The sequence below is a fragment of the Neofelis nebulosa genome, chromosome 2 (assembly GCF_028018385.1).
Source record: "Neofelis nebulosa isolate mNeoNeb1 chromosome 2, mNeoNeb1.pri, whole genome shotgun sequence".
Classification (NCBI taxonomy): Eukaryota; Metazoa; Chordata; class Mammalia; order Carnivora; family Felidae; genus Neofelis; species Neofelis nebulosa.
Genome location: NC_080783.1, coordinates 176,714,590 through 176,786,678, shown reverse-complemented (window position 1 = coordinate 176,786,678; position 72,089 = coordinate 176,714,590). Strand labels below are relative to the sequence as shown.

Genomic DNA, 72,089 nt, shown 5'->3' with positions numbered 1-72,089 from the left:
GCAAAGTCTGAGGCACATTGTGCTCATGCAAACCTTACCTGGATATGAGCTGGGGTACAGGGAGGAGGGGAAAGTAGGGAGTGAGATCCCTCATCTCTCACTCGTCCCCACCCCGTCATTACCTATATCCCAGTCGCACAGAGAAATTACACTTGTTCCCCAAACAAGTCGCCCTCTCTCGCCTCCAAGCCTCAGCACATATTATATCCTCCTCCTGGATTGCTCTTTATCTCCCTTCTGCAACGAATTAATTTACACTCATCCCTTAGATCCTGGCTGCATGATAAGTCCCGCTGGCAAGGTTTCCCTGACACCTGTCACCCCCTTCCCCACCGCCTCTACCAAGCCTGGATCGAGGGCCTTTTCCGCACCTTCCCTCAGCACAGCAATGGTCACTGTACATGTCTATCTTCCCAGCTAGGCTGCAGGGACCACATCTATCAGTTCAAAGCTTAATAACTCCTGGTTGAATAAACACTACTATGAATTCCATCTAAAGGGTTAGGGGAAATACCTAACATAAGCCCCCCAAAATCACAGGTGCACAACTCTCCTCTGACATGTGAAGCCCCAAGGATGGCACACCTAACCTGGGCCTTGTTTTGCCTGGCCCCATGGGTGGACATGTGCTTCACTTTGGCCTTGGTGCCTGCAACGTATGATTCATGCCGAAAGCACATCTGAAACTCTCATCTTTATAGCTCTTTTCTGAGAAAATTACCCAATCTGGCAGTCCTTCTGGCCCCACTCGACAGATCACAATAAGCCAGGCCAGATGGGAGGGGGGAATGAACTCCACCATCAAATTGTCCAACGCCTGAAAAATGTTGGCTTTGGAATGATGCAGGCCCTCTCTTGTGCGCTGACTAGAAACGGAGAAGGTGTGCCCTGCCAGGCCAAGGCAGTGAGGTCTCTGTGTTCCTGGCTGAGGCCCCCAAGCCAGCTCTGTCTCCACAGCAGAGCTCCCTGCCAGGTGGGGCGTCACAGCTGCAGAATCAGAGAAGTTGTGCAAGAGAGAAAGAAGTTTCCAACTCAGCGAAAGGACTCTTGGAGAGCAAGCTTGGGGGAGAGCGGGAGTCCCGAGCGAGGCCAAGAATCATGAAATAAAGTCCACGTGGCAAGAGCTAAGGATCTTAGCCGCAGCAAGATCTAGAGGGAAGCGAACGAGCAAAAGTCGGCGGGGGGAGAATGAGCGTGGTCAGAACACACAAGGAATTCCAGTGTTTCCTTACAGCCTGCTGTTTGTTGCAGAACTTTCTATGGAGTCAGGTTGTGTATTAATTTATTCACCAGGCATTTATGGGGGCCTTTGTACTTAGCTCACTTGATGTGCACAACTACCCTTGCTTCTATTATTATGGCCATTTTAGAAATGAGGAAATTAAATTTCAGTGAGGCTCACAAGTGATCAAAGTGGGCTTTATGCCCAGGGCTTGTCTGATCCAAAGCCCCTGTTCTGGCTTGGAGCCCATCCCGAACCCCCTCATGGGCTGAACGACCCTGAGCAAAGGCATTCTCTCTTACCTCATCTATAAAATGAGGGTGCTGTAACCACCGACACCGTCTGTATAAAAAAATTTGGTCAACCAGCAGGCATCATGCAAATCTGAGTTGCATGTATTTGTTTATTTGCCTGCTTGTTTCTTTATATATTTTTTTTCATTCTGCAACAAAGCCTACATAAGACCACACACAGTAAAATAACACCGTCCAGTAACCTGAATACCAGTGCAGATGTACAAAAGAGATTAGTTTCTCCGCCTGATAAATCTTCATGGAGAAAGACTTCGCAGGCACAAATAAAACCCAAGGAATCCAATCTCACATTCATAAAATCATTCATTCAACAAACCCTTCCTAAGCCGCCGCATTGGGCCAAACCCGAGTGCAGCATATAAATCATGAATAAAACACAGTCCCTGCCCTCAAGGATCTCAGAGCCTAGAAGAGAAAACAGAGTAATAAACAAGCCACTTTACAAGAGTGCCCAGCACTACAGGAAAGAAAAACACAGCAAACTGCAAGTTTGGGGAGTGACGGAAGGGCACCTAACCCAAGAAAGCACTCCTGGAGGCAGGAACTTATGATTTTCCGCCCCCCCCCCCTCCCCGAACGAACTGGATTCTGGGGGTGAAAGAAGAGTGGGGAGGAGTGGGTGTGTGAGTTGGCAGGTCTCTGGAACTGCAAATAATTGGCCTGGCTGAGGCTTAGAGGTGTAGGGGAGAGTGGGCTATGTATGATGAAGTTCCCCAAGCTACGAGAACTCCCCTCACTGTGCTCACGAGTGTCCCCATATCCAGAGCCCAGTGAGACATCAGAGAGTCTTCCAGAGCCTCCGAGGGCCCTGTGCCTCACTCAGATCCATCAGCTTCTCTAGCTGCTCCTACAGGTAGGCCTTAACGACCTCGTAGCTAAGCCACATCTCACTTCCCCTACAAGCAAAGACAGGCAGCCCAAAGCTGCCTAGATTATGCCCATTCCCCTTAGCTACATGCTTCAAGCCCTAAGTTAGACCGGCCCACCTTCAAAGCCTGGCATAGCCACTTAGCTGTACGAACCGGGCAAGTAATTAATCTTCTTGTGCCTGTTTCCTCATCTGTAAGGAGGGGTGACAGCATCTACCGCCTGAGGTTTGTGTGAAAATTAAATGAGATAATACAGGGGCGCCTGGGGGGCTCAGTCGGTTAAGCGTCCGACTTCGGCTCAGGGCAGGATCTCACGGTCCGTGAGTTCAAGCCCCGTGTCGGGCTCTGACAGCTGGGAGCCCGGAGCCTGCTTCGGATCCTGTGTCTCCCTCTTTCTCTGCCCCTGCCCCACTCGCTCACGTGCTCTCGCTCTCTCTCTCTCTCTCTCTCAAAAAATAAACATTAAAAATTAAAAAAATAATAATAAATGAGATAATACAAAGAACAGAGAGCAGCGCCTCACACACAGCAATGACGCAACGTTAACTATCATTATGATAATGACCCAAGACATCAACATCATCTACAATTCCAGCCACTTTATTTTTAACTTCAATTATTTCCAGGGACGGGGGGAGATATGGATGAAGAGTGAGAGTGAGAAGAAAACACAAGAATCACTGATTAACATAGGGAAAAAACACAAAAACCCACACCATAAAGTCGCACACGGCCGCTATGGTTGAGTTTCAAGTTTGACGTCCAGTTTCCTGGCAGCCAAAGCAAAAAGGAGAACCAATTCATAATTACTTTCCCAGAACAGAACTTCTGAAAGAATTCCTCCCTCTGGCTTCACACAGGAGGCGCTAAGTGCACAATATTCACAGGGGTGTGTGGACCAGTCTGCTCGGGCCGCCATCACAAAGCACCAGAGACCGGGGGGCTTCAACGACGGACACGTACTCTCTCACAGAATATTCTCGTCACGGCCTTATTCTGGAGGCTGGAAGTCAGAGATTAAGGTGTCGGCAGGATTGTTTTTTCTGAGCCCTCTCTCCTGGGCTTCTGTAGACAGCCTCCTGGCCACGACTTCACACGGTCCTCCCTCTGTGTGTATCTGGGTCCTAATCTCTTCTTATCAGGACAGCAGTCATAATGGATTATAGCCTACCTGTAGGACCTCATTTCACCTGAATTATCTCCTTCAAGGCCCTATCTCCAAAGACAGCTACGTTCTGAAGTTCTGGAGGTTAGGACTTCGACACAGGAACTGAAAGGGGACACAGTTCATCCCATAACAGTGTCTCTGCCTCAAAGGCAATGAAGACATAACCCCGTGTGATTTTGCACAAGATACCCTGAGGATGCTTCCACTGCACTCCTGATGGCTCAGCTTGATTCCAGAAGAGAACCCAGAGCATCCAGGGAGGTGAAAAAGTCATTTACATTCCAAAGATCTTTTGGGAAGATCACATCCCTCAGGCAGTGCTGGGAGGTGAAGGTGGGGCAAGAGAAGCCCCTGCTTCTCGTGGTGAGCCTGGAGTGCATTCAGTCTTAGGTATTGGCAGAGGCTCTCAAAGGTAGTGTTATTCTGAGGCAGGTTGCTCTAACAGTAATGTACGGCTAAGACAAAACAGGGAAAGCAGTTAAGAAAGGGCTGTAACTACCCAGGTCAAAGACACAGATCTAAAACTGGCTTCACAGAGGCCACGGTTAAGAACAATGTGTCTGCAGCCCAACTGTGGCAATTCAAAGTCCCGCTCTACCATTTACTGTTTGTGGGATCTTGAGCAAGTTATCAAGCTCCTTTGTTCCTTGGTGTTTCCCCCTTTGTAACATGGGAATCAAAATAGTACCTAATCCCACAGAGTCGGCATATGGATCGAATGAGAGTAGTGTGATCAACCCTACATGATATACATGTGGGGTGGGCCGGTGGGGATTCAGGAAGGCTTTCCAGTAAAGGTTACCTCTGAGCCACCTCAAATAAAGGAGGAGTTGGTCAAATGTATCTGAAAAGAGAGGAACTTCCCGCCTTAGGGAACAGCCTTACAAAGGCACCTGCATCCTGTTCAGAAACCCAGGCCATCACTATGGATGGCCACAAGTATGCCCTCCTCCTCTCCTTTCAAGCACAGGTTAGGACAGCATTGCCCCGCCTTTACCCTGAAGGAAAGTCAATGGATCTCATGACACGGTTCAGATTTAACAAGCCATCCCGGAGGCAGGGATAGCAAATGGGGGGCTGGTGCAACACGCAGGCAACGAGGCCTGGTACAGGGACCGAGGAAAGCTCAACTAGAAATTCTAGGCAGCCGTGCTGGTCTCCATTGACCTGCATACAGAGCAATTTGTCTGACTCCATGTAGAAGGGGAGTTTGTGGTCCAGCCAGTGAGGGAACCATCAGCCTGGCCTCGTGTGATCTGCCGTGGCTTTAGTTTCATCTTGTAGCTATTGGCTGTGAGGAATTATTCCACAGATCCATCATGGTAGAAGGCTTTGCCCCAGTGAAGTATTTTGGATCCATTTCAAGGTCATTTTCACATTTCAAGGAAATTTTCCTCTTGTTTTTCTTCCAGCCCAGGCCAGACTTCAAAACCTCCAGCTTTTCAAAGCACTCCAGCTGGGGTGGGGATTTTTCCCTCCTGTATTTTTTTCCTCCACAAATGATAGGCCATAAAAGAAGAGACAAAGGGATAATTCTGCACCATCCACACAGACGAGATCTGGGGCTGGGGTGGATAGGGAAAGCCACGCAAAATAGATGGGTGATGATGTGAAGTCACCACATCAAAATTCGTTCCACGGATCTGAGCTATCGTATTTTGAGAATTCCAGTGTTCATCTTCTTAAGCGTAGGAGGAGAAGATCCCATTTGAGCCTGCACCACCATAAAAGAGCTCCGTAGGAAACGTGTTGGCAAAATGACAGTAATAGCCATGAGAGAGGTTTGTTCAAAACCTACTCGGAAGATTAAGAGGTACAAACTTCCAGTTACATTGTAATAACATCCAGTCATATTACTTCCAGTAATGTTGCAATAACTTTGTACAGAGACAGACAGTAAGTAAACGCTCACTTACCATGGTGAGCGTTTTACAACACATATAATTGTGGAATCACTATGTTGCACACCTGAAATTAATATGCTCTTGTATGCCAACTACACTTCAACTAAAATAGAAAGAGTACAAGTTAAAAAAAAAATTACTTCGAGGCTTTTCTTTAAGATGTTTGTACACAATAATTTCTTTCACAGTGATTTTCATATTATTTAATCAGCTTTGGCCGAGAGCAAGTCACAGTGATATGGAGGCAGAGCTCGTACACAGGTGCAATGACATCAGGAATTATTTAAAAAAAAAAAAAAAATTTTTTTAACGTTTACTTATTTTTGAGACAGAGAGAGACAGAGCATGAACGGGGGAGGGTCAGAAAGAGGGAGACACAGAATCTGAAACAGACTCCAGGCTCTGAGCTGTCAGCACAGAGCCCGACGCGGGGCTCGAACTCACGGACCGCGAGATCATGACCTGAGCCGAAGTCGGCCGCTTAACCGACTGAACCACCCAGGCGCCCCAGGAATTATTTAATTTCTATGTAATGAAGCAGAACTCAGACCAAGTTGAAGTTCTACCACTTGCTATGTGATCTCGGGCAAATCCGACAACTTTCTGAGCCTTGGTTTCCTCCTCTGTACATTGAGGACAATGATCCCTACCACCCAGGATGGTTGTGACGATTCAGTGGGAAAACTGGCATGTTAACCGATGTTCCATAAATCTCGGTTATTTCCCTGAATAAAGAAATACATGGATTTGGAGCCAACGAACATAGGATAAAGATCCAGTTCTGGCATCTCCCAATCACGTGGTGTTGGACACATGTCATTTGTCTATATTCCATGGAATAGGGGGACAGTACTTTCCCAAATTAAACAGCATGACGTACTTGACATTCAACATAGTGTTTATCCTCTAGAAAGCAGCCTGAAGTGTTGCCTTGCATTGGAGTTGTAACCTAAGTGAGACCAAGGTGAAGAATCCAACACCGAAGTGAGCAGAAAAAACACACAGGGGTGTCTGGGTGGTTCAGTTGGTAAAGCGTCCAACTTCAGCTCAGGTCATGATCGCACAGTTTGTGAGTTCAAGCACCGCGTCGGGCTCTGTGCTGACAGCTCAGAGCCTGGGGCCTGCTTCAGATACTGCGTCTCCCTCTCTCTGTGTTCCTCTCCTGCTTGCATCTCTCTCTCTCTCTCTCTCTCTCTCTCTGTGTGTCTCAAAAATAAACATTAAAAACTTTTTAATTAAAAAAAAAGAAATACGGAAACTAATGTAATGTGTAGACTCCTCACTCTTTGTGAGGAGTGGCAAAGAGATGTTCATCCTGCAAAGGCATGTTCATTCCTTCAGTAGATAGGACTTTCCAGAAGGTTTTCAAGCAGACACTGCCACTCGGCACTCCTCAGAAGGAGGAGAAGACATAAAGTGTCTGCCTTGTTCCTCCTGGTCTCCCCGCCCCATTGATCAAGGTTGACCCCATGGGGAGCCAGTTTCCCACACCTGAGTGGTATCCCTTGGCCCCTGAAGAGCTGATCAGGAAGCCTATCAACTATCTCAGTGGAAAGGTGGCTCCGTGTGGTCCAAGCAAGCCCAGGCCCTGTGAGCCCAGACAGCTCACAGAGCTCGGTCACCACAGTGGCCTCAGAACACCCCATGCAGTGCTCCACCCTTGTGCAGGGGGGGAAGTGGCATCCATAGCACAGACCACGAGCAAGATTCCAATTTTTTAAAAGATGCTTTAAAAACTTCAATGTGACCTGTCCATTTTAGAAACCAGCAATTGGAGACCCAGCAAAGGAAACGGACTTCCCCAAGTCACACAGCTGCCATTGGCCAAGTCCCTTAGACCTGTGCTCCTCAGATTCTAATACGTTGGTCAATCTACTTGCCAGTCTGGTTACGAAGGAGATTCTGATCCAGGATGTCTGAGCCGAGATGAGGGTTTGTGGACCACTTTTTGAATAGCAAGGCTTTCAACCTCCACGGTCCCCTTGGAAATCCGGACTAAGCACCATATAAAATGAGCCTTGGCATACTTCCTTCTTTCATCTACCACCTCAATTCAGATTGGTCCTCCTTAACCATCACTTGCACCTGATTCTATCCTGCTTCTGAACTTCTGCTGAACTTTACCTCTTATTTTCTCAGTGCTGTCCTTGCTGCCTTGGCCTCGCAAGATGACTTTAATACTTCTCTCTTCTTTCTTGGCTAAGATTTTGGCTACCCCAGACAGGCCCACTTAAGCATATCACTATGCTGCCTCAAGTTGCTTTGAGTAAATGCTCTCCCTCTATAACTTGGATCCTCCAGCCCCAGTGCACTCCTCTGGGCCAACGCCTCCAACAGGCTCCACCAGCTTCTGTTGTGTGAAAACCACACTGCAGAGATCCCAAATCCTTCATGCAGTTTCTGCTATACCATCCAGCCTTAACTGAAGGGGATTGGTAGGGCATGAAAATATTTTTGTGCTGGAACGCGTGCTTGTTTCCAAAAAAACAAAGCTTATGGCCAAACAGGAATGCTCTGGTTTCCTAAAAATCACAACCAAAATAGACTTACTTTCCTGTTTACCCTACGTATGAATCAGATTATGCTCCAGAGTGACTGATTTGCTGAATGAGTAACCATAAGCAGATCCAAAATATTTATTAGAGCCTACAATCTTCAACAGCATAGCATAGAGAACAAAATGGCCTAGAGTTAGTCAGCAAAAGAGAAACTGAGTCCTCATAGGGTTGGCCTAAGGGTTAAATTTTCCCACCACATAAGTACCAGCAAATGTTAGCCAGCATTGTATCAGCTGAAACTCTACCCCTTTTACTCACACCCAACAAAGTATATTGGAATGCAAGTAAATGAGAGCGAAAAGAGAAAATAAGTCTTAATAAACTTAAGAAGAATAAAGTCATAAGAAGCATGGTTTCCTACCACAACAGAATATGTTATAGATATAGCAGGTAAACATTTGGGCTAATTTTATCAGGAACCGAGAATTTGAGTATGTGAGAAAAAAGATACGAGTATCAATCCAATAAGGTTAAACTCTAAAACAGTACATTTGGATTGGAAATGATTAGCTTAATCCTGTGATTTTTCTCAAGGTAAATATTGTCCAGTTATGTCCACTAAAAGGGGCTAGAAGCAAACACAACCTCACAGCAGTGAGCATCCTGGCACCCAAATTGTGGCTTATAAACAGCAGTCCCCTCCGAAACAAACAGGGATTCCTCCAAGAAATGGATGATGTTTAAGACCCGGAGCAAAAAATTTCCAGGGGCTTCTTGTACCAGAAGGTACGAAAGCTATCAAGGACCACTGATGGTTTGATAAAAGGACTGGTGGCCAAAAAAAGTTGGCTGCAATGTACTGAAACACACTGCATTTAAAAACCCACGTGTTCGGGGCCCCTGGGTGGCTCAGTCGGTTAAACGTCTGACTTCGGCTCGGGTCACGATCTCATGGTCCATGAGTTCAAGCCCCGCGTCGGGCTCTGTGCTGACAGCTCAGAGCCTGGAGCCTGCTTCGGATTCTGTGTCTCCCTCTCTCTCTCTGCTCCTCCCCCGTTCATGCTCTGTCTCTCTCTGTCTCAAAAATAAATAAACATTTTTTAAAAACCCACATGTTCATTATGATATCAACAGGAAAATGAATAAGTACTTCAACATCCTCCATGTTCACCCTTAGCAGTCACCAGCTTGTAACTGAAATCCAGCAATTAAAAAAAAAAAAAGAAAGAAAGAAGAAGCTGTAGGCACCAGCTTGTAACTGAAATCCAGCAATTAAAAAAAAAAAAAAAAAGAAAGAAAGAAAGAAGAAGAAACATTTATCCTACCTTTCTTCAAAGAAAAATGGTTCAGGATAATCAGATATTCACAATTTGTGAGCATAATGGGTCCTTACAGAGTAATTCCAGCCCATAAATGTGAAAGGATGATGGAATTTTAAGAATTGCCACTTTTCAACTCCTAATGAGATAATTCATTCAAGCAAAGATTATCTATAGATGAAACCATTAGACGAAAGGTCAAAGGGACATTTTAGAATGGAGGTAGCAGGGTATCACCATCTGAAACCCTAGACCAAATTAGCATCATTAACAGTGTTCAGACTTCACTCGACTTCTTATGTGAAGCACGAAGCAGGTGGCACCAACCGTGAAATACTCTTGCAAGAAAACTTGGGCTTGAATTCCATCAAGGCGTTAGAACTAACTTCTAGTTTTACTGTAAACAGAAGGAGAAATCAACGAAATGACACCATGATGAAGCAAATACAGACACATTCAGAATGTGGGACTTTCTGTAAGACCTGGTTCTTCAATAAGAAAATGGTATAAAAAGGGAGGGGTCAGAGAAACGGGGAGTGGAGAGGCTGTTCTAGATTGAGGACAAGAGGTCCAAGAAACACAACCAACGGCAACAGGTGTCGATCTTATTTTGATCCTGATTTAAACAAAAATAGTAACATCCCATTCTTGAGATAATTGGAGAAATTGGAGTATGACACCAAGGCATCAGAGTGAATTCTTTTAGGTACGATGATAACCTTATGGTTAGCTGAGAAAATGTCCATATTCCTAAAAGATGTATCCTCAACTATTCATAAATGAAATGACATATGAGATCTGGGATTCAAAGAAACAGCACTTGAGTAGGGTTTGGGTGGGAGGAGATGGTGAAGCAAGACAGGCAAAATCCTGAGATATAGATGTATCTAGATAGACAGATAGATAAGATATTAGAGTTTATCAAACTATGTTACGTTAGAGTAGTAGTAGGTAGCATAACCTCACCATGTTGGTGTTATGTTTGAAAGCTTTTGTAATAAAAGTACTTTCAAATAACATAGGAAAATCTTAAATCAGACTTAATACACATGTTGTTAAAAATCATTTACAAACTTTGATTTTTTTTTTTTTTTATGAACAGCAAAAACTACCCCGTTGTACCACCCACCACCACGCCAAGCAAGGCATCAACGCTTGTTAACCACTAATGTGCGTGCTCCCTCCCTGCACAACCTGGTTTGAATCAAACGGGTGTACTCATTTGTCACCCGCCAGACTGTGGCTTGGGAGCAAGAGCTGTGTCTTACTGAAGTATGAACCCCAGCACTGGCATATACACAGTGCTCAGAGTAGATGCGCTTAATATGTGAATATTCAGAAGAATCAACCAGAGACTGTTTAAAATGCTGACACCTGGGCATTAACCCACAACTTCTGATGCAGAGAGTCTGTGTGGGTTCTGGGGAATCTTCATTTTTACGAAATTTTCCAGTGATTCTTATGCACATTATTCAAGCCCACACCTTGAGAGACATTCACTTGTCTGGACCTTATTAATAAGCAGCCATGGAGGACTCAGGGGAGCTGAGGAATAAGTAAAGCCAATAAACAAATGGATGGCAGACAGCTATACTCCTCAGTTTCAGAGGCTCTGATTTCTGAGGTTTAAATAATGAGAAGGACTGATTACTAAACTCAAAGGAATACAGGGCAGCTTCCAATGCGGCATTTGATTTCAATTCTATTTTTACTTAAATGGAAACTTCTGCAGGAGTCGAAAGCAAAGCTTCTTGATTGCAGACAGCGCAGCCATGGATAAATGTAAATCCTAGCTTTCTAGACAGCTTTGTGAGAGGGATAAGGAGCACACGGCACTAACTGGCGTGATTGTACAAGGCATGTGCTTATAATAAGACTTAAACGAACACGGGCTTCCTCTGAGTCCAATTATAAAATTTCTCATTTTCTCCCACCAGCCCCACAAGAGTCTGCTTGAATCAGCCAGCTCACTGGCTAGAGCAATATTGTTTCCATACAAGTCCTTATCCCATGCTGCCATACTGTTTCCATACAATTCCTTATCCCATGCCGCCATACTGTTTCCATACAATTCTTTATCCCATGCCGCCATACTGTTTCCATACAATTCTTTATCCCATGCCACCATACTGTCAGTGGTGGGTAGTTCATTGCCTCATGAACCTAGAATTGCCCACCACTAGAGTTCAAGTAGAGAACAGACAAATGGTCACTGAATGATCCTTCTGCCAAAGAGATCCCACTCAGGGCCTTCAGGAGAAAGGCCCAAGATTCCTGGGAACTCTGTTTCTCAGTTGCCCCCTTGTTCCTCCCTGTGTCCATGATTGGCAAATGTTCTGCTTCTGCATTTTGGCTCTTCTCCCACGTCTCTGCCTGACCAGGTCCCGCTCATCTACTGAGCCACAGCCCAAGGATCAGCTGTGTGGGGAAGGTTCCTCTGACTCCAGGGTGATATGGAAAGTCCCTCCTCTGTTCTCTTATAAGCAGCCTGACCTTACCTCCATCCTAATATAATCAACCATTACATTTTGTTTTCTCTGCCTCATCTGTGTGAACTGTATCTCACTCTGTTGTATTCCAGGTATCTTGCACAAACCTGACACATTACAGATACTCAAACACACTCAATACAACTAACTGAATGAATTAATGAATAAGCTCTTTACCCACAGGTCTGAGTTACTCCACTAGCCTATTCAAGTGAAGTATGTCCTCAAGTTGAAATACTAGAAACATTTTCAGGAATTTTTAAAATATCAGAGAATTAGAGAAAAGCCATAAGACATGAAATGGATAGAAGTGTTAGTTTCTCAAAAAGCAATTGAAGGTGAATTTAAAAAACCAGGGACAGGCTGATGTGCAACTGATCACCACCAAATTTAGGAGCATTTGAAAAATGAAGAAGTGATCACTGGGATATAAATAGCGTTTCAAATCATAAATCCTGACAAATTCTCTGCCATTCGAGCATTTGGCAAACCTTATATAATGTCCATGTGAAAAGAGAAAAACATTAGCTGGAAGATAATGCCATTTAGACAGATTTACACCTGATCAAATTCATGTATTAATGAAAGTTTCAAGATTTGTCCGGAGGGAGAGTGCTGTCCTCATTTCTTTGCCTTTCCTGTTTGACAAGTGTAGAAATTACTTGATAAAGATTCATAAGATAAGCTTATTAAATACATTCATCCATTCAATGGAAAATCGTTGAGCACTTACTTTGTTCTTTCCCTTGAGAAGGTCACTGCACAGTAAATAGCTCATTATACTATATAATGTGATAGATGCTATCGCAGATTCTGAAGCAGAAGGTCAAGGGGCTGACCTAGAAATCACTACTGTTAAGAAGAGCTCCAGATAATCTTTGTTGTCACCAGACGAGATCTGGGAAACCACGGCAGACAACACAATCAAGTTTAAAATATCTCTATCCAAAAATGAATGCAGGTAATTAAGGTAAAAAAAAAAAAAATAACAGCAACACTTTAGAATACCTCCACTGGCAGAAACAATGGATTGAAAACTAGGAGACATGTAATGATTAGTGATATTAAAATATGCAAAACTTGGGCCTAACCAATTAAACAACAATAATGTACGTGATCTGGTGTGACAGGTCTGTTAAAAGGCAGGCATATCCCCACACTCTGTAACTTACTATCTTTACTACAGTAGGAGATAAAAATAGAGTATGACCACGGCAATACAATTTCTTTTTTGAGGTGCAGTGTCCTCATCCATGCAGTGGACATAATAATAGAACCCGCCACAAAGAGCTGTGTAGGATCTCCGGGGATGGAGATCCTACATTTATCAGATATATGAGTGACTGCCATATTCTCGTGATAGGCTCTGGATAGGCGTGGTTAAGCACTTTGCACCATGCTTAGCACGTAGTAGATGTACCCGAAACCTGGCAGTTACTCTTATCGTTACAAGCCCAGTTATGCTGATCCTGGTTATCCAACCTGCATCTAGAAAGAGAATGGCACCTGCTTTTTAAGGCTCACCGATGGGAGGGTCTGTGCTGGATTACTGTAGTTAGCACATTGTAAATCTCTGCAGAGCTCTTCCCTTATCGAGTGTCATTGAGAGTTCCCGCCTCTCAGGATGATGTCCCTGCTCAACTCCTTAGGGGAATCAAGTGTTTCAAAATCAAGTCACGATTAGTGCCTGCCTAGCTAGACCAGCTTTCATTGAAATGCCTCACGTCTGAACTTCTAAGCATTGTTAGCCCGTAACACAAATCTTGCACTGAATTTCATCCTCTTGGAGTAGAAAGAATGATCAAGATTATTTTAAAAGGCATGAGTTAAGAGCCTGGGCTTTTTGGAGTCAGTCCTGTACTCAAACTCTTACCTGTCTGACCTTGGGAAAGTTATTTTGATGCCTAAGTTCAATGCAGCTGTGAAGACTTAATGCAATTATGTACCCAGCAGGAACTCATGAGCTGGTTGTTAGAAAGTCCTCCAGGTACGGAGCCAAAATTCTCCTTCCTCTCACTTTGTTCTTCCCAGTGTTCTAAAATCTGCCCTCTGAAGGTACGTAAAATCAGTTTACCTCCTATCTTTCCCTGGAAAAGCTCCTTAGTTAGTTGAAGAAAGCAATGATGTCTCCCCAGGGTGACCGACTACCCTGGTTTGTCCAGGACTCAAGGGTTCCCTAGGATATAGGACTTTTAGTGCTAACATTGGTAAAGTTCCCGGCAAACCAAGATGATGGGTCCCCCTCCCCTCCTCCCTGTTCTTCCCCAGCCGGAATATCCCCAAGGTCTTCAACCATTGCTTTTGTGACACATGTGTGTTCCCCGAATCATCCTATTATCCCTCCCCATAGGCATTCATTTTTTTTTTTTTTTTTGTAATATCCCTCCCTAGAATTTGCCACAAACCAAGAGTGGGACTCATGAGTCATGGTCACATATGAATTTAATGTGCCCAAGTAGTGCCAAATTATCTCCAGAAGGACTACACAAATCTATGCCCCCACCAGCAGTGCATAAGGGTTTCTGATAACACTTGATATTACATAGCTAAAATAATTTTGCCAACCTAGTTATGATTCCAAAGTAAAAAGCACATTTTTTAGTGTCCCACTACCCTGTAGGAGCTGATTGAACTTGATTTCCTACAATTTTTTCTGGTGTTTCTGACATGGGCTGCTGCCAAACTAATTCTCCTCAAACCAGTATTTCTATGTTATATATAAACTTAAGTTCTGGACTTGACATTTATCACTGTAAAATTTTACTTGAATAGTATTAGCCCAGTGCTCTGGTCTATGAAGATTACTCTAAAATCTTTATTCTGTTGTCTATTTTTTAATCACCCCTTTTAACTTTGGGAGAATAAAAGGAAAGGAAAAGAATGTTAATTCTCTGAGATGCCTGGGTGGCTCAGTTTGTTAAGTGCCTGACTCCTGATTTCGGCTCAGGTCATGATCTCACGGATCGCGAGTACGAGCCCTGCATCAGGCTCCAAGCTGACAGTGCAAAGCCTGCTTAGGATTCTTTCTCTTTCTCTTTCTCTCTCTCTCTCTCTCTCTCTCTCAATCTCTCTCTCTCTGCCCCTCCCCCACTTGCATACATACTCTCTTTTTCTCTCTCAAAATAAATAAAACTTTAAAAAACAGTGTTGATTTTTTGTTTTACACACAGGAAACTGAAGCTCAAAGAAGCTAAGTTAACTTGCTCAAAGCCTTCCAGGGATAAGTGGGAGAGGCATGCTTTGAACCACGTATGTCTGAAGCCAAAGCTTTTCACACACAGGATTATATCATGCTTTGCAAAATCACACACAGGCGATATCTGCGGACTAATCCAGATTCCTTACAGTTAAACAATTTAAAACACTATTTTTGGAGCACCTGTGGGGCTCAGTCGGTTAAGCATCTGACTTTGGCTCAGGTCATGATCTCATGGTTCATGAGTTCAAGCCCCACATCAGGCTCTGTGCTGTCTGTGCTTCAGCACAGAGCCTGCTTCGGATCCTCTGTCCCCGTCTCTCTCTGTCCGTCCCCCACTCGTGCTCTCAGTCTCTCAAAATAAATAAATAAACTTTTTTAAAAACTAAAAATAAACCTAGGCACTGTGGTTCCAGAACCCACTCTCTTGGCCCTTATACACACTAACTGGCAGAAGAAACAGGAAAGCAAACATACAATACGGTGTGATTTACCTTAGTTTAGACATTTGACAAAGGCACGAAAGGAACATGGAGGAAGAAGTAGCTGATTCGGCTGGGAGAGTCACAGAAGGTTTTCAGGGGGCACGATTGGCCGAACTGAATCTTGAAGAAGGAGCAGAGTTTTCCAGGTGTAAGAAGTGAGGAGAGAATTTCAAGCAGAGAGGAAAGTGACAGCTAAAGCAGGGGAGGAAGGAAACGGCATCTTTCTCCTGAAAACATGATGATACCCTCTTCCCCCAAATATCAATGGAAGGATGCCTTCTGTAAAAATAAGTCTGGATCTTAGACATCATCTTTGCAGTAAATTTTTATTTTACTCTTAAAGAGAAAAAAAAAATCAGCTGGCTATCACCAATCAATCCGTGTTACAGCTAGGATTAATGGTGTTTCCCAAAATTCTCTGATAAGAATTGTCTGGGGCTCATATTAAAAACACAGCTTCCCGGGCCTCCTGGAAGTTCTTATTCGATGGGTCTGAGATGAAGCCAGGAACTAGCAATAGTTAAGAAGTACCCCCACGAGATTCTCATTATCAGAGACGCCTGACAAACACTGGGCGAGCCTGGGTGCTGAAGTTCAGGGCCCCTCCCACCAATCTGCAGAGGAGGCTGACTCCCGCATAGAGATCAGCCTTCTGGTCAGTTAACAATTAAATCATATGAACCACTGCCCTGGATAACTCCAAGATAGAGTCCCTTAAAACATGTGACTTGTGGGGTCGGCAACCTTGTAGCACATTTCTCTTTATGGACCCAGTAACTGACACTTTTCGTACACTCTCCCATCCAATCCCCTCCACCTTCCTGCAAGATAGATACATTTCTACCTTGTACAGATTTGGAAACCAAAACTCAAGTCTGGAAACATGAAAAAGGTCGTGCAGTGTATAGTGAGTAGCCAACTTGCAATCTGAAACCAAATGCATTCTGAGTCCATGCTCTTCCCAGTCTCCTGGCTTCTGGAAGGGTCTATGGTAGAGCCTGTCCTCAGAGAGAGTCAGTCCATACAAATGGGTAGCCATAGTTGAAATCAAGCCTGACTCAGGATCTTGCCATCTTAGGTTGACCCTCCACTGACCTCTACTTCCCCACCCCACCTGCTTCATATCAAAAAAGCTACCCTGTTTTCTCCTCGCCACTCTGCTGCAATTTTCCACCCCTGAATTATTTGTGGCTATAACAAGCAAGGCCACGCCACGCCTGGCATTTAAAAAAAAAAAAAAAAAAAAAAAGCATGAGCCTTCATTCCTGAGGTAATGAGACCTTTTTTTCCGAGTTCCTTCCTCCAAAGTTCATGAACTTAATAAAAAATAAAATAATACTGGCTCTATTACAGCCCAGACCTCTGCTGCAGGAAGCCAGGGCTGATTGGGTAAAGGCAGTGCCCGAATAAAAAAGAAAACGTATTCACAGATCAGCTCCATCTTTACTGACCAAATCCACAGAAAACCACAGTGAGAGGCACCAGAGCCCACATCTGAGCTTCCTGATACACTGCAGGTAATACCCAGGGCTCAAGGGCAAAGTGGATCTGGGTACAGAGATGTTTACAGCATTTTCTTCCCCTTGGATGTAGCACTTTGGAGAAAGCAGACACCCAACCCTTCAAAGTGATCGGAGACTTGCATCTGTCCAATCCCTACGTGTCACAACCACCCAGAATAGTGTGAAATACCCAGGAAATGAGCAGGAATTGGCCCACACTCTGACCTCATTGGCCTCTTATTCCTCAATGCCAGTGGCCATTGACACATGCTTGTGGAGATACCCAGTCGTGGCCCACAGTGGCCCTGTCATCATTCCAATGGCTCCCCCTCTGAGACTTTTTAAGTTTATTTATTTTTTAGAGAGACAGAGACCGCCCAAGCAGGGGAGGGGCAGAGAGAGAGCAAGAGAGAGAATCCCAAGCAGGCTCTGCACCTGCAGTGTAGAGCCAGACACAGGGCTCGAACTCAGGAACCTCAAGATCATGAATGAACTGAGCGAAACCAAGAGTCAGACGCTTAATGGACTGGGCGCCCCAGGTACTGCAGCCCTCTGAGACTCTTAAAGGCCACTACCCTTCCGGCAGCTTCTCAGCTCTGGCAGCTCGCTCACACAACCACTGCCCTATGGCCCCACTGGACCCTCCGGGAATTTGACGTGACTGTCCATCGGTCACCTGCTAGCATTCACACACCTATTCAACAGACACCTTCTGAGTGCCAGTCATGACCCTGGTATGAGAGCTTCACCATGAATAAGACCCATCCCTGCTTTCACAGACCACCCTCAGCCCCTTCCCGGCCAGCCTAGATCGTCCTCTCACCAGCCTAGAGACCCTTCATCTGCCCCACCCAGTGGCTCACCCTCGCGATTCTGACTGCCAAACTGCTGAGAAGTTTGCCTTACGACTGGAAAAGAATTAGCACGCTCTGTCTTCACTGCACTTTCCGCCAGGCTGCAAGGAGGCAAGTGGAAGAAACAGAATGCAGAAGCCCTAATATGCTGTGTAACACCACTAGGTGTTCGACAGATGCGACCACCCCCCACCCAGCCTTTTGAAGTCTGACAGGCCTCTTAATTGAACTTGAATTCCAGCAGTGCATTTAACCACTGTGTGCTCTGAGCCACAGCCCCCTCATCGGTAAGCGGCAGGCAGTAACATAACAAACTCGGAAGGTTATAGAGGGGATTTAGAAACAAATATGTCAACAGCCCGTTGGTTCCACTTGGCCTTCCCTAAATGAAAGTGGTCTGTTTGGGCTTAGATCCTGTCCTATTGCCTAAGTTCTTAGGAGGTTTTCTGGTCAGCAGCTTCACCCTGTTGGACCCGAGGAGCTCAGCTGATGACAGGTTTAAGACCTGCAAGGCAGCTAGGACCCGTGTCCCCGCCTCCTCATTGCCAGCTAAGACCATTGAGAAGATTGTGGAGAGATGTGGAAAACTATCAGGAGCCCCTGATGCCCGGGGTGGGGAAGGGGGAGCAGGGCTGTGCCAGGGAAATGTAACATTTCGGTGCCTGGAGCTCCACGCTCCCAGGCACCCGGGACCCCCATCCCAGATGTGGTGGGCAGTGAGGAGGAGGAGTGTGTTGCATTTCCTATGAATTAAGCCATCAGGCCCACAGAACAATGTCGTCATTGATGGGGAAAGGTCGCTGCAATTCCAAGGACACTTCAGGCCTTTCACTGGGCTGAGACAGAGATGCTTAATATTAATCCTACGTAATATGAGTCTCTGAAAACCCACTTTCTAAGGGGCCTACTGGCAGCTTCAATTGAGCATTCATTGTGATTCAGTGCATCCTCAAGGAAGTGGTGTGGAAGGGGGAGACTCATTTTTTTTTAATCTATGATCCAAAGCTCCCCCCAAAATCTATTAGCACAGGCCATTCTGATTCTTGGGGGAGAAATGCTCTGCTCTCATGAAGACTTACTTAATCCGGGGTGGGAGGGACCACCTCCGAGCACAGTGAAATCAATGTTCTTTCATTTGTTAAACATACTATCGACGGGGTGCCGAACGTTTAACACCCAGACTGCTTCTGCTGCCCTCCTGATGGTGACTTTGGATCCGGGGCCATCTCTTCACGCTCCCACTTTACACGGGTGCTTTAGGGGTCATTCATGTATGTGACAAACACTTAATGAGCACATCCCCTAACCCAGGCACTGTGGTGAGGGCTAAAATAGCAAATAAAACAGCGCCATTCTCTCCCTGTACGCAGTTTATCGACTGACTAGAAAGTCAGACCGTGACTTTTATTACAATGGAGCGGGATGAGTGAGGATTGTGCGAGGGGACCTTCAGGACCCTGTGAGGATACCACAGGCAGTCCAACCTATAAGAGATATTTGAAGAGGGTCTTTGGAGAAACTGCCTTTTCAGCCGGGACTGAGCAGAAGGCTGAGTTAACCTAAGGAGGTGGCAGCAGGAAACAAGGGACCCACAAGGAGAGGACTATAACTAGGCTGCGGGGAATGAGGCGTGAAAGAGGTAAGCCCGGGCTGATGCACAGCCAGCTGATGGAGGGGAAGGCTGCCCTCATCCCTCCCTTCCAGCTGGCTAGGGTGCACACAATTTCCAGACGTTCTTTGGCTCCATGCTTGGAAACCAACAGTCCTCGGTGAGACCCCAGTTCCAACCCAGCTTTCAGAGTCCCAGGGGAGCCAACACCTTCCAGGGTCCCACTTGTCAGGGAGGGGAACTGAGGCCACACCCACTTGTGTCTCCAGGGTCTGAATCCTGGGAACAAAGAATCATTGTGAATTAGGGAGATGAAGGTGGTCTCCTGAGCGACGCTGGTGACATAGTGTTTCAGAAATGGCAAGGGACAGCCACATTCCTCTACTCTTCTTCTGTATCTTTTCTGGCAAGAGAAGTGACCTTCAGGAGAGTGAGGCGCACCATAAGTGACCTCTGTTTGCCCCTAATTGAGTCCTCGTCTTCTGCTTTGGATTAAACTCTGTCCCAGTACTGAGAATTTCTGCAGATGAAGTTTTGAGGAAACATAAAGAGCAAGAGAAGAGTTGAGGGATAGGAGTTTGACCAACATTATGTTTATTTTCAACAAGAGTAGACACAGGAAACTTCACTGATGACCTCGACACTGACACCAAGCCATGATGGAGATGAGGTGATCAAGAGGGAAACCTCAGGACATCTGAGAGGGAAGAGGTGGTGACCAGGAGAACAAGGTCACTCACCTGGCTGCCTTTTTGTGGACAGTTTAGTGAAAGTCCACAGTTTCTCTGAGATTTGACCAAACCCAGGCCAAACCCTTCTTTGGCAATTACTTAATACACATTCAACAAACAGAGTCAAGGCCAGAGTGTAATGAGGGCACAGGAGAGAGTCACCTACCCCAGCCTGTGGCAAGTCTGGAAGGCTTCCTGGAGGAGGGATACCTGAGCAGATACCTGAGGACACCTGAGACAGAAGCATGTAGTACAGCATGGTCTGAACTCTGGAACCAGACTGGCTGGGGTCAAAGTAAGCCCTGCCAATTACTAGCTACGTGACCCAGCGCAAGTTCCCCTAACCTTACTGTGCCTCAGTTTCCTCACCCACAAAAGAAGAATAATAGTACTTAGTTCACAAGCTTGATGTGAGAATTTTCATAAAGAAAAAATCACATATGCAAAGTGCCCAGAACAGCACCTAGTATGTACTAAGTGTTGCATAAATGTTAGCTATGATTAAGGAGATGCATGGTTAATTTTTTTTAATTAACAGACTTTCTAAGCAGTTTTAGGTTTAAAGAAAAACTGAGCAGGAAGTACAGAGAGTTCCCACACTCCCCTCCCCTCCACACACAATTTTCCCTATGATTAGCATCTTGCACTAGGGTGACACATTTCGTACATATCGGCATATTGTTAACTGAGGTCCACAATTTACACGAACGCACCGTGTTGTACATTCTACACGTTTTGACAAATGCATAATGTCATGTACCAGCCATTACTACATCATACAGAATAGTCCCACTGCCCTAAAAATCCTCTGTGCTTTGCCTAGTGGTTCCTCCCCCGATTTCCTACCCTCTGGCAACCACTGATCTTTCTACCACCTCTGTAATCGTACCTTTTCCAGAATGTCATACAGTTGTCAAACTGCACATAGACTTTCCAGACTGGCTTCTCTCACTTAGCAGCAGGCATTTGAGTTTCCCCCATGTCTTTTCCTTGGCCGTGTCTCAATCAAGGGTCGGTATGTTCACACCGAGTTGAGTGATGATAGTCAAAGGAAGCTGAATAAAGGCTCTTTACCTGGTCACTCCGTAGAAAATTCTGCAAATCTTTGCCTTCGGACCTCTGCTATTTCATCCTCCAGTGAAGTCCCACCACGACTCTAGTCAAGTGACCCATTTAAAACACAAATGTTCCGGGACGCCTGGGTGGCTCAGTCGGTTAGGCGGCTGACTTCGGCTCAGGTCGTGATCTCGCGGTCTGTGAGTTGGAGTCCCGCGTCGGGCTCTGTGCTGACGGCTCAGAGCCTGGAGCCTGTTTCGGATTCTGTGTCTCCCTCTCTCTGACCCTCCCCCGTTCATGCTCTGTCTCTCTCTGTCTCAAAAATAAATAAACGTTAAAAAAAAAAATTAAAAAAAAATAAAAATGTTCCTATGAGATCACATTTTAGATACAACCTAGACCCATAGCATTTTTTTCAGCTGGAAGAAGCCTCAGCATCAGCTGTTACCAAACGCTCATTGTAGGGAGGAAATCAGAAAGGGAGAAGGCTTGCCGAGGAGTACACAGTCATAGCCAAGGGACACATCACTCATGCCATGTTACTTGTCACCCGAATGCAGGTGTGGATAGGTGCCGTAACCGCACACCCCGACCAAAACACTAAAACTCCAAGTTCAAAAAAAGATCTTTTGAATTTCATCCATGAACATATACATCATTTAATGATTTCATGTATAAAAACCCTTATCACTAATAAGAACATTAAAGTAAATCAGGACTATTCCTTTACTAATCTATGCAAAACAATTTGTCAGAGGTGCAGATATGCAGGTGAAAATAATGCAAGCTTGCAGAAAGTCGGCATAAGCCCCTGAGGCAATCAAGGAAGACTTCCCAAAAGAAGTGACAGATCATCAGGCCCCGAAGGATAAGCAGATAGAGGTGAGAAAGAACGGACAATCAAGTGAACCTGGGATGAGGAAAGGGTATGATGTTTATCTAGAAGAGTGGGCAGTTCCACCTGGCTAAGAAGAGGGCATCCTGGGGTGTGGCAGACATGAGGCTGGACGCTCCTGGGTACAGTGTCAGGGTGGCCCCAGGCTACAACAGCCTGGGCTGGGAAGTGTCATCTCATCTTGAAACTGACTCCCCATTTCACCACTGTTCCCAGGGCCCCGGCTGCTCCTCTAGGTTAAGTGTTGAGCACCACTCCCTGAACACTTGCTAAAAGGCAATCTCCAGCAGAATCTGGAGAACTCAAGGACTCCCTGCTTCCTCCCTGTGGCCTTGGCTGCTGGGTGTCCTCATTGTGCCCCCAAGGAACAAGTTTCCTTGTTCCTGAAGGGCAGACAATAGAATTCTTCCCAGGGAGACTTCTCAGGAATGAGACATCCAGGGCAGCCTTAATTCAGCCTTGGGGCGGAGGATGGGCTTTCCTTCCAGGAAATCTAGTTTGCTGACAACTTGCCTCCCCCCCCCCCCCCCCCCCGCTCCTACCCCCACCTGCCCTACACTTACAGCTGCGGCTTTCTCTGCAGTGCAGCACCCTCCCAGGCAGCCTTCACAACACGGATGGGCCTGAAGAGACTTTGCATGTTCAAGTCCAGACTCCAGGGAATCGGGGCCCTTGTTGAACCAGCCTCCCCAAGCCTGTTGCCAGGAGGAAGGCTCTGGGTCTGCAGAACCCTGTGCAAATAAACACGGGGTCAGCATGCAAATGTCTTGTCAAAGGGGAGTCAGGAGTGTGGTTGACCTCGTGGGGCTCCTGGGAAAGGGAGGGCTGTTTAGGGCTGATTTCCCACCAGTCCTTTCAGTAACTATCTCCCTCCTGACCGACTGCCTCCCCATCTCTGTGGATGAGCAAGCACTCAGGAACACACACACCACACACACACACACACAACCACACACACAACACACACAACATGCATCACACATACAGCCACACACAACATACACACAACACACAACATACACACAACATACAACACGCACGACACACAACACACAACATATGACACACAACATACATGCATGGCACACAACACACAACATATGACATACGCACAACACACACATGACACAACCACACACACAACACACAACATGCATCACACATACACACAGCCACACACAACATACACACAACACAACATACACACAACACGCATGACACACAACACACAACATATGACATACACACAACACACACATGACACACAACCACACACACAACACACACAACATGCGTCACACATATGCCACACATACAGCTGCACACAGCATACACACAACACACACGACACACAACACACACACAACATGCACATGATACACAACCACATGCACAACACACACGACACACACATGACACATGCCACACAACACACACACACAACACATATACACTATACACAATGCACAACACACATATATCACAACGTACACCATCCACACACCGCACAAACACACATACAACACACAGTATACACAACACACAACGCACACCATACACATATCACACACACGACACACACATGACACATGCCACACAACACACACACACAACACATATACACTATACACAATGCACAACACACATATATCACAACGTACACCATCCACACACCGCACAAACACACATACAACACACAGTATACACAACACACAACGCACACCATACACATATCACACACACACACACACACAGACGCACACACACACCACAGGTGGCCTTCTTGTTCCCTGCTCTCACACCCTATGCCGCTCCCCACTGCCAATCGTCCCTGGTCCCCCGCTGCCCCGTTAATTCTTACACCATCACACACCTCAACACCATGGTGCCACAGCGGGCACGGAGTGCAGAGGACAAGGGCTCTCAAACCAGAAGGACCCGGGTCGTATGGCAGCCACATGACTTATCTATGTACCAGCCCCCCTTCCTCACCTGCAACCTGGACAGAAAGAAAAAGAAAGGATTAAAGGATCGAAGATACATAAAGGACAGAGAAGAGTAGCTGGCACACAGTATAATCTCACGTTATTTCCCTCCCGCTGCCTCCCTTAACCTGACGGATACTCCTAATACCTAGTCTCTCAGTCACAGAGCTCCCAGTCTCCAAGTGACAGACACACAGCCTATGCTCCTCTCTTCCACGCACATTCCAGAGACTACACTTCCCAGCCTGCCTTGCATCCGCACATGATCCTGCAGCAAACCGTAAGTGACGGAGAGGAGTACAATTCTCGGGTCACTTCCTTAAAAGAGAAACTAAATTGCTCTCCATAACTTCTTTTGCTCTTCCCCAGAAAGGGAAGCCACCTGCTGCGAACAGCAGAACTAGTCTGGCGGCCCAGGACCTCTTATCTCCGCATTGTGATAGGAGACAGAAACAAGCTCCTATCTTATCTAAGTCCTCTTGCTGGAGAGTCTTTGTTGTAGCAACACACATACCCTTTCACCTGCTAACACAATTCACTTCAGGTGTGGCTTGATCCAGCAGTTTCCAACCGTGTCACCACGGATCTGGTAGTTCCTTTCGTTGTCTCTGATCTGCTTCCAATGGTGTCTTATTCTCAGACTCTACATGCCCCCTCCCATAACTGGTCCCTACGCCCCCACCCCACCCTAACCCCAGCCCTAAAATAGCTTCAGGAGCTCCCCCGAGCCTAACAAAAATTGCTTCAACAAATACACATTTCAAATTCTCACACAACACAGTCTAGAGAAAAGAGATGTTTTCTTCTGTCAGCATTGAAAAGGGCAAGAGGGACACCACATGAAGACAGAAAGATAAGCTAGCAAACTTACGTGACCTACCTGAGGTTATTCATTTTCTTCTTTGAACACCTTGCTTAATGTTTACCTAGAGCCATTACATGTGGATTCACACCCAGCACAACGGACGCTAATGGTCACAGGCTGTGCTTCCAGTCCTCTTAGGTTTCTATTGTGGGAGGCAAGCACCTACTTCCCACAATGTCCAGTCAAGACACACACACAATGGAGGACACAAATTCCCCAAAATGAAATTAAGTACTGTTAGGAAGTAGAAATCAATACTGGGAAGCTAAACAATAGTAAATGTCCACTCCATCACCTGTATGCTGAAATTATCCAAACTGCTAACTCCAGCAGGAACCCTCTCCTGTGGCTCAGACAGGGCCAGCACCGGGGAGAGGCAGGCAAGGAACCTAGGGTGCACAGTTTAAGGACACACTCACTCTCAAGTGCTGACCCTGTCTCTGCAGGGCACTGAGAGTGAGTGCCTCCTGAAATTTTGCTCTGTATGGGCCACCTGTGCCTTCCTTTACGTCTTGACTCTTGACCCTCGGGCCTGTGGACTTGTCATCAATTCCCCAAAATATTCCACGGGCTTCTCAAGTTCAGCATGATTAAGATAGATCCCATCCCCTTCCATCACCTAACCTTGTCCCCGCCGTGCTCCCAATCTCAGGGAATATAATACTACCGCCTGCCACTGTCTGGCTGTTCAATCCAGAATCCTGAAACTCATCTTTGATGTTACCCTCTCTTCACGTCCCTCCAGTCTATCAATAAGCCCTAACCACTCAACCTCAGACATATCTCCAGAATCCATCTACTTCTCAACCCCACCACCGTACGGACCCTAGCTATGCTACCATTATGTTTCCACCAGACATTACCCAACAGCCCCCTACCCAGGCTTCCCATTTCCCAGCCTGCTTTGCCCTGATCCTTTTTTTTTCCTTTTTTTTTTTTTCTTTTTCTTTTTTTTTTTTTGCCATAATCAGAACGGTCTTTCCTAGGGGCATCTGGGTGGCTCCGTCGGTTAAGCATCCAACTCTTGACTTCCACTCAGGTCATGATCTCAAGGTTCATGGATCCGAGCTCCACGTGGGGCTCCAAGCTGACAATGCAAGGCCTGCTTGGGATTCTCTGTCTCCCTCTCTCTCTGCCCCTCCCCTGCTCACGCTCTGTATCTCTGCCTCTCTCAAAATAAATAAAGAATGAAAAAAACATTTAAAAAAAAAGTCATAAGGCTCAATCTTAAAAAAAAAAAAGGAATCGTCTTTCCTAACTTGGCTTACAATGTAGTCCTCCATAATCTGGTCCCATCAACTTCTCCAGCCTTAGTTATTATAACCAGTCATCTCTTGCACTCCCACCACCCAACAGCTATACTGTCTGCCCTTAGTTCCTCAACCTCTCCATGCTTCCAGCCCTTCTTAACATGCTCTTCTCCACTCACCCACCTCCCCCACAACTTACTTATTCTTTGAGTACGAGGATAAATCTCATTTTCCCTAAAAGGCCTTTCTGACCATTAAACTAGATGAGCCTCCTTCTCTGTTCCCATAACACACAGTTCTACTTTTGAAACACTCATCAGATCTTTTTTTTTTTTTTTTTTAATACTTGTTTACTGTCTGCCTTCCTTTCGTGGCTATAAGCTCCTTGAGTTGCTTATCGTAAATTGGATGAATGTTTGAAGAAAGAATCAACCCTGCAAATCCCCAAATTACCACTCTGCCAATGCCTTTGCTTACTCAGCTCTCACCTTCTAAGTTCCCATAAGGTGCTGAGCCTTTGGTAGGTCTTAAAGCTGCAGCGACTAAGGAAGCATGATCCATGCCTTTAGGACGCTCAGACTCTAGTTATGCTAGTGAAGAGCCCAAGCTTTAAAGGCAGAAGCCTTGGTTCCCTCACCTGCAAAATGGGGCTATCTGCTAAAGCAGATGTCTCTGGTGGATAAATGTTGCAGCTGCCCACTTTTCTAGGAGACAGAACTGAACCCCCATTGCCTACTGCAGAGACCTCAAAAACACAAACTTATTTTGCTTCTTCCTCCTTCCCTGTCTCCCTCTCTCTGTTCCCTCACTCATTCTTCTTGGGATCCCCTGTACTGGTACCCAAGTCTCATACCAGGCTTGGCTTTGCAAGAAACCCAAATTAGGGCACCAGACTCACAAGGTTATTCCAAAGATTAACCACAGCAACATGAGTGAAATTCTAAACACATTTCCTAGCACACTGTCTGTGCTTATTAAATTGTAGGTATTACATAAAAGGCAACTGGCAAAATGGGAGAAGATATTTGCAAATGGTGTATCAGATAAAGGGTTACTTTCCAATATATCTATAAAGAAATAATCAAACTCAACACCTGAAAAACAAATAATCCAGTGAAGAAATGGGAAAAAGACGTGAACACTTTCCAGAGATGACATCCAGATGACTAATAGACAAATGAAAAGATGCCCAATATCACTCATCATCAGGGAAATACAAATCAAAACCACAATGAGACACCACCACATACCTGTCAGAATGACTAAAATTAACAACTCAGGCAACAACAGATGTTGACGAGGATGCAGAGAAACAGCAACACTTATGCACTGTTGATGGGAATGCAAACTGGTGCAGCCACTCTGGAGAACAGCGTGGAGGTTCCTCAAAAAATTAAAAATAGAGTTACCCTATGACCCAGCAATTGCACTACTAGATATTTATCCAAAGGATACAAAAATGCTGCTTTGAAGGGGCACATGCACCCCAATGTTTATAGCAGTGCTATCAACAATAGCCAAAGCATAGGAAGAGCCCAAATGTGCATCAACAGGTGAATGGATAAGGAAGATGGGGTCGGGCTAAATATGTGATGGGTATTAAGGAGGCCACTTGTTGGGATAAGCACTGGGTGTCCTACGTAAGTGATGAATCACTGAATTCTACTCCTGAAATCATTGCTGTACTGCATGTTAATTAATTTGGATTTAAATAAAACGAAAACAAAAATTTAATACATTGTAGGTATCAATATTATATTCTTGGTGGGGGAGATGGACAAGCGTAATCCAGCAAGATAAATGCTACAATGAAAGTATAAAGTGGTTGAACGTGCAGAATGAGAACAGGTGAAGCAGCTCTTAAGTTTGGAGGAATCAAGGACACTTCACCAAAGTTCCTCTTCAACTGAGCTTTCTTAAAGGCCCACAAATCAGGAGAGAGAACGCCCAACAAAGGACAAAGCAAGAATGAAAAAGCGGCACATGAAAGAACATGGCATGTTGTGGGGCGTATATGCAGTTCCGTATCACGGGAGAGTTAAGAGAGGGTTTTGAGGGGTAGAAATGGAGGGCACAGAGAGTGGCCGGGGCTCAGGGAGCCCCCACCGAGGGGAGAGGTGAAGCCTGAGGCATCCCCAGAGATGGGCTGCCAGGACTCTCCTGCAGATAGCCTGCACAGAAAGGGATACATAACGCTGGCTATCCATCTACACACATGCTCTCCACGCTTCTGTTTATTTACACTCTGCTTAGCTGGATGGAATCAAGGCATAATTCACGACCCACCCCTTCAGCACCCTGCAGAGAGGGGGAAGCAGGGAACATCCCTGTCAAGTGCCAGATGTTTGGCAGGGGCCCGAGGGCTGCTGATGGCTTTGGAGGTAAAACAGGAAACTCTTCTGGGGCAGGAAGCCTGGAAGTGCAGAAGTTTGCTGAATGAAAGACAAGTGGCTTCAGAAAAGCAGGGGATGACGAGATGGAGTGGAGTCGCATACATCTGGGCTCCAGGCCCAGCTTTGCTCCTGCCTGGCTGTGTGGTCCCCGGCAAGTCACTTCCTCAACCTGAGCCTCAATTTCTCCAACTGATGTCCCTTCCAGTCCAGAGGTTCCAGGATTCTGCGAGGCAGTACATCGAACTTGACTTGGGAGCCTGAGAAGGATTGTGTTATCCCAAAGTTCCTCTTCACTCTGAATGAGTAGACAGAATGAGAGGTCTTTGAACCAAGAGGAGTTTTTTACTTTATTTACTTATTGTTTTTAATGTGTATTTTATTTTTGAGAGAAAAAGAGTGCAAGCGGGGGGTAGGGGGGCAGACAGAGAAGGGGGACACTGACAGCACAGAGCCTGACGCGGGGCTCAAACTCACGAACCGCGAGATCATGACCTGAGCCGAGGCTGGACATTCAACTGACTGAGCCATCCAGGCACCCCCAAAAGAATTTTTGAAAAAAAGCTCTGAGGCCCGACTACCTGGCTTTGGAGTAAACAATGACTTTTAATCATGGGACATTGGTGCGGGGAGGGGTGGGTGGGAAGAGTCAAACTGGCTATTTAGGAATGCTGGTTGGCTAACTCACTTTCATCTGGTTACTTTAGTTCGAAATTGGTAGCTACAAGCGAACGCATTTTGGCTCAAGGTTTTTCCAGTCTCTGGTTCCTCTCTGCATCCTACTCTAGCCGTGCTGAATGAACTACTGTGCATTCCCCTAAAATGCCCTTACCTCCTGCTTCTTTTCTTTGTCCATGTTGGTCTGGGTTCCAAGTAGTGAGAAAAAAGAAGGACATGATCCCTGCTCTCAGAGGCCTATAATCTAACATTAACCAGATTAACTAGACAAACGGGAACCAAAAAATGGTACAAAAAACCAGAAACATCGGAGGTTGTACATGCGACACAGGATCAGAATACTGTTTATGAGAGTAATCGTGGAAGAAATTGATTTGGTTATGGACGTCAGGAAGGCTTCTCGGAGTAGCATTGCCTCTATGTCCTTCCTCTCAGAGACAAAATCCTATTCGGCTACATGAAGCAGTTCAAATACCACGTCTGTGAAGCTGCCTAAGTCTCCATAAGCAAGACCATTATTCTTCCCTTTGAGATCTGTAGGGTTTTTGTTGTGGACACAAGTGTCGCTTCGGGGGCACTGTGTTATCATATTCAGCTGTGTCGTAGTCTGTCTCCCCACAAACTGTGAGCTACTTGATAGCACAATGCCTACTGTAGTCATTTCTGCAGCTCCAACGATACGAAATGGTGGTGAATTGAAATGTTGATCTGCTGCAAATTCGAGACTTTTTTTTTTTAAGTGAGTAACTTAATTCACAATTAGAATCCAAATAATGTTCTGGTTCATGCTGTTTTTGCTCTTAATAAAACAAACACTTTTCTAACAAGTGTGCATAGATGTTTTATACAATTAGTAAAAATAAGCCATGTATGAAAATTCTAGACCTGCCATTCAAGGAACGGGCCATAAAAGTCCTTCACTGGATTTTGAAGACATTCATCTGTAATTTCTCCATAAACCCAAAGTCTGGCTGTCAAAATGAGGGAAGTAGTGAGGTTTCTTATTTCAAACATGAATTTTTATGATGTGGTCTACCTATGTGGGCAGGAACACTTAGGAAAAGGCAGGTGGGTTTCTCAACATTAAAACAAATGAAAAGAATGTGAAGGTCTATCTCTCAGAAGTAAATACGCCAGTTGCCTTTTCTACTCACAGGGTAGAGTTGTTACAAAACAGGGGAAGAATTATTTGGTTTCCTATCACTCTGGGTAGGAAAGTGCCTTGTACTTTGCCCATTCAGTTGTCTCCACCTGGACCATCTCTGCTCCTCATATCAAAATATCATGCATCCTTTAACCCCCACCTCAAACATATCCTTGTTTATTTTACCAACGATTGGATGGCTGGAGTTGGCCCAAGGTCATAACGCACATCAGAGGCAAACTAAGAGAAAGAGAGGCCTCTAGCTACCCTGTCCCATATTCTTCCCTTCACACCAGGGTTGCCCAAAGGACACAGGCTCCTGAGTGCTCAGTAAATGTTATCTGTCTTCCTCTCCCTTTTTCTAGAGAAGCCTTAATTCCTGTTAACCCCAAAGCCTATAGAAAATCCTGTCGTTCAGCTGCAATTTAGAAACCATTATTTTTTAAATTTAATACAGCATTCTCCAAGTCATTTGAGCCTTTCTCCTCCCCACAACATCCATTAACATCTCATAGGATTATTTTTCCAGAAAACACAATTTGGGAAACACTGTTCTCTATTGTAAGTGCTCCCATGCACTTCCTCCTCACTTTTTAGATGGAGAGCCAAGAAAGACAGTTGTTACAGAAGTGAGATGCTAAGATAGTCGGATAATCACCTCCTTTTGAGGCTATGACACAACTCTATTATACATTTAAGTAAGAATCAAATCCAAAGAAAGTGTATAAAGGAACAAAAAGGCAATTTAGGAGAGCAGAAAGAAATTTTCAGTTAACACATGTTCTACAATAAACATGTATTTGTCTTTAGTTTTAAAAATACTATAAAATGATGAGAATTCTGTTATGAGGCTGAGCAGATCTTAATAAAAATTTGCATGCATAAAACTAGGAAAAAGTGACTTTTACATTTTTAAGACTGGGAAACTATTACTACTCCCATTCAGGTCGATTCCCATCACTACTTTAAATTAGTCGTTGGCTCACCCCCACAGGGGTGGTCTAGATTCCCTTGCCCTACTGAGAACCACATGCAGAAGTCCACCCTGGTTGCTGAATTGGGTCTAAGCCCTGGAGATTCAGAATCCCCACCACTGAAGTTATGAGGCTCTCCCACAGAGGATCAACACAGAAGAAAAACACCAAGACAGGTGAGACCGTGAGAAGTCCTGGGAAGTTCACGGGACTTGAAATCAACCTGGCTTTGAATCCTGGGTTTCTCTTATTGTCATAGACCCAAAAGTTCCATACTCTCTCTGAACTCTGTTTCTTTCTTTCGGAAAGAAAATGGCCAGAGTAAGAAATGATAGGATTGTTAGGAGGTTTAAACCTGCTGAAGTAGGTAACTCAGGTGTCCCCTGGTGCTTCTGTTCCTGGAGAGATCGTGAAAGGAATGGCTAGAGTCCCCTGTGAATGTCTGAAGCCCTCCTCCAGGGTCTGCAATTCCAGGGGCAACCCTTGCTCATACGTATAGGATTCTAGGCTATTTTAAATCTGCTGATTCCATTTCACACAGCATTGAGCCCAATGTGAGATTCGGGCCCTTCCTCGATTTCTGCCGATAATAATAATGACCATCATCACAATAAAATCATTCAGAGTTTGTGAACATAGTACTACTTATGGGCATCGTGGAGGGAGAGATTTACATCTAAAACATTAAGAACTTCGACATTAAGGTATATAGCCTGTTCTTAAACATTCCTTGGCCTCCCTGCACAACACCAGGTGCCATTCCATGCCCCACCCCAGCCGATTCTTCTCTCCTACGGCACTCTGCTCCTCCCCTCCCTTCTCTTTCTCTGGAGCAAAAATTAAATTCCTCTCACATTCTCAGGCAGAGGGGTTTGACTATTCTTGTGTTGCGGAAACTCCTGATAACGCCTTGCTTCCCAAATAGTGTATCAAGGTATTTTCATAAGAAAGACTGTTATCTCCCTGAGAGGAATTCTAGCCACTAAGGGCAGAAATAAATAAATCACTTCATTAGACGCATACACAGAACCAGTAATGGTAAGGAACACAGTGGACTGTATGTCTCGTCTTTGTTGCTCAGTATCTTGCCTAGCGGTGAGAACATAGGCAAGTTCCATAAAGTCCGCGTCCTCACGTGTAAAATGAAGATCAGAGCCTCCCTAAACTCATATGGTGTTTGAAATAATTAAATTAGTACATGTAAAAGACTTAAAACATTTTTGGGCACAGGGTAAGGTCTCAATAAAGAGGAGTTATTTACATTTATTTATGTATGTATGAATGTATGTATTTATTTATTTATAGTTCTTTGCTTTTATTAAATAAGTGTCATAGGACTTTCTCTCACTGACATCATCTACTTTAAAGGCAGCCAATATCTCTCGGGGCCCTTGGGTGGCTTAGTTGGTTAAGCGTCCAATTTCGGATCAGGTCATGATCTCACAGTTTGTGAGTTTGAGCCCCACATGGGGCTCTGTGCTGATGGCATGGGGCATGCTTGGGATGATCTCACCCCTCTATACGCCTCCCCCACTTGTGCACACTCTCTCTCTCAAAACAAATACATAAACATAAATAAATGGAGCCAACACCAAGAAGATGTGCCATTTTCAGCACTGAAGTTCATTATTGCAAAAAACGTCTACTCAATGATACGTGACTGGAGACAGCGATACGACTACACAGAAGTGATGCACTAGCAGGATGGCACAACAGTTTGGAGTCCGATAACCCGGGTTCAAATTTCAATTTGGAAGTGTGCTTGCCGTGTGATCGTGGATAAGCTGGTTGATTTCTCTGAGCAGTTCCCTCGTTTGATAAATGTGAGTAAAAATAAAACCTGCCTTACAGAGGTGAGAGGATTAAGAGATAAAATATGCAGAGAAATGTGTGGTATACGCTTGGTATATACATGCACATGATCAATGAATTAGATGGTGGAGGTGGTGGAGGTGGTGGAGGTGGAGGAGGTGGAGGTGATGGAGGTGGTGGTGGAGGTGATGGAGGTGGTGGTGGAGGAGGTGGAGGAGGTGGAGGTGATGGAGGTGGTGGTGGAGGAGGTGGAGGAGGTGGAGGTGATGGAGGTGGTGGTGGAGGAGGTGGAGGAGGTGGAGGTGATGGAGGTGGTGGTGGAGGAGGTGGAGGAGGTGGAGGTGATGGAGGTGGTGGTGGAGGTGGAGGAGGTGGAGGTGATGGAGGTGGTGGTGGAGGAGGTGGAGGAGGTGGAGGTGATGGAGGTGGTGGTGGAGGAGGTGGAGGAGGTGGAGGTGATGGAGGTGGTGGTGGAAGAGGTGGAGGAGGTGGAGGTGATGGAGGTGGTGGTGGAGGTGGAGGAGGTGGAGGTGATGGAGGTGGTGGTGGAGGAGGTGGAGGAGGTGGAGGTGATGGAGGTGGTGGTGGAGGAGGTGGAGGAGGTGGAGGTGATGGAGGTGGTGGTGGAGGAGGTGGAGGAGGTGGAGGTGATGGAGGTGGTGGTGGAGGTGGTGGAGGTGGAGGAGGTGGCAGAGGTGGAGGAGGTGGAGAAGGTAAACAAACAGCACAACCTGTATCTTGAAATGGGGCGGGCTCCTTCACTGTTTTTCACTTGAGAGGCTGTGTACTCATCTCCACAATATACCACCTCCCAACTCCTATTTACAAATGATCTTTGAAACATCCTGAGAATGTCCCTCCCCCACAAACTCATCAACAGCAATAACTATGAATAAGAGTTTCACAACTTTATTTTGTCCGTATATTTTTACGTCCCTGACATCATTCTGTACAGACATTCTGTATCCTACTCTTTACTTAACATGATATTAAAAGTATATTCCCATGCCTTTAAATTTTGTATACACTTTATTTTAACAACCACATGATATTGTAAAGATCTGCCATAATTTATTTAACAACTCTCTTTTTACCAGGCATTTAGGTTGTTTCCAATTCTTGACTATTACAAATAATGTAGCAGTGAACGTTTCTGTCTGCATTTTGGATTACTTCCTTCGGCTAAATTCCTAGACACAGAATGACTGGGCCAAAAAATATGAACTCACAATACATATTGCCATATTGTTATCCAGATCCTTCACATATCTGAAGACAATGATCATGCTGCCTTTTCTATAAGCTAAACACTCCCAGACCCTTCCACCTTCCTCATATAATTCAATTCCCAGTGCTGCCACCACTCTTGCCCCTTTTCTGGGGACAACTCTTAAGCTGGCATTCCAGATTCTTCCCCTCTGACCTACTTTATCTCTGCCCCTCGTCTACCGCATCTCACCTCACTTTCCAGGCACCCTCCCCTCCAGTCAACCGCAGCACCCTGCATAGGCCCAGTTCCTGCATTCTGCTATTCATCTGTGGATTCTACTCCTTCAGTCCAGAATGCCTTTCACACTTTTGATGCCTGGGACACTCAATCTCATTGGTCAAGACAGGGCTCAAATGCCGCCCCTGCCCTGAAGGCTCTTGACTCTTTCTCCCTGCCCCAGGCAGAAACAAAGTGCTCTGCCCACTCCACCCCTGTGCCACCTGGAATAGTAGAGAGCCCCAGCACGAAACAGACGGCCTGCTCATATCTTCATGACTCAGAAGTATCGAATAAAGGGATTCTTTGGGAATCCGTGGGCAGGATGTAAGGAAACTCTAAGAAATAGCCAGTGTCCATGGGTCAGCAAGGCTTTTGACACCCCTATGTGTGAGAGAGTGAGGACAGGGCGAGGTTACTGGAACTCAGCAGGAAAGGGTCGTGTGGAGAGGAGCTGTGACTTCTCTCAAGGTCAAGGTAACCCCTGAAGAATACCTTGACTTTATTCGTCTTTGTCTTTTCCATCTCCTACCCAGGCTTCCATTAGCAGAACTCAGCTAAATCCAGGGACTAGGAAACCCACGGCCTCGGTTCATACAGATCGGCATCCTATGGTGCAGGGTGTGGTAGAGAAGGGTGGAGAGCAGACCTGAAAGGGCAAAGAGAGAGCCCCATCTCACCCTATTAAAGCTCATTACCCTTTATTATGGTTAATTATCAGCAGGTTATGTTTCACCTTCTAGACTAAATATGTATTGTCTCACTCACTTCCAAACCATCTTTTGCACTATGACATGGCCACTTTGCTTTCAATCAACATTCTTCATGGCCCCAGTGTGTCCCCCCCTCGTTGCCTACAGATAAATATAAATGTATTGGCATGAATAATGCCCCTGTGACTGGGCTCTTGCCTGCCTCACTTCCTTAGGGCCACCTCTCCCTTTCCTCCTACTTCACAATCCAGCCACATGAACACATGTCACTTCAGGAATACAGCATTGTCCATAAAGGGTCTATTCTTTTGTCCTGAGAACACTTCCCCCATTGGAAACCTCCTACTCATTCTCTAAGGCTCCGCTCAAGAGTAACTTCCACTGTGAAACTCCCTGATCCCTCCCCCCAGAGAGACTCTGGGCCACCTTCTCCTAAGTTCCTTTTATAGCTCATGTTTTACAGTACTTTACATTATAGATTTTTAACTCTGTGTCCCCACATAAATTGCAAGCTCCTTTAAGGCAGAGACTACATCTTACTTCATCTATTTCCCTAGTACCTAAAGCCTCTGGCACATTGTAAACACTCAACATTAGATTAGTGAATGAAACATTGAATTGAATAAAGACATTTGCAATTAATGTAGATTTTTCATTTGGTGCGTGGGTTTGTTTTTCAACATATGGTTGTTCTTTATGCACTTGTAGGGGATGAACGTGTGACAGAGGACAGAAGCTTACGTCCTGAACATCTTTCGGCCTCAGCTGGCACTGGCCTCCATCTGTCCTCAGCAGAACCTAGGCACGAATGTAGGCGTCCTTGGGAGGACAAGGAGGAGATCCATGTAGAGCTTACCCATTGGACATCCATTTGACAGATGGACCTTGTTAACAGGTAACTTGCCAACAAGCCCTTAGGAGCTCTTGTGTCTGCTTCCTAAATCCATTTTGGAGCAGAAATCCATTTTATTAGCTGAAGACAGAATAGACCAATTCTAAATATTTGGAAAAGCTTAATCTTGCAAATTAGCTAGCTGTCCTCTGGCCACATGGTGGCCACTTGTGTGGGAGGGAAGCAGGCCCATCTCAGGACAGACCTTTCTCTGTTTCTTAAGAAAACACAATAAAACACCCTTCTCCTTTCATCCACATCTGGCGGCTGCACAAACAGTGACCCGTGGAATTCACATTTTCATACTTGACTATGGTAGGCCAGCGTCCAGAGGTTATTCTTGCTGTGTTTATGAAAGAGTGAAGCCTGTCAGGATAAGAAGGCTTCTGATGAAGTGCTTATTGAGAAAACATGCAGAGATTTCTGTTTCCCCAAATTAGAGAAGGAGCTTATGATAAGAATCCTTTTCATTGATTTCTCCTCCTCAACTGCTTTCCTGCTGTCCCTCAGCATAATGACAAGCCCCGAGGTCCAGACTTGTGAAGCAAGTCTTAGAGAAAATGCCCCAAAGTGGAATAGCTCATGGGGTCCTAACTCTCAAAATTGCACAAAGCTTCAGGGAAATCGCACTGTACCTATGATAGGGCCACCAGGCGAGGTGAACTGAAAAGGGATTTTTGTTGTTGCCATTGGGCGGTTCTGTTACAAACCAACCGCATGCTGCTTGTCTGATCACCTACCAGGGGCAAGTGGGAACGGCCTCTCGGGAGAAGGGAAAAGCGCCTTCTGAGAAAACCAGGTTGGAGGCAGGTAAATCACACCATAAAAGGGGACTTGTCAAACTGAACAGGGCTCAGCAAGGAACTTATGAGGACAAATAAGACAGGGAGCAGGGCAGTGGTGAGACAGAAGGTTCGGGGTTCAAGTCGATGTGAGGAGGGACGCGTAGGGCAATTCCTGCGCTCACTAGCAGGCAATAGCTTTTTCAGCTGCTTTGTCTGCAGGCATGGATCTGCTGAGAGCATTGAGGGGACAATGGAAGGGGACGTTGATGAGAAACTACATTCGGCAGTCATTTTTGCCCTGGTTAATGTAAAATTTGGCAAAATTAGCTTGCCGAGTCACTGGCCAGTTCATTCAACAAACACTGCATCAAACTCTTACTCTGTAACAGCCACTGTCCTGGGCCCTGAATTTACAAACATTTCTCTGTGCACTTGAGAGGCTCCTGGACTAGAAGAGTGACTGGTCTTCCTGATCTCCAGACGTGCACCTGCTATCTGCTCCTTACTACAGCAGGAAATTTCTTTTTTTTTTTTTATGCTTATTTATTTATTTTGACAGAGAGAAAGAGAGAAAGAGAAAGAGAACACCAGAATGGGGAGAGGGAGAGAGAGATTCCCAAGCAGACTCCAACACTGTCAGCACAGAGCCCCATGTGGGGCTCCATCCCAGGAACCATGAGATCATGAACTGAGCTGAGATCAAGAGTAGAAAGCTTAACTGACTAAGCCACTCAGGCGCCCTGGGAGATTTTTAAACTGAGAAGCAGGCCAGGGCATTCCCAGACTAAACCCTATAGCAGCAACCCCTTAAAGAAAGGAAGTAAGCCTCAGCCCTTTAGCCTGGCACACAGCCCCTCTCTACCTCTCCAGCCTGACTGTGGTACTCCCAGCCCAGCCCACCCCGAGATCTCTGCCTCCAGGCCTTTGCTTTGGACTTCCCCCGTGCCCACAATGGTATTTCCCCTTCTGTGCCCACCCAACTCCTTCTGGGCCTTCATTTTCTCTCTCAGATGTTGTGGTCTCAAAGAAGCTATCCCCAACACCAACACCAGATCGTGTCCTCCAGTCTTCTGCATATCCGGTCATTTAGCCGGCCTTCCCCTCTGTCCTTGTAAGCGTCCCCGGCTGCACCACTCTGGCTGCCTGCTCCATTTGCCTGGCTCTCGGGAGCTTGCAAACTTCACCCAGATATATGGCCAACCTCTTCACCTTCGTTTCCCCACATGCAGTAAAAGAAATAGCACTTATTAGTCAGCTCTCAGAATAATTACTCATGGGCTGTCTACCACATTTCGCACTCTAGGTTAGGCACTTTCATAAATAGCTCCTCTAATCTATAAAAAGTGTAAGAGGATCACATTTTGATCTCCCTTTCCAGATGTGGGTGTTTTGAGACGTTGCAGAGCTGAGTAGCCTCTTAGAGTCGCTGAGCGATTTTGGTTTGACCTGAAGGCACAGGTGGGAGTAGATCACATTCATTCCATGAGTACCACAGTCAGGCTCAGAGAGGGTGAGGAATTTGCCCAAGGTCTCACAGCCCGGAAGTGGCGGGTGGGATCATCAGGCTAAAAGAGCACGCTCCTTCTCCACCCAACACTGGCCTGCGTGCTTCTGCAGGGTCTGGTCTGGGAAGATGGTTAACACTTCTCTCTCCAAAGAGAGAATCAAGACTACTATAGTTTTATTTCTAAAGGTGTGGCTTTCCTTATCTAAAGCTTGTTTTCCTAAGGGTTTGGGTTCTATTCAAAGGAACTAATCTCTTTCTAATGGACCACTGAACATAATAATGGGAGAAAATAGGCAGAATGAAGGCTTTTGTGTGTGAGGTTCCCTGAGAACTGGTAACAAGTCCCCAGGAAGGAGACTCCCCAGGCTCCAGAGACCCTGAAATGGGGCTCTGGGTCCTAGATTCTGGACCCCACTCCTGAGGGTAACAGATAGCGGGCGGGATAGGTGCTGGTCCCAAGAACAGAATCCAGTACCCGGGCCAGGAATGCCTTGCCAGCCATGCTCACTTTTTCCTCATATACCCTTAAAACAGTTTTCAAAAAGCTCTGTACCCCCTCACACATTTTAAGTTGACATCTGAAAGTCTTCATGGAAACTTTAAACAACATGTTGTAAATATTGACATTTTAAAATAAAATTGTGACATTGCTCTTTTGCATGTACCCAATTTGATCTAAATACCAGTTACTTAAAACCCACCACAATCCATCTGAAAAATGTAGAAACAAGTTCTTCCTTAGCAGTTGGAAATTTTACATTATTCTTTTTTATTTTCCAGAAACCCCTTGAGCTCCTGTGTCTAGGTCACTTCTCCCACAGGATTTTATCCTAATGTGTTCGATTTTTATGCTAGAACCTAGTCATTCATTGATCATCCAGTACTTCTGTGAAGTGTGTGTGCATGTGTGAGTGTGTGTAAATTTTAAAATTGATAAAACAACAGTTATTTAAAAGAGGGAGAGGAAGGGAGACTGTGAAGGAGAGAATTTGCCAGCAGGAAAGCTGTTGGGGAGATCAATGGTAGGAAAGAACATACATGGAAGTTAAGGTGCTAGAAATCGATTCCGCTAAAACTATGCTGCACATTTCTTGAAAGTCTTTAGGCACCTCTAAGGGGGCATATACCTCAGAATGAAGACCATCAGCCTGACGTCTGAGTTAAGGTCATGTCCTCCTGCCCCCAGGCCCCTCACGAGCAGCTTGCAAACTGCTAGACAGTCACGGAATGAATGTGATCTACGCCCACCTGTGCCGTAAGTTCAAACCAAAATCGCGCAGTGACCCTGAGAGGCTATTCAGATAATTCTGCAACGTCTCAGAACACCCATTAGCCCTATGGGAAGCAGTGGATATCCAGTTGGGGAGAGCACCCATGCCTGGACACAGGAGCTTACTGTGATGTGGGAAGAAGAGGCCGCCGTGGTCACCACTAGAGTTCCCACGAGCCCTCACCTCCAGACCCTGCTCTCCATCTGCCAACGCCCAGCTGCCTGAAATACTTTCCCCACCACGTTATCCATGCTGCACCTCCAACTAGATGCATTCATTCCTTGGACTTTGATGATTTTACTTAAGTATCAGCCCCTCTGACACTGGCCTAGCAAAGCTGATTATCATATCCTCTGCATAGTAGATAGAGTCTATTATTAAACTTAGCACACTGTGCTGTACATATGTGTGGGAGTGACTATGTCTTGCCTCCTTTGGAGGCACGAACCATATCTAAGCATCCAGTGTCCCATGTAGTCAATGACTGGGAGATGACTAACATCACAAAAGGACAAAGGAGGTGTTTTCTAGAAAGAAGTTTTATGGGCCAATTTAGGTACTTTTTAAAGTCAGTTTTTGAAAGCTACTTACTTTGGCCCCTAAAGTTTTGTATACACCTAAGATATACAGTGCCCAGGAAGAATGGCTTGACCAGCACACTTTGGGGATGCCCCACAGGAGGTGAAACACATGGCAAAACCTATGTTCATTTGGTGTTTGCATTCTATTCATTTGTTGCTAACAGCACTGAAAAAGATCTTGATCATTTCAGAAAATACAGGTCATTGCAGGTAGCAAAGGGGAGATTCATCACCCAGCCAGGGCTGTCTTAGCTTCTAGGGAAATGTGTCATCAAACATGTCACACAAACATGTCACTGTGCCGGGCTAAGTGGAATTCATTTTGACCCTTTAGATACTGATTTTGTCGTTTGGATTCATCAGTTATTCTGACCCCATCTACTTCAAGGGTACAGACACTTAAATCGTTATTGCACCACAGGTAGACAGTGTTTAATTTCTACATTTTCACTTTCACTGTACGTTCTTCAAAATGAAATTTTCATTTCAATCCTATACAGGTTCGATTTCCTGAATCAGTGTATTGTCTGTACCTCATTTAATTAATTATAGCTTCGGTCATTGTGAATTTTATTTTGTGGCTATAATTCCTCCCAAATCCAATTTCTCACATTATATAGTGCAGATCTAACTTTGACAAGAAACCACGATTATTCCATATATAGTTTTTGGTGTTTGGTTCAATAACAAAGATTTGCATATGTAGGTTGAATTACTTCCGGTTCCATTTTGGGTCGACTGCTTATCTAAGCTCAATGTGCCCTGGGAAAGATTTTGCAGTTGCAAATGGCACCAACACATTGTGATCGTTTGGTCAGGCTTAATCTAAACTAAAAATAAGATGGAAAATTTTAATCAGGATTTTGTTGGTCACAACAGGAAGGATTAGAAAGGAGGTGGCGGTGGCGGGGGGGGGCAATGTCAAGCCACTCGTTTCCTGCTGGAGCAGATTGGCGTATAGAGGACCCAGGATACAGAATATCCAGATGGGGCTGGAATACAAACAGCTTGGAAATGAGGTTGATGAGCGAGAATGCGGACAGTTTGTGAATGGCCTTGAACACGGCCAAGATGAAGTTCGATTACAACAGCTGTTGAGGAAAGACCACCTTTTCCCAGGCTTCCCCCTCTCTGCCCACCAGTTTCCCGGCTCCTGAAAGGAATCATCAGGCTGGTCTGAGGCTATTCGTGGAGTGTGCTGCTCTTGGGTTGAGAGCTGTGCCTCAAAGGGCAGGCACATACCTGTGTGTTCTGCTTCCTTCTGTAACCACGTGCCTCAGGTGCGAGGCTGCCACTGACCACCGTTAGGAAGGGCCAGTGAACAGCAGTGCAGAACCCAGGCCATTCTGAGTCCCAGGTGGAGACACAATCCTAACATCCTCAAATTCTTACCCCTCTTCCTAACAAGTGCTTATTGTAGGACCTTGAGCAAGTTGCTTAAACTTACTCAGGGTCCATTTTCTCATGTGTAAAAAGAGAGAGTCGGTGAGAACTCACAAAAATAACTTCTAACACTGAGTGTTCACTGTAGTTCCAGCACTCTCCTAAGTGCCTTTCAGAAATGGACTCAACACTAGGAACAACCCAATCATGTAGGCACTATTAGGACTCTCTTTATCTGAGCATGAAATCAAAGCCCAGAGAGGTTAATAACTGGTTCGAGATTTCACAGTTCTGGGTAGACTTGAATCACAGGGACTCCACCTGTCAGTCAGGTAATCCACTCCCTGCCAGCCACACACACACACACACACACACACACACACACACACACACCACCTAACCACCTAATTAATTAGCATAAGCATCTGATATATTTAGAACAAGTGGGCACCTTAATTGGGAAACCTGCAAACGTGCCAAACAAGAGGGCTAAGTGTAGAAGTGACACGATTAAATGTAAAGTTCAAAAATAGTAGTCTGTCATGCACATCCTCTCCCAAAGTTAGAACTGAATCACCCTCCCTAGGATGTGGGAAGTCAGACTAAAAAAGAGTAAATTCAGACCCTAGACTATAGAACAGGAAGGGCTTCCCCATGTCAGCTGCCCCAGCCCACTCTTATTGGGTTGAGATCCAGAGGGGAGGACTTGGACAGAACACTAAAGCAAGGTGGCCAAGCTCCCATCCCAGGGGTTCCTACCTACCTCCTAGCTCTGCCTCCCCCACCTCGGTGCTGCCTTCCTAGCATTTGGGAAAAGAGTAAAAAAAGTATAACCCAGCCGGGGCAATAAGCGTGTTCACGTGTAAGAGAGCCCAAAGGCACACCTCTCAACACCTGACCTCCACTGGACCTCTCAGATTTCTCTGGAAATAACAGACTCTCTTCATCCTGTGCAGTTCCCAGCAGACATATCATTTGGCCTTTCCCTGGGAACAGCGGTACTTCAGGGACATCTACTTCTGACTGTCAAAATGAGAAAAACATTTGGATGTCATTGGAGGGGACAGGGGACAGGACTTCAGTTCTTTTGATGGTTTTAACCCACTGCAAACTCAGCGGATGCCTCCTCTCCCTCTGAATTTCCCCCCTCTTCCCTTACCTAGCCATCTCTCCCAGTGCCTGGGTTTTGCAGACAGTCAACTCTGATCTGGATCATAGCTTTTCCACAGAATAGTTGCACAGCCACTGCGCAAGTCACTAAGCTACCTAATTATTATTCTGTGCTTCAGCTTCCAAATCTACAAAATGAGATAATTATTATCTTCCTCAAAGAGCTATACTCAAGGTTAAATGAAATCGCACAAAGGGCAATGCTTGTAAAATCTCTTTAAAAGATGCCCTCCCTTTTTTTATGATAAGCTCGAGCAGCACGTCCCCTACATCAAAGTAGAGAAATAGAAAAACCCAAATGCTACCTTATATTTTCATGGCATACATTAGTGTTTCTTGACATTGTTGCATTTGATTTGGTTTACTGATATGTGAGTGAAACTCCATTCCCCAAGTATTTACGAAAATTTAAGAGTACCTACCTCATTGTGTTGCTGTTGGGATTAAGCGAATTAATACATTCAAAGGTTTAGAAGAGTTATTTATTATTATTTACCAGTTATTATATGATCATGATGATTGAACACCATGTGCTTTGTTAGCTGCTAAGAACATGGAGATGAACAGACACAGATTTTGCCCTCTAGAAGGGCCCAGGCATCTTACTGACGTCCTTTAAAGACACACGAAAGGAAACTCAGAAAAGTCATTTACTCGCTAAGGTTGTGAGTGGATACATGACAGGGAAAGGACTCCAACCCAAACCCAAACATTCTCTCCCTCGGATGTCCGTGTTCTCGCACCACAGTATCAGATAATGTTATTTGATTTCAGCTCTCCCCCAATGTGATCTTGACCTTTACTACCAACCATTTCCATGACTCCTGCCTCCAGATGCTGCTTGGGTTTCAAGTATGGAGATAAAGAGAAAGAGGGTTTAAAAAATTATATATATGTATAAAATGTATAATTATATAACATTATGTATTTTTATACAAACATATATAATTATATATAATTATGTGTTATAAAATGCATAATTTATAAATACATACTATGTTTATATTATTATATTATTACTACAATATATACCTTTTTATACATTATGTATTTATAAATATAAGTTATATATACATTATATATAATTATATAAATATAATTTTGTACATATATATATATATACATACACACACACACACACACATACACACACACACACACACATATATATACATGAAAGAGAAAGTCTGTTGTTTACAAGGCACCTGTTGTTTACAAGGCACCGAACTAGAGATCCTTTTACTAGATACCTTCACAGGTCCCACTTATGATGAGTATTACTGCCCTAATTATTACGCTTAAAACCAATTCTTAGAAAAGACCATATATTTCCCAGGTAGCTGGTGGGTCTGGGACCCAGGCCCCTCTTGAGTCACAGCTCCTACTCAAACCCCCACATCATCTATAAGGATTTCGGATTTGCTCTGTCCAGCTCTTCACTGCACTCTTACGGAGCAGCTGTGAGGTGCCAGTCCTGTGCTAGGGATTCAGAGATGTGAACGACATTGTCTGGCCCTCAGAGAGAACAAAGACAAATAATGATAGAAGAGGAGAAAATAAAAGTGTGTTGTTCATCAGGAGTCCCGCAGGTGAGACCATTAGAATGGTGTCACACTCGCTTGTGACATGAGAAAAGACTATGTGGGGAAGGACATAAGAGGCACTCAGCAAGTGCCTGGGCAGATGGAACCTGGACAACCAAACAGAGAGGTCAGCATGTGGGAAGAAGTCCCTGTTCTACCAGCCACTCAAGTAACTTTTCCTCTAGGCATCTCAGTCCACACTACGTGTTGAGGACCTACTCTGTGCTTAGTACTATTTTTATAAGCATAAGTCCTAGTGCATCAAAGAACTCACCATCTGGTAAGAAATCAAACAAGCCAATGTAAAGACTACACTCCAATGAATCAAATATGTAAATGTGACCAGAGCACATAGGGGACTCGAGAGGTGCATTTGAAAAAGGAACTTTGTATGTCTCTCCCCTGCTCGGTCGGGTAATCCTTCCTATATACTCCCGGATGAAAGCTGAGGCAGGCCCCTGACTCCCTTGTTCACTCTTAGATAATCGAATGTTCAGTAGTCCTTTAAAATCCTTAAGTAAGGGATGCCTGGCTGGCTCAGTCGGACGAGCATATGACTCTTGATCTTGGTGAGCCCCATGTTGGGTGTAAAGAATACTAAAAAAAAGAATAATAAATAAACTGGGTTTTACAAATCCTTAAGTAAAATCTCATTTCAGTAAAGTCAACGTAATAGGCAAAGTTTCCAACTTTGTAGAACATGAATATTTTCTCCTCCTCTGTCTCTGGTTTACTGCAGTCCAGGGGACTGTACCCTTTCATATCCCAGCTCCTCCTCCCATAACTCTGCTACCTCTGGTCTGCAGACACATCCTGGGGTTGGACTGGTAGAGGAACAAAGAGAGAAGAGAACATGGTAAAGGGCAGCACCGGAGAACTTCCACCTCACAAGTATTGTCATAAACCAGAGCTCTGCTCCTCTCTGCTCTCTGGTGCCTCATTAAAGACGATTAAAGCTGGGGGCCGCCTGGGTGGTTCGGTTGGCTAAGCATCTGACTCTTGATTTGGGCTCAGATCATGATCTCACAGTTCATGGATTCGAGCCCCTTGTCGGGCTCTGCGTGGACAGCGTGGAGCCTGCTTGGGATTCTCCCTCTCCCTCCCTCTCTGCCCCTCCCCTGCTTGCTCTTTTTCTCTCCCTCAAAATAAATAAATTTTAAAAACAATTAAAAAAAAAAAAAGATGATTAAAGCTGGGAGAAGAACTGGGATTTGCAACCTTTTTTTAGACCCTCACTGGGAGCACTAGGTGACCCTTGTGATAGGTTCCCCTCAGCTGGCTGTCCCCTTCCCACACCCCGTCCCCTTGTTCCAGCAATCCGGTTCATGCGGACTCCCTAGTTAGTTCTCCCTCCCTAGTAGGTGGTTTGCGTAGAACTTTGCGTGGCTCCAGGCCTGCATTCTCGCCCACATGGTCTGTATATATTCTTCCAGAAATACCCAGCAGCTCTGACCTGACAGAATCGGAGAGGCAGGCCAATCCAGGGCCACCAGCCCTCCTCTCCATGGCCATGGCCACGAGCGGCTAGCTATCCCAGGCAGGAGGCAGAGCCAGCCCCCTCTGTCACTGTCACTTCAGAGGACTCTTACCAATCACTCCAGATGGCCCCACAGAAGCCCTCACACTGGTTTTGAAGGAAGGGTGATGTGCCCTTCCCCGACCCTACCCCTGCGGGACTGGGATTCAGGGCACCCCTCACACCAAAGACGTTTTCCTCACAAATCTTCTTTTAGCCTGCAATCTTCATCTCCAATCGTCTATGTCCCCAGTGTGACGCAGGAGCCAAGAGCCAAAGAACTGATTGAGGGCTGTTTCCTTTGGAAACTCCACACTTGGTGAATGCAGCCTTTAACGTGGCCCACTTCCACCTGAACACCCTCTCCTATAAACAAGTCACGTGTGCCCCCACTTTTCACGTTAGGCGGCACCCCGTGTGGCAATCATGTTCCAAGTCGGCGCTCACGTGGGCTCGTTCCTCTGAAAACAATTCTTTCTGGCTCCAGTCCCACCTCCTCAGGTTGTCTCTCCCAACGGTCTCAGCAGTCGGTGACATTCCGCCCCACTACTCTCCTGAATCCCGCGAGGTGGCACCAAATCTCCCTTGCGTGTAACAGGCCCTGCGTGATTAATTTTTGATCGGTCGACTTGAAGACACTGTTGACTGCAGCCGTATGGCATTAGCTGCTCCCACTGTATCCACTGCCCATCTTCCTGGAAGATGCTCATTCAGCATCCATTCATGCATGGAGCAGTGGAGACCACGTACCCTGCACCATAGCTATTTTGCCCTTAAAGGGTTCCTCTGCTGCAAATAGAGGGAATTAATCTTTCTTAAACCTTGATATGTCAGGTACCGATCATTTCACTTACTTCCCAAACTAACCCTCAGGAATATGTATCACTTTACCACTCTTCCAGATAGGAAAACTCGGATTCAAGCAGGTTAAGTAACCCGCCTGAAGACACACAGCATCTAAACGGTGGAGTTAAGTTTAAGTACCTTTGACTCCAAAACCCATGGGCCATAATGAAAGGAGAAGTCAGTCACAAGACAGGAGACGTGGGGTTCATCCCAACTCTGTCATTAATTTGACTGTGGCTTTGGATCATTTCCATCTCCTGTCTGAGCCTGAGTCTCCTTATCTGTAGGTGAAGGAGCCGGATACAGTGACCACTCCTGCCCTTCCAACTTGCAGAGCTCTGAGCTACTGAAAGGTGCTTATGTTAGTCACATTGGCTGGCACAGATGTTTTAATTCAGAATTTCCCTTGTGGTAATCAATCTCATCTTGTTATTTCCTGCCTGCACTACTAACCTCCTTCATTTGGGATCATTTGTATTGCTTTTTTGTGTTACTCATGTTTACAGAGGGCCTGATTTAGCATCATCTGCAAATTTCATCAAAGGGCGTCTCTTCACCACCTAGGGAAACTTAATGGGCCAAGTGAAATACCAATGGCAGGGCTTGCGTCCTCATCACTTTCTTCCTCCTTACGTGTTTCTCTAAATAACGGCCCTCCAAGTAGGTTAGCGCTATTCCGAAAACCTGTAGCTTTGGGTCGGCTGGACCTGGGCAGAAAGCTTGTGAATTACTTAACCTTTACCTAACCTTTCTGGACTTCAGTTCCTTCATCTAGGAAACAGGAATCATTACACCCACCTCAAAGGGCTGTCTGAAGTATTAGAATTAAGGGTGGAATACGGAACGGTCCAATCCAGGGCGCAGAACAAGTTACTCCCCTCCCATCTTCCCCATCACTAAGGTTTTGAGTATGGCCATCCAGAAAACAGCTTTCGAAAGAGGTTCTCTCTTTATCTGAATAGCGTTATGGGAAGTTTTCCTGCAATGCCATATAATATTGCCTATATGTCTCTTAACACCTCTTAGACCTATAATGCGTACCGCTGGCCTACAAATAAAGAAGGAAAACAAAATCTCAGGTCTCCCTGATGGGGAGTGACCATGGAAAGGTTTTTTAATCTTGCTAAGCCTCTTTTTTATTAGTCTTCTCTAAGTTTCTACAGTTTTCCATGGCTGTGAGGACTAAATGGAATACTGCAGGTATAACACTGGGCCACAGCAGGTAGTTCATACGGCACACCAGATATATTTGAATGTCCTCTGCTATTTACTAACTTGAAGGCCCCTTTGAGGTCTGATTTCAACATCTACCAAAAGGGGATTGTGATTCTTATGTTTAATGTGGTTGCACAGGTGCATGCAGTACCGCTGGTGGGTATGCCCAACACCCAGAAAGTGCTCGTATCTGGTAAGACTTCTTTCCCCACTTTTCCCAAATGCTTATGAATTGTGTTGTCATGGTTAAGAAGAGCTAAAGAGTATGTTAAAGAGAGAGAGAGAGAATGAGGTAGAGATGCACAAAGGCCAAACAAGTGACATGTATCCTTCTTTTGGAGGGTTCCTAAGAGTTAAACTTGGGGCAGGGTTCAAATATCAAGATGGTTCTGCATAGACAAAAACCTTACGAGGCGATCACATTTGGTTCATATCAAAATCACTCAGATCCAAAGATGCATTCCAAGCAGTTGACATCCATTTCAGTTGGATGCTAATTCCATTTTAAAAATTAATCCAAACTTGACAAGAAGCTGATCTCATGTAGCTCATCAGGACATCCCACTCCCATTCGGTTTCCTGGGAAGGAAACGGGGAGCCTGGCTGTCAAAGCCAGAGCTGAAGACACGCCTTTCCCTCATTTCAGCTGAAATACGCATTTCAGAAAGGACTGAAACAGCCGGGTTGAGTCTCATAAATCACTGCTGCCACGGCCTCGTTGCCTTTCAGTTGAGATTTACCAAAAAACAAAAGCACTCACGTCCTTTCCTGCAATCACTGGATCCGAGAGCCCCAGCGCCAGAAGCGCCTCCGAAAGCTTGCCTCTTCCCTCCCCATCAACCCCTCACATCTAATAGTCACCGAAGTCCACCATCCTGTCCTCCTGCCGTTTCCCAAACCCATCTCTCCAACTTTACTCCAGCTTTTGCTCCCTTGGTCAACACTTCTCACTTAGACTACTGCAGTCAAGTCCCAAATCTTCTGGACTCTGCTCGTCCATCCTCTATACTGCAGCCAACATCTTTACGATACGCCAACGTGACCATACTGCCCCTTGTTTACAAGCTCCCAGTGGCTCCCTTCGGGATCGAGTACAAAATGCCCACCTTCACCGCGGACAACGGGCATGTTCTGGCCCCCATCTATCTCTTCAGATCCCTCCTCTGCCACTGCCCCCCCCTTACACTTTGTACCCCAGCCATAATTCACTTTGAACGACTGTTTTGCTCCTGGAATGCCTTAATACACCTGGAACTACCTGAGAGCCCTATGTGCTCTTCACAACTACATAAATATAATCTCCTTCTGAAGGCCTTTCTTGACTTCTCTCCACCCCCAAGCACAGTTATCTGCTCTCCTGTCCGTGGCCCCACACACTTGGCATCCACTCTGTTTACACTGTTTTAGAATTATCAGTGCACATGTCTGTTGTCCCCACTATGCTTTGAATCCCTCGAACGCTAAAGCCATGCAGTAGTACCTTGGATTCCCATGTTCACAGAGTAGGTGTATATGCACTCACAGTCTCTAAATATTCAGACTCCCTACCATGTGCGTAACTAGGAATCTGGAGATGAACAGATAGGCTGTACTCAAAGCCCCTACAGCCGGGAGGCACAGCCAATATACGGAGGCAAATAATAACACAATGTGACATGTGACTCTAGAGTCCCAAGGAGAGGCCCTAAATAATCTCAGTTGGGAGAGAGGGGCAAAAAACACTTCCAAGAGGAGATTATATAAGTTATTTCCTTTATGAATTGCATTTGGACTTTTAGAATTTCAGGTCTACAGTTCAAGATGTCAGACTGGACATGGCTCCCAGACAAGACCCCATTGAACAGCTAACAAAGATGTACAAAATAGAATACATAAATCCTTGGAAGTACTGATTAACAAACAAAACAAAACAAAACAAGCAGGTACAATCCACACACAAATCTCTGAAGGGTAGAAAGCAAATGGAATTACTAAGGCATAAGCTAGAGCACAAGAGGTCTGTGACAGACACAGAAGACTGGAGTGAGTGTGTGACCCAGTGTAACCTAGTAGAGCCCTAGAAAGGCTTTAGAACAGAAGTGAGCAGGCCTGGGGAACCAGAGAGGGCTATGGGATGGCCATGATGAAAGAATCAAGACTACCCTGGGAAGGGGCAACAGTCTGCATGAGGGCTGGGGATGAGGGCAGGGAAGAGTTCAGGGTAAATCCACAAGCCCATCTTGAGCTGAAGAAAAAGAAGAAAGATGTTCCACCCAAGTAAGAAATGTGCTGCGGTGCTCAAACCCCACAGCACACTCCCTTTCACCATGGAAATTGTGGGAGCTCAAGCAACCTGCTCTGCTCCCCACCATGCCCAATAATGACCAGCCTGCCATTCAAGGGGACCTGCTCATCTACGCAGAGCTTTTTGGATAAATGGACCACGATCACTAAGGGAAACCGTGCCATCCAGCTGCCTATGAGAGTCACAAATAAAAGTAAGCCAACTGGGGGTGCCAGGACGGCTCAGTTGGTTAAGCGTCCGATTCTTGATTTAGGCTTAGATCATGATCCCAGGGTCATGAGATTGAGCCCCACATCAGGCTCAGCACTGGGCACAGAGCCTGCTTGGGATTCTCTCTCTCTCTCTCTCTCCCTTTTGCCCCTCTCCGCCCCCCCCCCACACACACACACTCTCTGTCCCCCCGCCTCTAAAAATAATAATTAAAAAAATGTAAGCCAACTAGGTCAACATTTGAGGAAAACTGATGAGAAAGAGAAATCCCAAGACTGAAAAAATGCACAGAGTGGATCCTGGAGGCAACAGATATAAGCAAGAAACAGAAGAGAATTTTCAAAGCACATTTCATCAGAAAGCTCACAGGAATTTGAAAAGTTAGTGCCACCATGAGAAACAGGCAGTGAAGCGTCATTGGAAATGTGAACTATGTTCATCAACATGCCAAAAATTTAGCAGTGGGGCCAAATAATAGGTTGGTAACGGCTAGAGACCAAATGAGTCCTCTGGGAGATGAAGTCAAGGCAATCCCATGACACAGGTACCAGAAGACAAGGAGGAGGGAAATACGAGAAAATTACAAGTTAAACTAAATGGAGAATGGGTCCGGAAGACTCAGAATTCCTCTAAGGAGATGTTAGTGAAAGCCACGGAGTGGTGCCGATATTGAAGAAAAAAAATAGGAAAAAAAAAAAAAAAAGAAAGAAAGAAAACATACTCCTTGTCCTTAAAAAGAGATTTGAGTCTTAGGTTGAAAGGATCATTTCAGGATCATATCAGCATGATAGATATAAACAAAGCAAACAACAAAAATGAAAATGCACTCCCAATCATGATCTGATGAAATTTCAAGCAAGAGACTTCTAAAAGATGCCAGGGGATCTGGCAGTAAATGTACCCTAAAAGGACAAAGGATCAGACTGCGTACAGATCTTGTGTCAATAGTTATTGGCCCCAGAGGACATGGAGGAGTGTCTATGAAGTTATGAGAGAACATGCTTTTGAATCTAGAACTTTATAAGCAGTGTGAAACTAATTTGAGAATTTCCAAAATGTGGGGGGAGGGAATCCAAAAGATTATATACCAGGCAAAGAATGACTCTCCCCACAATTAGGTGTCCACATCCTAATTCCGGAAACCTATGACTATGTCACCCCACACGGACTTGCAGATATAAACAAATTAAGGACCCTGACAGGGGTCACTGCAAGTGGGAAACCTTTTCCTTCGTGGTCAGAGAGAGATGTGACTGGAGAAGAATGGTCAGAGAGATGTCACAATGCTGGCTTTGAAGACGGAGGAATGCAGCCCAGGGCCAAAGGATGCAAGAAACATCTAGAATCCAGAAGAGGCAAGGAAACAGATTTTCCCTGAGTGTCTCCAAAAATGAATCCAGCTCTGCCAATATTTTGATTTTAGCCTAGTGAGACCTATGTCAGACATCTAACCTACAGAAGTGTTAAGATAATAAATGTGTGTTGTTTTAAGTCACTAAGTTTGCAGTGATGTGTTACAGCAGCAACAGGAAACTGTACAGTTCCCTCCCACACTCCTCTTCTGAAAACAATTACTTAGGAATATACTATAGCAGAATGAAAAAGGAAGCTAAGAAATATAAACAAATATGATGCAAGAAACAGTGGAACTAATCCAGAAGTAAAATGGACAAGGTGGATTTACAGCTGTGCAATAAATCCAGCAAGCATTTTATCAAAATTAGACGAGAAAGCCAGAAGGCTCTGCAAAAAAAATATCTTAAGGAGAGAGTGAACTCCACAGCAAAATCACAGACGAAGAGGCCCAACGACCTCAAATATGTGATGACTACATTTGCATATTCTACAAATTTTTTTTAAAAGATGCACTAGGAACTTTGGGAAAAATCAAAAGTTGTACAGAAGTCATGATCCAAATACACACAAATTAAATAACCGAAAGAGAGTAAGAAAAGATCATCTATTTACCCAATAGGACAGGAATATTTCTTTTCATGCACCATAGCTTAGAATTACCATTTCTTCTCCATGGGCTCAATAACACTTCTATATTCTATATCAACTACTATTTACCCAATTACAATACTTGAGATGCTTTTGGCGGGGGTGATTAGAATTAACCTACAGACAAAGCAGGTGAGATTTAGTTATAATTATAGTACCAAACACAATCGGTATCAACACTGACAGGATGAAAATAATGTTGGCCATCAGGAGTTAGGGCAGGAGGGAGGTGAGGGGGCAGAAAGTATAGGTCCAATAGTGTCCTCCTGTTACATGATGGGAAGTCAGGAGTACTATCTAAATGACTGATAAAATAAAAGTTTAAGGATGGATAGATTTTTTTAAGCAAAATACAGTTGGCATCCCATATTAAATTAGTCTCAGGTATACAACATAGTGATTCAACGATTATATACATTACAAAACACTCTCCAAGATAAGTGTAGCTACGGTCACCATACAAAGTTTTTACTATACTATTGACTGTGTTCCCTATGCTGTACTTTTCATCCTCATGACTTATCTATTTTATAACTGGAAGTTTGTACCTCTTAATCCCCTTCACCTATTTCACCTACCCACCCTCACCCCCACCTCTGACAACCCCCAGCTTGTATGTATAATTGTATATACATAAGTATATATATTTTTAACTCATAACCATTCATTTAACAAACATTCATTGAGTGACTCCGCTAGTCACCTTCCTGTGCATGAGGAATCTAACAGTGAACAAAATAGATAAAACCCTTTTTATCACAGAGTTTACATTCTAGTGAGGAGAGATAGATTATAAATAAATGCATGACTTATCTAGTGAGTTAGATGGCGATCAATGCTGCAAAGCAGGAGTCAGTGAACTTTTTCTGTCAAAAGTCAGATACAGAGTAAATATTTTAGGTTTGCAGGCCAGAAGTTCTCTGTTACAAATACTTTGTCATTATAGCAGGAAAGCAGCTGTAAGCAATACATAAATAAATGTATGTGGCTTTGTTCCAATAAAACTTTATTTATAATAGTAAGCAGTGGGCCGGATTTGATCCATGGCCTAGAGGCCATACTTTGTATATCTTTTCTATACAGAAAAAGCAAAGAGGGACAGGCGCTAGGGAAAGGCATAGACAGATGGGCTGCCATTTGAAATACAGAGAGGAGAGAAAGTCTCCGGAGAAATGATACTCGGGAAATTATCTGAAGGACGGAAGAGAGTGAGCCTTACAAATACCTGGGGAGTGTTCTAGACAGAAGGAACTGCAAGTACAAAGAAGGAGGTGGGAGCATGCAACCTAGAGACCAGAGACCCTGAGGCTGGGAACAAGAGGAGGGAAGTGGAGTATAAGACACAGGCCCCAGAAGCGAGGGAGGATGAGTATGTGGGTTGTGGGGACGATCCTGCAGTAAAAGTGTAGTCGTCAGCCAGCAGGACTCATTACCCAGGATCAGAATCTGCACTTTTTTTTATTTTTAAAATTTTTTTAAACGTTTATTTATTTTTTGAGACAGAGAGAGACAGAGCATGAATGGGGGAGGGGCAGAGAGAAAGGGAGACACAGAATCGGAAGCAGGCTCCAGGCTCCGAGCCATCAGCCCAGAGCCCGACGCGCGGCTTGAACTCATGGATCCGTGAGATCGTGACCTGAGTTGAAGTCCGACACTTAACTGACTGAGCCACCCAGGCGCCCCCAGAATCTGCACTTTAACAAGACCCACAGGTGAACCCTATGCACCTTAAAGTTTGAAAAGCACCCTATGGAGCCTCCTTGGCCATCTTAAGGACTCTGGCCTTTATTCTGAATAAGAATCAACCACTGGCTTGGGGCGCCTGGGTGGCTCAGTTGGTTAAGCGGCCGACTTCGGCTCAGGTCGTGATCTCGTGGTCCATGAGTTCGAGCCCCGCATCGGGCTCTGTGCTGACAGCTCAGAGCCTGGAGCCTGTTTCAGATTCTGTGTCTCCCTCTCTCTGACCCTCCCCCGTTCATGCTCTGTCTCTCTCTGTCTCAAAAATAAATAAACATTAAAAAAAAAAAAGAATCAACCACTGGCTGAACAGAGGAGTAACCGGATCTGATACCCACGTTAAAAGAACTTCTCTGACTAGTATTTTGTACTTACACTACAGGAGGGCAGGGGAGGAAGCAGGGAGACAAGTTAGAATATCTCAATAATTCAAGTGAGAGACGACCACGAGTTGGACAAGGGGAGGTAATGAGAAGTGGCTGGGGTCTGGGTATAGTTTGAGGTAAAGTCAATAGGGTTTTCCATCATTTGGGGCTTGAGGCATGAGGGGGTCACAAAGGAGTGAGGAAAGGGAGATGTGATTGTAAGATTTGGACACTTAGCAACTGCAAAGACGAATCTGGGATTTACTGAGTGGGGAAGACTGGGTGGGGGAGTGGGTTGGAGGGGGCAGAGAGGGGTGGGGCCCAAGACCATGGGTTTCACCGGAGAGAATTTCAAGTTTGAGATGTCTGTTAGACACCCAGGTAGAGATCTCAAGCAAGCAGTTGGATGTACGAGTCTGGGGTTCAGTAGAGAAGGGCCACTTACTTGAAATGCTAAAAATCACTTCAAGAACTAAAACTGATAGCATGAGAGATGCAGAGCGAGAAGGGATTCTGGAAGTAAGCAATGACCTAAACCTTTCACTGCAGGAATCAACAAATACTATTGAAGTTTGAGAGATTAAATAACACCATACAAGCATATGAGTTAAGAGTTATAGTAGTGCCCGGCCTGAAATAAAAACCAGTCGAAAAGAGCTCGTTTACGTTAAGGGAAATGAGCCAGTCACAAAAGGACAAACCCTGCCTGACTCCCCCTACCCAGAGCAGACAAATGGATAGAGACCGGAAGTAAAGGACTGTGGCCAGAGGCGGAGGGAGGGGGAATGAGGAGTTACTGTTTCATGGGTACAGAGTTTCACTCGGGGGAAGATGAAAAACGTTGTAGAGACAGGAGAGGATGATGGCTGCACATCCACGGGAGTGTACTTCATGCCACGGAACTGTACATTTAAAAATGGTTACAATGTGGGCCACCTGGGTGGCTCAGCCGGTTAAATGTCTGACTTTGGCTCCGGTCACGGTCGTGCAAGTTTGTGGATTTGAGCCCCATATCCGGGTGTCTGCTGTGAATGTGGAGCCTGCTTCAGATCCTCTGTCTCCCTCTCTCCCTGCCCCTCCCCACTTTCTCTCCCTCTCCCTCTCTCTCTCTCAAGTTTAAATAAAAATTTCTTAAAAATGGTTAAAATGGTAAATCTTCTGAGCATTTTACCACAACACATTTTTTTTTTAATTTTTATAAACTCACAGAGCAAGCACACACAAAAAGAAATAAATCGTTACCTCGCGGGATGGGAGACGAGGACAGAGCGGGGAAAGGAGATTTCTGCTTTGTGTTTTGCACTTTTCTGAGCTGTTTGGATTCTTTAGCCAGATGCACACATTATGTTCATACTTAAAAAGAAAACATTTTAAAAGAATGAGGATGCAGAGGGAGAATTTCAACCCGTGTTTCTGCTTGACTTGCAACTCAATTTCTCAACACACTATTTTATAGAAGCTGATTTCCAAGAAGCCTTCAAAGCCCCTTTTTATTATTATTATTACTAGAAGCCATTCCCTTGGAAGCAGACACTTGTGATTTTCCGATGGAGCTCACATTCAAAGCCTCGGAGGGTAAGCGCACTTGGAAACCTACTCAGCACAGCCGCCTGCCTTTGAACTGCCATGTTTTCCAGGGCCCTTCACGCATCCAGTTGGCTTCCCATCCAACACATCCATTAGGCAGCCAGTATTTACTGAGTCGCCCCTGGGGGTGGCCAGAATCTGCTGGAGCATGCCCATGATAGAAAGCCTCCCACCAGCAAAGCAAGATCTCCAGAAATTCCCAGACTACAGCTGCTCATCGCCCAGGCTCCGACCAACAGACTATATGATGTCAATTTGAAGGTCTCTAATACATCCTTCTCATCTTACAGAATTTACCAGAAATTTTAATTTTTTTTAATTTTTTTTAATGTTTATTCACTTTTGAGAGACAGAGAGAGACAGAGCATGAGCAGGGGAGGGGCACTGAGAGAGGGAGACACAGAATCTGAAACAGGCTCCGGGCTCTGAGCTGTCAGCACAGAGTCCAGTGCGGGGCTCAAACCCACAAACTGTGAGATCATGACCTGAGCTGAAGTCAGATGCGTAACCAACTGAGCCACCCGGGTGCCCCCAGAATTTACCAGAAATTTTAGATTCCAGTCACAGGATTCCAGCAATCCAGAGTTAGAAGAAACTTCAGAAATCATACAGTAAAAACCGTTCCTCTTATCAAGGAAGAAATGAGGCTTAAAGACGTGCAATCACACACAACGAATTAGAAGCAGCAGCCAGACCCAAAAGTAGGTATGGCTATCAGGAAACATGCCATGCTCTGGGTAAGTCTGAAAGGGTCTCCCAGAATGATAGACCCTGTCCTGTGGGGTTAGGTTGAGAAACAGGTGGTGATTAGGGGACTAGGAAGAAGGGAGGAAGTAGGGAAGGAATACATACATGTAGGTGAAGCTACCTTGGCAGGGAGTAATAGCATGATGAGTAAGCCAGAACTCTCTGGACTGTGAAGTCATTCAAATGATGCATGGTTTCTCCGTTGATTGACTCTTTTATTCAATGTACGTGCCAGACATTGCTCTATGTGCTATGGACGTAGATGTGGTACTGCTCTCAAGAGACAGTCCAGCAGGCCAGCTGGTTACCATGGCCACCAACAGAGACAGTTGCAACACATTGTGATGAGCATGGAATAGAGCAGTATTTCCTAAACTTTTTTGGCCATAAGAATTCCCATCCCAGGGGCACACGGGTGGCTCAGTCAGTTATGCATCTGACTCTTGATTTCGGCTCAGGTCGCGATCTCATGATTCAAGGGATCAAGCTCTGCATCGGGCTCTAAGCTGATGGCACAGAGCTTGCTTAGGATTCTCTCTCTCCCTCTCTCTCTGCCCCTCTCCCACTCACAGGCACACGTTCTCTCTCTCTCTCTCTCTCTCTCTCTCTCTCTCTCTCTCTCTCTCTCAAATAAATAAACTTAAAAAAAAAAAAGAATTGCCCATCCCAGATTTACTAAGTTTGATTAAGTTTGATTATTCAGGGGCTGATAATCTGCATTTTTACTAAAAGTCCCTCCCCGTGCCCCACCGACCCCAGTAATTCTTATGATCAGTCAGTCTGGCTTTGGAAACATTCAGAGCTGGATTCTAATTCTGACTCAGGCCAATGATGTTACCTGCCTGATGAAATTACCTATCGGGACATTCACCTCTCACCTGCTTCCAAGTTCCTAAGACTGCCTTTTCCAGCTGTCAAGATACAGTCCATCTTATATTGTTGTACAGGTTGTGTACTGCAAAAAGATACCAGTCAAAAGATTGAATGTTTGCTGAGATCCCACCTTGTACTAATTCCTCCACCCAGAGGAAGGGACCCTTTTTTTTCATCCAAACACTCTTAGCTTTGCCTCCTGTTGAACTGTGTCTTCCCAAAGGGAGTGACTTTCGTAATTCTTCAGCCCAGATAAGGTACTTTTTCCTAATTTGTGCAAAGACCCCAAACAGACCAGCAGGATCCTGAAAACAGTACTGGTACCATTGACCACTCCCAGAATTCCCTGCTGCAGAGGCCTTCTTCATTTCTTCAGGCCCTCTACCAGGCTGGTGTATGAGCCACTTCCTGTGTGAGTCCTTGCCAGTCAACTCAGTCCTCCAAAACAGGACGCAGCACCCCAAGTACTGCTGTCCCTTGCCTAGAACGAGACAAACTGTAGCTTGTAACTAACTGTAGGAGTCTTCAACTCAGATCTGAGTTCACTCTTTCGTGTGTGACCTGAATAAAGTACTATTTAATGCAGGCTGAAAAGTTTCTCATGCACAACTTTGTTGCAAGGGTTGAACAAGATAACACATGTAATGGTCCTTAGCATGGAGCTGAGGACCTGGTGAGTTCTATTTCCTACGGGCGATCTCATTTGATTTCAACTTCACCATGACCCCTCTGGAGAGCTGTTATTGATATCCCCATCTCGAAAATGAGTAAAATGAATGTTGGGATGGGAAGGCAGTGGTACGGGGCTGATGCCCAAATCCAACTCTAGCTGTCTAATCCGTGCTTTTTCTACTCTTGCCACTAGACCCACACATCAGCTTTTCTCAGGGTTCCAGGTCTGAGGAGAGGAAAGGATAAGATTTCACCCTCAGTTTACAAATGCACCTCCATTAGGCTCATAACACAGGTATAATGGCACATAGCCTTTCAATTTTGAGGGCCAACTCGAATGGGTTAGTAATTACTGCTCAGAAGACCATGTCATGAAGGATTGCAAGAGCGAGTCAGAGTACATAGAGTATCGTGATTGATTAATGATGTCAGCCACGGGAATGGGATCCAGGAATGATGGCAGGCCCTAAGGAGCACACCGCACCCCCTTTCAGGTTTCAAAGTCTGCCCAAAGTCAAGCACACTTGATAAAAAGGGAGGTCCAAGGGTACTAAATAAAGCTGTTAAAGACCATTAGCACCTTATTAAGACCTTTTCCCAGATGCAGCCAGAAACAGCCAAAGAATACAGAATGGGGGAACATTTTGGAGAATGAGCATAGAGTTGTCTGAAGCATTTAACATGAGGAGCACAAACCCAGTTCTGTCTGTTCCCAGACTTCTTGCCTCCTTCTCTCCAAACATGGGGATAGGTGGAGGGAGGGCGCCATGGAATTCTGAAACCTCCTCAAGAGGTCCAGCGGCAGCTTATGTGTGACCCGAGGCAACTAACCTAGGCTCTCCCAATCTCTGGGGTTCATCTGCAAAGGGCACAGAATGATCTCTCTCCATGGTTTTGTAAGAAGATAAAGTATCTAAAGAACCTCCAGAGAACTCCACCCCTCAAAGTAGATCCTTGAAAAGTTTCATTCCCCACTCCTTCCCTTCCTCCCTTGAAGATCAGGCTTGTGGAGGTATAATTTGCATACAGTAAAATTCATTTATTTCCGACAAACAGCTCCACAAACAGCCGTGTGTAACTACTACCTCAGTGGGACATAAAATGCTACCCTCAACCCAGAAAGTTCCTTCATGCCTCTTTCCAGTCCATCCCTCACCCCCACCTCTAGCGCCTGGTGAACACCCATCTTCTTTCTGCCCCTACAGTGTTGTTTTTTATCGTGACCTATTTTAAAAGCCTAAATCCAAACAGCAAATAATTCTCTTGAGTTTTTCTTTTACATCCTACTCAAAAATAGCTCGGCTCTGACAGCTCAGCTCTCTTTTCCAGGAAAATTCTTCATTAAATAAATGAATTCAATGTGCATATTAAAAACACTCAGCTTCGTATTCCTTCTATTTATAGCCAGAGTTCACCCAGCAGGGGCCCAGCAGGCCTGTCAGGGTCTCCCTGTCCTCTTCAGCCCACACTCTCTCCTCCCAGCCCCAAGGCAGAGCTGGCTGCAGGCCCAGGCGGCACAGGCAAGTCAAAGCGCCAGAAGGGGCTTGGGGAAGTGTTTCCTGGGGGAGCGTGATCCTCAGCTTTTCAGCGCAAACTTGAGAACACCCTGGAATTGCCATGGGGGAATGAATGGCCATATGATAATTAACAGCACCATGGAACAAGGGCAGAAGAAGGAGGGATGGGTAGGGCTATGCGTTCTCTAAAGTCCTGTCGTGCAAAAGCAGTCCCATGAGCGAGACAGATCACTCCACAATTCCTGGGGTCACCCCCACCCTCACCGCATGTGCCAGATCCTGCATTAAGCACAAAAATGAAAGGTGGACACGCAGAGGGAAAATAACTGGACCTGGTTTCTGTCCACAAAAAACTTACTATCTACTAGAGAGAGAAAACATACAGGGAAGGAAGGAGGAGTTGAGTGGGGGAGAAAAAGCATGAGCTATGGTGCCAAAGGGAGTGAGATTTTAAACCGATCTTGTCATTTGCTGGTCGTGTGTCCTTGGGGATGTTGCTTCACCTCTCTGAGCCTCGAGGTTCTCATCCGTAAGCTGGAAATTACACCCACCCTCAGAGGGGTGTTATGTTTAATGAATAAGCAGCTAATGGATATAAAGCCACCTAGTCCAGTTACTGTTACAGACACACCCAGGAACGTGTAGGTACCTTCTTACCTTCCGTGTTAGGGTTCCCCACAAAAGCAGAACCGGTAAGAGATGAGGAAGAGAGAGAGAGAGAGAGAGAGAGAGAGAGACTCTCTCAATACATATATATTGTAGATGATAATAGATACATACATAGATAGATAGATAGATAGATAATAAGGAATTTGCTCACACAATTATGGAGGCTGAGAAATCCCAAGATTTGTAGTCAGAAAGCTAGAGACCCAGAAAAGCCAATGATATTGTTCCAGTCTGAGTCTGAAAGTCTGAACACTAGGAGAGCTCATGGCAAAGTTTCAGTCCAAAAGCCAGAGGCTTGAGAACCAGGAAGGCTGATTCTTCAAGTTTGTGTCAAAAGGCAGGTGAAACATGATGTCCCACATCAGCCCTCAGGCAGGAGTTCCCCCCCACCTTGTTGTTGAATTGACTGGATGAGGCCTCCCCACAAGAGAGAGGGCAATCTGTTGGGCTCAATTTACCAATTCAAGAATGTTAACGTCATCCAGAAACACCCTTACAAAGACTCAACCAGAATGATGTCTGATCAAATGTCAGGGCAGCCCGTGGCTAGGTCAAGCTGACACATAAGATTAACCATCACCATTAACCCTCCCAAGAAGGAACTGGTGTTTTAAAGGGGTTAGATCAAGAGCTAGAGTCAGAATGAATGAGAAAAAGCTTACTTCTGACTGAGAGGTGTGGAAGAGATGAGATCTGGATCTTCTCTTCATAACTATCGCGACACCAACCCCTGAGCACCAGGCCCATCCCATAGGACAGGTTTGGGTTTAGTCTCAGACACCCCCATCAGTCTCAGCTACATCCCAAGATGTGACCTCTCACTTTCTACTGGCATTACAGTCCCTGTCTTAATTCTACTAATCTGTAGGCTTCTTAAGGATATTGTTCATGACTGATGCAGTCTCTGCCTGGAACATGGCAGAGGGGCAGGAAATACTGGTTGAGTGATATGAAATCTAATCCAACCATTTCGTGCAAGAGACAAAGCACCAAAGGCTAAAGACTTATTTGTTCGTTCATTCGGCCAGCATCTGCTGAGCCCCTAGTACATTCTGTGACAATAAATAAGGGTAAATATAGAGAGATAACCAAGATCACGTATGCCCCTAAAAGCTCAGGCTAATACAAGACAGAGAGAGGGAAAAATAAAGCTCCTACTATGTGCAAGTCTCTTTACGTACATCACTTCACCTTATACTCCCACTGTCCATCCATTCATTCATGCATCCAAATATACATGTTGAGCACGGACAGTTCCAGGCATTGCCCTAGGTTCCACGGGTACCACAATAAACAAAGGAGGTATAGTTCTGCTGATACAGAGGGTTTGCAGTCCAGTGGGAGACACAGAGAGAGAGAGAGAAAGAGAGAAGAGAAAAGAAGGCAATTATGAAAAACAGCAGTATTTGCAACATGCAGAGGGATCTAAAAAAGAAAGAAAATATAGTCTGTCTGGGGGAGTCCAAAAAAGGTGTAACAGTAGTATTTGAGAATTGAAGGAAGAGGACATGCTCCACAATCAGACATGCAGGGAATATGGAATCAATGGGCCACTGCACCTTAGGCGGTGAGAACAGCCTCACAAAGGTCTGGCACCATGGGACACCATACACAAAGAAAAGCTTTCATTTTGTGATAGAGCCTCTTACAGTTTAATTTTGCCCCAAACGTTATATTAAAACATAGGACCACGAGCCATTGCACACCACAGTCTAGCTCTGGCTTTTTATTCCAGCTGGTTAAACGTGACCCTGTGTGTGGCAGAAATCCAAAGGCTTCCAGTATGCAGCACTCAGAAAAGTTGCGTCACGTTGGGCTAGAAGTGCTGGGTCAGGGGACGCTGAGGGCAGGGGATAGTCCTCTGTCACCACTATGTGCATCTTTGCGGTCCTGATGGTATTCGCCGCAACCAATCATTAGTACATCTTTTGGATTACATCGTGCTTTAAAGGATCATAGACATGGCAAGCTATCAGAGAGCCGAAGTGGAAGCTTAGCGCTGCTCCTTGCTGGCTCTGTCACCACGTCCAAACGGTCTCACTTTCTCGATTAGTAATCGCTCATTTTCACCGAGGGCTATTTGCCAGGCACTGCACCAGGCACCTACAGTCAGTCCCCTGTCAGACCTATGCCATCTCAATGAATCCTCAAGGCCACCAGCGGATGTGCACAGGGGTACCAGGATCCTCATTTTACAGCTGTGCACAAACTGAGGCCCAAGAGTGATGAACTGATGGGTCCAGAGCCACACAGATAGGGGCAGACTGTGGTCCAGAGCTCCACAAGCTCGACGTTTCACCCTCTGCCAACTCCCTGCCAGGAGGAGAGGTGAGTGTAACCCAACTATGGGAAGAAAAGAATGTGTAAATACTGATTAGGCTATCCAGCCTGAGAACACCATTCGTAGACTTATAATGATTCTTCAGTTCCCCCTCTACCAACCACGGGACAGTCCCTTCTCCAAGCACAGCACTCAATATCCTTTACAACCTCGCTTCTGCCTCAAAAGCATTCATGTCCCCAACCCCAATACCAAATACTGCGCATTACATCCTTTAACCCCCAAACTGTACTGCAGATAATACAGGGCAATTCCTCAGCTTCCTAATGTCTAATAAGGAGGGTTTTGACAAGAGCCTGTAAGGGTTCTCTATGGCCAAACAATCTCTGGCTATGTCTACTTCCGGCCAAGATGACGGAACAGAGACCAGGTTTACCCTACCACCTGAAACAACTGAAAAGCCTAATGAAAACACAACGGTTCTCAAGGCATTGGACATTTAGGCAAAGAAGAACCATGATTTCTGAGAGACAGGACACAATGAGGGAAATCTTCGAACGGATCCCATTTACAGCCTGAGTGAGTTTCTGGGCCACAGCACAGCATGGGGACCCAGGTGGAGGCAAGTGGACTCCCTGATCTGTGGAGACAGGGCTGGGAGTCTGGCAAGACCAAGATGAGCAGAGTTCGTGGGGCAATGTGCAGGAAGGAACAACACACAGAGACAGGACTCCAGAGATCTGCGGATGGTCCCCTTAACCATGCAGCAGAGTGTGCATGGTGGAAAACTACCCAAGGCAGGAAGGGGGACCGGCCTGATAGGAGGAGAAGAATCAACCAATTGGCACTAACCCATATGATAAAATTGGTAGACAACTCCGTTAAAACAGTGATTACAAATATATCCTCCGTATTCAAGAAGCTAGAGGAAAAGACTGAACACAGAGAGACACAAAAAATGTAAAAAGGACCTAAAGCGAATGATCACATCTGAGATGAGAAGTAAACAGTGTGGGATTAAAGGCAGGGTCAACATTGCAAAAGACAATGAACACGAAGACTATCCGAAATCAAGCAGAGAGAGAGAGAGAAAAAAAAAAAATGGAAAAACAATGAACAGAACATCAATAAGCTTTGGGAGAATACTATTTAGAGCATGAAAAAAAAGCAAACCACACACAGGGAGAATAGATTTTCACATCATACATTTGAAAAAGGATTTGTATCCAGAAGGCATAAAGAATTCTCAAAACTCAGTAATAAAAAAAAAAACAACAGGGGCGCCTGGGTGGCTCAGTCAGTTGAGCGACTGACTTCGGCTCAGGTCATGATCTCACGGTTTGTGGGTTCAAGCCCCGCATCGGGCTCTGTGCTGACAGCTCAGAGCCTGGAGCCTGCTTCCAATTCTGGGTCTCCATCTCTCTGTCTCTGTCTTCTCCCACTCATGCTGTCTCTGTCTCTCAAAAATAAACATTAGAAAAAAATTTTTTTTAAAAAAACAGCAAGCAGGGGCGCCTGGGTGGCTTGGTCGGTTAAGCGTCCGACTTCAGCTCAGGTCATGATCTCACCGTCCGTGAGTTCAAGCCCCGTGTCGGGCTCTGTGCTGACAGCTCAGAGCCTGGAGCCTGCTTCCGATTCTGTGTCTCCCTCTCTCTCTGCCCCTCCCCTGTTCATGCTCTGTCTCTCTCTGTCTCAAAAATAAACGTTAAAAAAAATTTTTTTTAATAAATAAATAAATAAATAACAGCAAGCAAACAAACAAAACCAGCCTCAATTTAAAAACTGGATGAAAGATTTGAACACTTTACCAGGAAAGGTGGGTACTAAAGAAGCATGTGAAAAGATGCTCACCCCTCATTAGTCATTGGAGAAATGCAAAATCAAACCATGCTAAGACACGCGACTTGCCTATTAGATGTTAAAATTCCGAAAGACTGATATACTGAGTGTTGGGGAGGCTGAGGACCAAGTTGAACGCTCACAGGTTGCTGGTGGAGATGGAAAAATGTTGCAACCACTCTGCCAAACAGCCAGTTTTTAAAAAAGTTACACACCCAGGGGTGCCTGGGTGGCTCAGTCGGTTGGGCGTCTGACTTCGGCCCAGGTCATGATCTCACGGTTCGTGGGTTCGAGCCCCGCATTGGGCTCTGTGCTGACAGCTCACAGCCTGGAGCCTCCTTCACTTTCTGTGTCTCCCTCTCTGTCTGCCCCTTCCCTACTCAAGCTCTGACTCTCTATCTGTCTCTCAAAAAATAAACATTGGAAAAGAAAAAAATTTTTAATGGAAAAGTTACCCACCCATCTATCATATGACCCACCCATGTGACCTTTAAGAGTTTAACAAGACTAATGTTCTTGGCAGCTTTATTTCTAATAGCCAACAACTGGAAATAAACGAAATGTTCATCAACAGGTCAATGGATAAATTATGGTCAATATTTACGACAGACCAACACTCAGCAATACAAAGGAATGATTGAAATGAAATGGCAAATCTGCAAATAATTATGCTGAAAAAGTCATTTTTCTTTTATTTGAGAAAGAAAGAGGGGGAGAGAGAGCAGAAGTAGGGGGAAAGAGCAGAGGGGGAGGGAAAGAAAGAGAGAGAGAGAGAGAGAGAGAGAGAGAGAGAGAGAGAGAGAGAGAGAGAGAGAGAGAATCTCAAGCAGGCTCTAGTACTCATCCTCACAGGGCTCGATCCCATGACCCGGGGATAGTGACCTGAACTGAAATTAAGAGTCAGAGGCTCAACCGGCTGAGCCACCCAGGCGCCCCTGTCTTCTGCCTTCTTTAGGGTACCCAACCCCTGGCTAGACCAGGAATAAATAAGTGCTTGGTAGTGCTACTTCAGATCAGCCCTCTGAGGTAAGTATTGTTATTATTGTTATATACAGTGTTGTCATATTATTGACAAGAGCCTGTAAGGGTTCTCTATGACCAAACAATCTCTGGCTATTTCTACTTCCGGCCAAGATGAAGGAACAGAGACCAGGTTCTAGGAGACCAGGGATGGCGGGAGTACCTATACACTGTTCTGTCGGCAAAGACAACCTTGCCCAGCAACTGAGCGTACAAACGCTGAGGACAGAGCAACTCGGGTTCGAACCCGCTTGCCAGCCATGGGGCCTTGGGCTTGAGACCTCCCCTCTCTGTGCTCAGTTTCCTCAACTGCAAAACAGGAATATAAATCCTTCAAACAGGCTTTGAAGCTCCCTTGAGTCATGGGCATGAAGAACATGAAACCGTGGCTGTTATGTAATAACGTCTCAAAGGTGACAGTCAATGTCAGCTGAGGCCTAGCTTTGCAGTGTTTGTGGATTGACCGGTAACAGAAAGCATGTGACAGTGCTGACGCCCCCCTGATACAGTCCACCTGGGAAGTCCCCCCGGTGACAGTCATGTCCCATTCACCATGCCATTGGGATGAAGAAAGAGACCTAATTGCATCCTAAGAGATTTGGGTCTCATCACTGATTCCTCTCCAGCCCTGTCGGGCCATCTCAAAACCCCCTCAGAGCCCTGTGGGCAAACCTTGACCCAAGGTCACTCGCCTCTTCCTGGACAGAACCCCACCAGCCACTGCCCCACCACCTTCCAGCTCATCTCCTGCTGAACACCCTTGGCCTATCTTGGGGCTGTTAAGTGCTCTTAGGAGAAAAGGTTCAGAGCCATTTATGGTACTTTGTCCTCTTTGGAGTGAATAAAACTGTTTAATTACTTAAATAATGATGGGGCGCCTGGGTGGCTCAGTCGATTGGGCGTCCGACTTTGGCTCAGGTCATGATCTCGCGGTTTGTGAGTTCGAGCCCCACGTCCAGCTCTGTGCCGACAGCTCGGAGCCTGGAGCCTGCTTCAGATTCTGTGTCACCCTCTCTCTCTTTGCCTGCCCCCCCCCCACACTTGTGCTCTGTCTCTCAAAAGTGAATAAATGTAAAAAAAAAAATAATAAAAAATAAAAAAATAATGACTAAGAGCCCTGGCCAACTCCAAATACCAGCCTTGTGACTTTGGATGAGTTATTGAATTCTCTCTGCCTCCATTTACACAGGCATTAAATGGCAATGATAATAGCAGCTACCTCAGGGGATTGTCAATGAAAACAAAATTACATAAGTCATTTAACATAAGTCTGTTGGTAAGAAGAAAGTTCTCAACAAATGTTTGCCATGTTCTTGGTTACAGTTACCACTGTTGTGTTGTCCACACAGGACACAGCCTGGTGAAGGACCAGGTTTGTCGCTGTTGGAGGCCTGAGGGCTGGGCTCTAAGAAATGAAATGGCTTTGCTCAGGTTACAGCTGGCAGGAATGAGGCCTTAATCCCGAACCCTGATGCCACAGTACAGATTACTGCTAGTATTTCGGTGCCCATCCCAACACCCAGCTCCACAGTTCCTAGAGAAGAGCAGGGAAACGGTGCTAGGGAGGCTTCGGCTCATTCCAACAGGCAGGTACTGAAGTCAGAGAAGCATTCAGAGCAGCGAGGGTCCCTGAACAGAACACACGGAAAGCCAAAGACTCTCTCTTTAGGAGGCAGTGTCAGAGTGGTCAAAGGCCCAAACTCTGGGATGAGGCCTGGCTTTAAATCAGTGCTCTGCTACTAAGCAGCTACATGGCCCTGTACAAAGTCCCTTGATGCCTAAAAAGGTCCATTTCCTCATATATAACACAGGGATGGCGGGAGTACCTACTGCCTCTTCTAAAGCATGGAGCATAACGCAGGCACGCAGAAGCTCTAATTATTATTATCCATTTTTCACCCTCCGAGTGGTACTTCCTCCTCTTGGAGTAAAGACCAAGCCCACTAGTATGGCCTACGGAGCCTGAGTCTGTCCCTATGTGCCCGTCTAGTCTAACGCTCACCTCTGCTCACCCCGTGCCAGCTACGTTAGTGAGATGACTTTATAATTTCTCCTCCAAACAGAGATGCTTTCGAGTGCGAGAAGGCTCTAGGAATGACTATTCTGGAACAGGGACTGCCCCCAGCAACCAGGGACATAGGACCCTACACAGTGACCTCTCCATTTCTCATTTGTACCAAACTCCTTTGTGACTTCAGGCATAATGCTTTACCTAACCAAATGCCCTTCCCCTCCCTCTTCACTTGGCCACCTACCGCTCACTCTTCCAGACTCAGGCTCAGCCGCAGCCTTCACGGAACCCTAAACTCTTCATCCCTCCTCCCACACCTTCCCTGTCAGTGATTATTTCCAACAAGGTTGATTTACGTCTATCTCTCCCACTGGACCGGAAGCTCCATAAGCACAGGCTGTGGCTTTGGTTCATCTCTCCATCTCAACTGTCCAGCAGTTACTGAATGAATGACAAAGTGAATAACTGAAATTTATTATCACATTTGACCTGGGCAATAACTCTGTAAGATGAAAAAGTATTACCATCCCCAATTCACAGATGGAGAAATGGAAACAGAAGCTAAGCACTTCGCCCCAAGTCATACAGTGAGTGGATCGATGAGGACACCGGACTCTGACCCTCAGCTCAGAGCGTTTCCTGCTACTGCCCATGGTTCCCTAATCCTCCATCTCCATGTCCTTCTAGATCTGAACAAGTCAACCTCTACAGTGACTAGCTGAGAAATGCAAGAGAAATCTCTCTGAACGTGGAAAAGCCCTTTCCACTTATGTTAGCAGGAGGTTGGAAAGGAAGCTTACTGCAAACAGATGTAAGAAATAAACAGTTTTACTAGGCCGAATGTAGCCTATTTCAGTGGTTATTGAGATCGAAACCCCAGGGCAGTGTCTGGGTTGACCTCAGCTCTCTGAGGACAGCAGAGTACCACCAAGGTTCTAGCCACACTCGGGAGCCTCAGCCCAGGAGAAGCACACAAGGGCAGGGCTCAGAGTAGCAGTGACCCGAAGCGGCCAAGACTGAAACCCGAGAGGCCTCTTGAACTTGGAGGGAGAGGCCAGTCAACCAAATGCTCCATTGTCCACTGAAAGTTACACCCAACGCAGTATTAATCTCTTTTAGCAGAGGGCTTTATGGTTTTCAAAAAGCTTCCATAAACAGCTTTATCTTCCTTTTATCCTAACCACAAAAAAGAGATGTGGGAACAGGCAATGTAGCAAAAATGATTAGGATCGTGGGATCTGGAGCCAGACCAGATCGGATCCCGTTTCCGACACTTTCTATCTATGGAACTTAATTAAGTCATTGAGCCCCCCTTAAGCCTCGGTTTCCTCATCTATAAAACAAAGATGGTATTATCACACACAGGCACATCCCAGAGACACTTACATGATTTATTGAAAATGCCCGACTCATATACTCATTAATAGTTCAATATTCACAGCCCTGCAGTCTAAATGTCCCAATACCATTCCATTGAGTGGGATTTCCTTATAGGGAGGCCCACCAGCAAACATTCTCCTCCCTGTTTCATCTCCACAGTCAAACAGCAGGCTGAGTAAATATTTGTGCGATGAATCAATAAACCAGTGAAAATCTGTCCTATGATGGCACCAGGAAGCCTTTCCCACTCTCCTGGTTCAGGGGCATAAACGCTTCTGGAATAACAGGCTGTCAGGCATTGATGGATCACAAACCAGTGGGTTTACCAATGCCCTCAGAGCAATCACGTTTAAAGAAAAACCCTTTAGAGCACATTGACAGGGGGTGGAGGAGAGACGGGTTAGGTTCTGATGAATCCCACACATGGCCTGACAGGGTGACTGGCAGCCTCATCAAATCGGTTCTTGGCGGAGGCACTTGGGGAGTTCTCACTTACTAGCCTCTCCAGACCTGTCTGTCTGTCCTCGGCAGACCCCGCCTCTGATTGGGGAGGCCTGAGTCAGGCGACTAGGGGGGCCTGCTGATTGGAGTCAGCTCTCTGGGCTGTCAGCTGGGGAGAGGGGGATATTGAATTCATCAGTCTTGTTGACAGAGGATGTGGGAGGGGGACGGAGCTCCCAGAGCGCAGGGGAAAACCCAGTGGAGGGCAAAGCTGTGAAGAGCAACTGGTTTGGCCTTGGGCATGGTGACCCCCTGAGCCAGAGGAATGACCCGCAGATTCCCATTTTTTGTTTCAAATTGCACTAAATGATGGATGATCAATGTCAGCTCTTGGTCGTCACTCGACTACTTGGTCTAAGAAAAGCAGTAAACAATTTCCTAAATGTTGTGCCTCATGTTTTTAGATACTCTTGATGTCGTACATTTTGCTCCTTAAGAATTAGACATTCTGTTCCTATCTGGGAAGGGGAAAAGAACTTGGAATTTATTGAACACCTGTTATGTGCCTTGTATGTACATGTCCATTTGTCATTGCATTGCTCTGAGAGGGAGACATGAGTATCTCCCAAGTTATAGGTAAGGAAACAGGAAAAAAAGACAGGTGACTAGCTTGCCAGGCCACCTAGAGACAGTGACAGAACCAAAATTTCCACTCAGATCTATTCACCTCCAAAGTGCAGTACTCCCACGCCCAACCCACTTCACCTCTGCTCCAGAACCAATAAATAAGTTGGCTTCGCCTGTTGCTCTCTTGTTGAGAACATTTATATGCTTTTCACTGGTTAATTTTTGAAGTGAATTCTTTCTCTCTATGCATTTTAGCTAGAACCCTGTTAAGTTCCCTGCCTAAAACTTTATGTCAGTTGTCTTCAGTCCAGCAAGGAATCTAAAAGAGTGCTTCCTACCCCAGGCCTGGGCCCCTCCAGAACCCACCAAGAGGCACCCTTTTCAAAGGTTGTCAGAGCCACGACAGACACAGAGATTCTCTTCTTTCTAATTCCTGGGGCTGTTCTCATTAGCAGGTGGTAGAGGAGAGAGGAGAGTTTCACAGTTGGTACAGAGAGCTGGGCCAATGTCTCCTTTGGTTACAGTGCTCTGGGATTCTGTGAGTTGGGGGTATCCTCTGGTTCAGAATCCCCATCCCACACTTCCACCTTCCCAGTCTTGTTTCCACAACCAAGGATTATATTGTTAGCTTTCATGCTAATGATATTGAATCACAGATTTGGAAGGGCTATATCCAATATACCATTTGATACTTGGGCCTCATCTATAACATTGCTGCTTACCCTTCTCCAGCAACGAGGAGTTCAGTATCTCATTCCTTCATTGGATAACGTGGCTGTTAGAGAGGATATTGACTGAGGGAAGTTACTCTCTCCCTTTACATTATTTTGGGCACAACACTAACAAAAACATGGAAGACAGAAACAGCCCTGTACATTCAATGAGGATTTGGAATCAGAACACAAGAAGTCAAGTCCTACGCCTCGTACTTCTTAGCTGGTGACGTCAGACAGATCATTTAACCTTTGTGGACTTGAATGTTTCTTTCCTTGGCTGTAAAATAGGCAGTAATACCTGTCCTATCTACCCCAAGAATTTGCTGTGAATATCAAATGAGATGATGAATGGTTCCTTTTACAGAGAAAAAGACTGTGTGCATTTAAAATATAACAGTTATTTAAAAATAAAATTAAATAAAATAAAATACAGTAGTTATTATCATTGATACTTTCTTATCCAACTTTACTACTTTAAACAAGAAAGGAAACAAAGCAGTTGTTTTGTTTTCTTACTACTTGCAGGTGAGAGGGTTGACCTCCATCATAAAATCCAGAGGCAGCCCTTGACTAAGTTTTGCCACTTAGCACATGCAAAATATTCCCAGACGACATCATGAAACTGCTTTTCCCTGACCCCCCCAAATCCCCTTCCTGATCCAGGCATACTGTCCGGGTCTCTGGGGGGAGAACTCCTGCTGATTTGCACCCACGTTGCCTGGGGCTGCACTGACAGAGACAGATGTCAACAGGGTGAAACCAACAAATTAATTCTGCCTGATGACCTAAGCCAGATGTGGACAGAAGTCTCAGAGGGAAGACAGAGTTGGGGGAAAGATACGGTCTCTCCCCACTATGCGATAACCCATTCTGTTTTTTCAAGATTATCTATCAGCCATAGGCCTCAAAACTGTTCTATACCCTAAACCTTTCTGAAACAGCATCCCCAGGT

The 72,089-nt window shown here is 45.4% G+C and overlaps 1 long non-coding RNA gene across 1 annotated transcript; it reads right to left on the bottom strand.

Annotated features, from left to right (window-relative positions):
• Positions 1-43,629: 43,629 nt before the first annotated feature.
• Positions 43,630-57,516, bottom strand: LOC131504680 (uncharacterized). The gene is made up of 5 exons (XR_009258106.1): positions 57,197-57,516; positions 56,000-56,110; positions 53,465-53,521; positions 46,590-46,697; positions 43,630-43,834 (listed from the first exon to the last, which is right to left on the bottom strand). It is a non-coding gene; the product is annotated as an uncharacterized LOC131504680 (long non-coding RNA).
• Positions 57,517-72,089: the final 14,573 nt, after the last annotated feature.